This window comes from Medicago truncatula, chromosome 8 (genome assembly GCF_003473485.1).
Source record: "Medicago truncatula cultivar Jemalong A17 chromosome 8, MtrunA17r5.0-ANR, whole genome shotgun sequence".
NCBI classification, from domain to species: Eukaryota; Viridiplantae; Streptophyta; class Magnoliopsida; order Fabales; family Fabaceae; genus Medicago; species Medicago truncatula.
Window position 1 is genome coordinate 44,597,801 of NC_053049.1, and position 54,562 is coordinate 44,652,362.

The following is a 54,562-nucleotide window of genomic DNA, read 5'->3' on the forward strand; positions in this document are numbered from 1 at the left end:
AAAAATAAACTGGAATTTTTTAGTTTGTAATTTTTTAACATAAATAGTTAAAATAAGATAAAAAAATACTAATAACATATTTTATAATTAATTAACTATTTTTGAATGGAGACTATTATTTTCTTTTGATTTTATCATCAACTTATTATTTTTATTTTTTTTAAGAAATCAAAATGAAATTATATAACCACAACAATCAGCAGTTCCCAAGCACAAGGTGTGCCTATGAGACCACTAAAAAGTTACAAGATGTCAGAAATATACTAAAACAGAGAAAACACAGGTTAGCCAATGCCCAGACAATCTAACGGGCTTGACTACCATCTCTGCGTACCATAAACAAACATTGTCTTCTTAGCTTTCAGCCACTCTAAAGATAACAATTTGACCTTATCTAACAAGCGAGGAGCAATAGTAACAGTATTATTGAACAAACGGTTGTTACGTTCATTCCATATAACCCAAGAACACAAAAGCCAAATAAGCCGCATGAATGAACTTTTAGCTTTACCAACACCTATCATATGAGTAAACTGCACCAAATGATCTGCAATAATATTAGAGTCCACCCCAAGAAAACCAATCCAATCGCGCACCTGTTGCCACAAAGATGCAAACGTAGAACACGATAAAATCTGACATGTGACCACGTGGACTTCGCACAAGCACACTTTCTCTTTCCTCTCATCTTCTCTCTTCCTAGTCTATGGGGTGTACAAAAATTTATGGGGATAAAAGGTGTCTATGTAACATTTTCCATTGGATTTTAAAGTGAAAACCCATTTTAATCTTTGAAAAAACTATGAGAGTCATTTAGTTCGTAAAAAAAAGAATAACTTTAGTCTTCAAAAAGTAACCAACATGACTATAGAACAATTGGGTTAATATCTCAACCTAACAAACTATAATTGTTCTATAGTTTGAAAGCATGTGATCCTAAGTGAAGAGAAAAGGAAGAAGATGAACAACCAACTCCTTTAATTCTCAACCTTGCCCGATAGGAAGGTAAAATCCTTCGGACGCCACATGAAATTCTTAAGTTAAGGAGGAACTTTCTTAACTCATAACTTATTTCATTCTCTTTCCACTTTTCACTCCTCACATTCGATATATAAGCACATTAACACATATTTATAAGCCTCTTTACCAATCATGTGATTATCTAGAAGTGAGATTTATTTTAAGTTGTGTTTTAGTCTATTAATGGTCTTGATAACTAATCGACTAGGCTGGTGGATTAATGGTTTAGCCAGTTGGTTATTTAAAAGTTGATTGATTAGAATGATGATCTTAATCTTAGTACTCTTTTTGAGTTAAAATTTTCTTCATTTGCTAAAAATAAATGGATAATGTCATTTAATGAGAGATAGATACAAAAATGGATCTCTTCAAATAGATCATTTTATTTCTTTTTGAAATTATGAGGATTCCAACTCCTTTTGACAACTAAATTGTTGTTTTTTATGTTAAAATAATGATATTCATACACCCATTTTTTCTATACATGCTAAAAAAATAGTCTAAGTTCAGTGTCAGAATTAACTACAATTTTCAACGTGATTTAAATTATATTTTTGGATGGAACAATATCGGTCAGGTTTTACTTATCTCTCAGCTAAATATTTAAATATCACGATCCATTTCCCTTGAGAACTAGATGATTAACAAAAAAAAAAAAAAAAAAATAGCTGTACCAAGTTAATATTATTAATATGTGATGAACCAGGCTTCACAGGTTTAACGAAAATTGGTTGTTACTTGTTAGTAAAATATTTTTGTAAAATAAAATTAGTCTCTACTCTCTACTCTCTTCTTGTATGCATTATAATCAAAATAAATGGGGTCCTCGTGAACTTAGTTCAGTTTGTAAGGACGATGTATAATATATGCAAGATTCGGAGTTCAAATTCCAATAAAAAAAATCAAAATAAATGGGCACGTGTGGATTCTAAAAAGGGTAGCCACTTGTCTCAAATTAAGGCTTTAAAAGTTGTTAATTCACCTCCACTAATTGTTCTAGTACATCCATAGAACATAAATCCGAATTTGGCTCCAAGATTCTGCATTCACCTTTTGCTGAAACGCAGACATGTATCTAATCATTCAATTATTTGAACTCTCGAATTTGTTTAATGACAAAAGAAGGACCATTACGGGTTAATATCTACCTGTGCTCTGTTTTTTCTTTTGTACTGATCAAGCACAAAGCATTTTTTTTAGGCTAATATGCATTTTCCCTTAACTTTCAAAAATTTGTAATTTTCATCCTCTAAATACAAAAATTACAATTTTAACCACATAAGATTTAGTCCCTTTGTATCTTTGGTTCTTTTGATCAATTTTGACCAAGTAAACACATGTGTGGCATGTCACATGTGTAAATAACGAATTAAAAAAATAAAAATGCATCATAATCATTTTATAAATTAAAAAAACTAAAAAAGATATTAAAAATTAAAAAAATCAGAAAAAATTGGTGGATGTAATATCAAGCAATGGTTGCCTGAGTTTGGCTCTTCTTGTTGGAAGTTAGTCAAATGGTGACACAAGGATTGTGGGGATGCGACTCTATGCAGCTACGACTTCCTCACTTCACAAAAGATTTGGGTAGGAAATGCGAGGAGAACTCATGGACGAGTATAGAAGCCATCTTTGATTTATTGGAGATGGAAGATGTTGCGAGGCGTGAATTGTTAAACATGCCAAATTGTTTGGTTCTGAAGATTGATGACAAACACTGACGGAGCCAGAAAATTTATGGAGTCCGGGCAAAATATTTATCGTAAATTCACATGCGATATAATATATAAACAGTCATAAATCGAAATAAAAGAGGTTCCTCATTTTGTCAACAAAAGTACAATTTAAAATAGGGTTATTAATTGAAATTGACCATGTAATATACGTGAAGTCTAAAAAATTGACCCTGTAATTAAATAACATGTATTCTGAACATGTGATTCAAGATTTTTATTATTTATAACCCTGAATACGTAAGCGTATAATCACAAGGCAAATTTAGTTCCCTAATTTTGTAGGCATGACTAAAACATGATAAGAATATTCACAATGAAATTTTGTAGTTTTTAAATGAGATACAAATTAATTATAAATTGTTTAAGAAATTCATAATTATGAGGGAATAAAAATTCATAATAATTTATCCCTGGTCGAAGAAATTTAATTTTTTGTGTAAAGCTATATTTTAACGTGCTAAACATGTATGAAAAAAATAGTGAAAAAATTCAAGTTACAATGCTATAATATATGTTTTGTATTTTACAGCGTCATTTTTCAGACATAATGTATATTACAAGGTCAATTTGAACAATTATCCCGTTAAAATAAGAGAGATGAACCCGTCAATAGTGTGCTAAATAAAATTAGAAGGTAAATGTCTTTTCGGAGCCTATTTACGTGTGCGAGTTTTTAGATTTTGCCCAATTTTTTTTTTTATAAGTGTGTTAATGGACTTTTGATTTGGGTCTAATGTGCAAAAATTATCGATCGAGCTCGAGCGGTAAAACCGCCCCTGATGACAAACACCCTTTTACTTGAAAACCCAAGACAAAGCGAAGAAAAACAAGACAAGGATAATAACCAAATCATTACCTTCTTCTCATTCTTTTTTCCTTTTTTTTTTGGGTGAAAAGATTGAAGTTTTTGTGGGTTCCACTTTCACCATTGACGTTCCTTCATCTCCGCCACCTTCCAACCAGTCCGACGGACGTCACCTCTTTTTGAGACCACCAAAGTTTTTCACCGGCGGTTCATCGAAGCCGGAAAATTCGTCGTCGATCGGAACTCCTGATGACCGTGACATCGACAAGGAAGTGCAGAGCAAGTTGAACTTGAAAGGAAGAAATGGGTTGGGATTTGGGTTTTTTCTTTTAATAAAAAAATCTCATTTTTTTTAATTTTTTAATTTATAAAATGATTATGAGGCATTTTTTATTTTTTTAATTCATTATTTACACACGTGCATTGACTCGGTCAAAATTGACCAAAATGACCAAAGATACAAAGAGGTTAAATCTTAAGGGGCTAAAATTGTAGTTTTTGTATTTATGGACCAAAATTGTAAGTTTTTTAAAGTTAAAGGGGGAAAAGTGCACTTTAACCTTTTTTTATTGTGTTCTTTAACTCTTGTAACTTTTAGTGGTATCCTAGGCATACCTTGTGTTTGGATATTGCTGTGTGGTGTGTTATATAATTTCATTTTGATTTCTTAAAAAAAAAAAAAAAAAAACCTTTTTTATTTTATACAAATACGCAAGGCTCAAACACAAGTTTTTTTTTTATTTTTTTTATTTTCCTTCAATAAATTATCATTGCCTTTTAGAAAAAGTTTGAAAGTGATGATAGATATTCAACGTTGCAGTTTGTGCAATGCAATGCAAGCAAGCATCATTGTATAGGTGAAACGGAAGGTTCTTATAGGTGAACTAGTTGAATTATGGGCTTCTCAATTACCATTAGAAATGATATTTTCCGATACATTAACCGGTTAATTCACAAAAGATTAAGTATTAAATCAACATCAAACACAAACCATTGATGTATTGAACAACTATTTGTTCTGTACAATATTTAAACAATCACAAGTAGATAAAATAAGGCAAAATTTACTAGGAATCTACAATGCTCTTTATATATAAATGTAAATATTAATAGAAGGAAAAAAAAAAGTACGAGGGAGCGTGAGAGAAATTTTTTTTTTTATTAGAAGGATATATACTTTGATATTTTAAATATCTTGTATTTTGTAGAAAAGAATTACACTTTTGTTTAAGTCTCAAACAATTTTTAAATCAAACACATTAAGAAATTGTGATGCATGCTCATATATTGATAACAACTCCATCTATCTCCCTTGTCATTATTTTTTTTTTGGAGAATTCCCTTGTCATATTTTAGTACTAGGTATAGTCATAAATAATATTTTAAAATCCAACAACACGTGTGGCTGATAAATTAAAATAATAATGAAAAAGGAAAAAAGAGAAAAGGTATGTATATATGTGTATGTTGGCTGGGACCGTGTGAAACTTTAGCCGTCTGTATACAAAACAAACACCTTATAACTTGTTGGGCAAGTAGTATATATAGGACCCTTTCACTGTTTCACACATGCATTAATCAACACCTTCATTTCCATTCTCTCTTGCCTCGTCCCTACGACTAGGTATATCTTGCTTGTCGTGGGTATAACATTTCTACATATCAATTATATAATAAATAATTATTTATAGAGATGGATTTTTTGAAGAAGTGTAAGAGGGTATGGGGAAGCAACAAGAGATTATATCCAGAAGAAAGTGGTAGTGGTAGATATGGCAAGTTATCAGAGAAGTGCCCCAAAAAGAAAAAGGATATTAATAATAAGAATCCACCACATGGTTATATTTGTGTCTACGTTGGACCAGAGAGACAAAGATTCATAATCAAGATCAAAATATTCAACCATCCTTTGTTCAAAACTCTTTTGGAAGATGTTGAGAACGAATATGGATATAGAAACGATGGTCCTCTATGGTTTCCTTGTGACGTTGATTTATTTTGTGAGATACTTGTAGATATAGAGAGGTGAGGATGATATACATTGATTTTGTGGGTTGCAAATTTTCCTTTTCACATTCTTCATTGTCTTATCGTTGATCTAGCCCGAGTTGTGTTGCAAATTACGAGCTTTTAGAATAAGATAGAGTGGTGTATGACATTTAAAATGAAACAAATTTTCTTCTCCAAGGGAAGTTGCTTGTTAATTAACACTTCAGCTTGTTAATTACCACTAATATACTTCATCCAATCATTTTTAGTTGTCGTTTTGGGCCTTGTACAATGACCAAAATAATCAATATTCTTAGAATGATTTATCTTTATATGATAATATATTCAATAATTTATTATCTCATTTTATTAATTTTTTTCTGTAATAAATACCTAATTAAGAATAATTTTGGCAAAGTATTAGTAACTAATGTTGCATTATAGTTTGAAAGCGACAAATAAAAAGAAAAAATATTATTTGCAAATGTGACAATTAAAAGAAAATAAAAAAAAAATCTTAAAAGTATCATTGAAAATATGTCCCGCCGTCCGATATAGGGCGCAACCTAGTCCAATTTAACATTTTTACAAAAGAAAAAAAAATTCATAGTTAAGCTTTGTTTTACCCAAAGTAAAATTAAGAATACTAGTGTGTAGTGCACGGGAAAAAAACGTTCTTTGAATTAAATTAACATTAGAATACATTATAATTACATAAAGAATTAATTATACATCACAATTTACTATAAATTATGAAAACACTTAGCACAATTTACAATTAATATTTTTTCAAAACTTACGCGCACATGTCTAAATTTTACAATCTGTAATTTTCCAGCTACAGCAATAAAAATCCCAACCAAATAGTATCTCCAAGTGACCCAAAACGTCCATAAGATTATTACGGCAATGTATTTGAGGCAAATAAATAGTACATAATCTCAACCTCTTGAACAAAAAAATGAATAAAGCTCAACCTCTTAAGTGACATATTAAAGTTAGAACCCGTTGCAGCGGTCATTATTGTTTTGCTACATGATTACAAAAATTTAATTTAATCAAATAATAAAATTAACAAATAGAACTATTAGTAAATTAGGCTGAGTTTTTCCCCTTTTGGCAAAATATTAGAGTAGTGTATGTTGGAAGGAATTACCTATAGCATGATAAATGGCAGACTTGCCAAAAAACTAACCTTGCTTTATTATAATCTATAGATACACTCTTTGACTTATACTATAAACAAACAGTTCTTTTTTTCAAAATAAAATTTAAATCTACGTCTCATGAGAGAGCTTCAAAACTAAGTAGCCATTTTAGTTGGTCATTTTAACAAATTTACTCTAACAAAACTATTTCTTTAAACTTCTATTTGTTAGTTGTTTAATAAATAAATACTCTAGTTTTATATTCACATATATAGCTTACACTTTATAAGGTGTACACAAGTGATATAAATACTGATACACAGTGAAATAAAATCAGTTCAGTTACTTCCATCAAAATTATGTTACAATTATATTCTCTCTCTCTCTCTCTTTGAAAAGTGTGTGTGATCAGTGAAAATCCACCATTGTTAATCAAGCTCCAACAAATGGTATACAAAGCAAGGTTGTTGAAGCTTGTAGATTGAAAAGTGAGTGAAACATTCAATTGCGAGAAGAACAGTGAGTGAGCAACAATGGCGAATTTGAACGGACACTTTCCGGCGACATTTCCGGTTCTTGATGGCAGAAACTACGACCCATGGAGCATGAAGATGAAAGCGATTCTTGGCTCTCAAGATGTGTGGGATCTGGTGGTGAACGGACTCGACCCGTTACCGGCGAACCCAACCGCTGTGCAACAAGCGACGTATAAAGATGCGAAGAAGAGAGATTGCAAAGGCTTGTGTATTCTACACCAGTGCATGAATCAAGCAATTTTCGAAAAGATTGCAAGATCGGAGTCAAGCAAAGCGGCGTGGGATGTTCTTGCGAATTCCTATGTCGGCGATCAGAAATTGAAGAAGGTACGATTGCAAACCCTACAGAGACAGTACGAATTGATAGGAATGGAAGAAAACGAAAAGATTGCTGATGTCTTCACCAGAATTCAAACAATGACGAATCAGATGGGTTCTTGTGGTGAAACCCTAACTGATGAGTCAATAGTTAAGAAGATTCTGCGATCTGTAAATTCAAAATTTAACCATGTTACGGTGGCGATTGAACAATTGAAGGACCTATCAGAAATTAAGTTGGAAGAACTTCAGGGTACCCTTGAAGCACATGAGCAACAAATGGATGAAAGAAAGGCTGCGAAATCAGGTGTTGAGCAAGCATTGCTTGCACAAACTGGTAGCACCAAAGGTGATAATCTACGAGGGCGTGGAAGAGGCAAGAACAGTTACAAAGGTGGAAAAGGCAGAGGTAACAACTCTAACTCAAACTATGGTAGAGGAAATTCCAGTAATAACAATAGCAATGAAGGCTATAGTGTGAGAGGAAGAGGAGGGAGAAAATCTGATAAGAGTCACATTTAGTGCTATAATTGCAACAAATATGAACATTTTGGTGATGAATGTTAAAGTAACACAAATAACAATGATGCAAAGTTGGCACAAGAAGAAGATGAGAAGGAAGAGACGCTGCTGATGGTTGTAGAAGAGAAAATAAGTGAAGAGACATTGAATATGGCAACTGTGACAAATGAAGGTAATCATGGTGATGAATGGTTTCTTGACACTGGGTGTTCAACACATATGTTAGGCAGAAAAGATTGGTTCATTGAGATGGACCACTCTATCAAAAGCAGGGTGGGATTTGCTGATGATAGAACAATGAAAGTGGAAGGTGTAGGAAAAGTAAAAATTAAAAAGAAAGATGGTTTTGTGTGCTTCATATCTGGTGTGCTATATGTGCCAGGAATGAAAAGTAATTTGTTGAGTATTGGACAACTCTTGGAGAAGGGTTACAGAATGGTGCTAGAGGAGTTGGGAATGAAAGTGTATGGCTGTGAAAACAGGTTATTAATCAAAGCAGTGCTCTTTAAGAATAGAACCTTCAAGGTTGAGTTTGATGTTGTAACTCAACAGTGTTTGGCTACAACAGTGAACAAGGATGAGTGGTTGTGGCATTTCAGATATGCACATCTGAATTTTGGCGATTTGAGTAAGCTGCAACACAAGGGGATGGTGAGAGGTCTTCCTCACATCCATGTGCCAAAAGATGTGTGTGCAGAGTGCATGGAAAGCAAGACGCCCAGAAGTTCATTCAATAAAAATATGTCTATCAGGTATAAGAGGAAGCTGCAAGTGATCTTCTCTAATGTGTGTGGACCAATTCAGAATGAGACACATGGAGGTAGCAAATACTTGTTACTTTTATAGATGAATTCACTAGAAAAATTTGGATTTACTTTATTAGGAGGAAGAGTGATGTGTTGAGTATATTCAAGAAATTCAAAGCTCTAGTAGAAAAACAGTGTGGAGAGAGTATTGAAGTATTGAGAACTACTGATGGAGGTGGGGAATATGTGTCCACTGAATTCAATGAATTTTGTGAAAGTGAAGGCATTATTCATGAAGTCACACCTTCACACACACCTCAACATAATGGTGTTGCTGAGAGAAAGAATAGGACCCTGTTAAATATGGTGAGAAGTATGCTGAAAAGTAAAAATTTGCCTAAGTATCTGTGGGGAGAAGCAGTGAACACTGCTGCAAACATTTTGAATAGAAGTCCAACTAAGAAAGTTGAGAATATGACTCCTGAGGAAGCTTGGACTGGTGTCAAGCCTTGTTTGTCTCATTTGAGAGTGTTTGGGTCCATATGTTATAGATATGTGCCTGATCAAGTGAGAACCAAACTGGATGACAAAGGTGAGAGGATGATTTTGTTGGGATATCATTCAACTGGTGGATACAAATTGCTAAATCCAGTGAACAACAAGATAGTGATAAGTAGAGATGTGGTGGTTGATGAGCACAATGAATGGAAGTGGAATGATGTTACTAAAACAGAGAAACAGAGTATATTAGATATGTCAGCTAATGAATCTGTTGATGACAGTGCTCAAGAAATTGTTGATGAAATTGAGCTTGAGCAGCCGGAGGAAACTGAAGATGACACAGCTGAGACATCAAGAAGACCAGTGAGGCAAAAACAAATTTGTGCAAGACTGAGTGACTATGAAATAATGACATATAGTGAAGTAAATGATGAGGATGATGTAGTGCATTTTGCATTACTTGCTGAGACTGAACCAGTGAATTTTGAAGAAGCATTAAAGAATTCTAAGTGGTTAGGTGCAATGAAATAAGAGATCAGATCAATATAGAAGCACAATACTTGGGAGTTGTGCATACTACCCAAAGGGAAGAAGACAATTGGAGTGAAATGGGTGTATAAGGTGAATCCAAAAGGAGAAGTAGTGAAATATAAAGTAAGACTAGTGGTTAGATGCTTCTTGCAAAGGCAAGGCATTGATTATGAAGAGGTCTTTGCACCTGTGGCAAGACTTGAAACTGTGAGGTTGGTGGTTGCACATGCTAGTATGCAAGGTTGGAACTTACATCAATTAGATGTTAAGTCAGCCTTTCTCAATGGAGAATTGGAAGAAGTAGTGTACGAAATTAAGAAGGGTAGTGAAGATAAGGTGTTGAGATTAAGAAAAGCATTGTATGGTTTAAAACAAGATCCACGAGCTTGGAATAAGAGGATAAATAAAGCTTTAATCAATATGAAATTTATCAAATGTATCTCAGAACATGGTGTATATGTGAAGTCAGGGGGTGCAAACATAGTGATTATGTGTTTGTATGTAGATGATTTGCTGGTGACATGAAATAGTGAAGCTAAAGTAGTTGAATTCAAGGAAAATATGATGAGTGAGTTTGATATGACAAATCTTGGGGAGTTATCTTACTTCCTTGGGATTGAATTCAGGAGAACAAGTGCATGAATGGTTCTTAATCAACATAAATACACTGCTGATGTGCTCACCAGGTTTAATATGTTGTACTATAACAGTGCAGAAACACCTGCTGAAGCAAGATTGAGTCTTGTGAGAGATGGTGATGAAGAAGAGGTGAACTCAACTGAGTTTAGACAGATGGTAGGTGCACTGAGATATCTCTGCAACACTAGACCAGATATTGCTTTCTGTGTTGGTGTTATTAGCAGAGTTATGGACAGGCCTAGTGTATCACATCTCATGGCAGCTAAGAGGATCATGAGATATTTGAAGGGAACAATGAGCTATGGAATTCTGTTTCCAAGTAAGAGCAGTGAGAATATGAAGGAATTGTATGGTTACACTGATGCAGATTGGTGTGGAGATAAGAATGATAGAAAAAGCACTGCTGGTTTTGTGTTCTTTGCAAGAACAACACATGTGTCATGGTGTTCAAAAAAGGAAGCTGTAGCTGCACTATCATCATGCGAAGCAGAATACATTGCTGCTGCAATGGGTGCCTGTTAAGTAGTATGGCTTGATACTTTAATGCTTGAACTCAAGATGAAGGATGAAGATGCAGTAGAGATGTTTGTTGACAACAAATCAGCAATAAATCTTGCCAAGTTTCCAGTAGCACATGGAAGATGCAAGCATATTGAAACACACTATCACTTCCTCAGAGATCAAGTTACCAAGGGAAAGCTCAAATTGAGCTACTGCAGATCAGAGGATCAATGTGCCGATATTTTTACCAAGTCCCTCAAGAAGGACAACTTCAAAAGAATGAGGAACAATTTGAACATGATTGATTGTAACAAAATAGATTAAGGGGGTGTGTTAGTTGTTTAATAAATAAATAATCTAGTTTTGTATTCACATATATAGCTTACACTTTATAAGGTGTATATACATTACATTTTGCAAGTGATATAAATATTAAATACTGATACACGGTGAAATAAAATCAATTCAGTTACTTCCATCAAAATTCTGTTACAACTATATTCTCTCTCTCTTTTTGAAAAGTGTGTGTGATCAGTGAAAATCCACCATTGTTAATCAAGCTCCAACAGTATTTAACCTAATAGTGATAGATTGAATTCCTCAACGGATTAAAGATTTTAATCAAGTCCTTTCAAGAAGATCAAACTACAACCAATTTGACCTCTGATGGCTTTTGTGAAAACTAATAATATAGTCAGTTTGACAGAAGTATACTAGTAAACTTTGTAATTAGTTTGATCATAGTGGAAATATGCAAAAGCAATTATATAAAAAAATGGAGTCTTTTATTTTCTGTTTAAGGTAACAAAAAACGTAGCACGAAGGACTACTCCACTAATAAGTACTCTCAAATCTCAATTATCTGATAATGAAGGAAAATAAACAATAATTAACTAAATGGGCACGTTTTCAAACGGTCGAACCTAATAATTAAATAAGTTTCCAGATGCCAAATATTCTCCATCTAACTTGATTCAGATAACCTAAAATGGATGAAAATATTCTAGAAAAAGGTATCCACAATCCACTTGTCTCAGGGTAAGGGTTTAAAAAGTGATAATCACCTCAATTAATTAATTAATACATCCATAGACCATAAAACAGTTACTTAAAGTAATTTTACCATTTGGTTGATGATATAATTTATGTTGGTTTAGTTAGGGTTTTATTTTAAGCTTTCCATTTCATATAATTTATGTTGATCTGTTTTATTATTATACTCAAGCTATTGTTTTTAACTATTTCCTTCTTCAATAAATTATCTTTACCTTAATTTCAAAACATGTTTGAAAGTGATGTTAGATATTCAACGTTCCAGTTAATTTGTATAATAATAATGCAAGCAAGCATCATCTTCATCGTATCTCTTCTTACGTCGTAGTAGTACACGTCCATCTCAATTACCCGTCAGAAATGACTGCAAGAGGACACAACTTCTCCTCACTTTCTTCCTAGTTGTCTAATATTCTTTGACATTTTTTTCAGTAGTAAGAAATTTCAGAGAGGAATATATAATATGTCATTTCTATTCCCATTACCAACTACGAGTTGACTAAGCAAATCATGCTAAAAAAACAACACAAATATATATATATATATATATATATATTTTTTTTTTTTTTACCGAAAAAGCTTATATCCTTTCACTAATTAGTAGCTTTAATTTCCATTCTAGTTCCCTTATTTTTACTAACTCACGAAATTGATCAATTCATTTTAAATTATTCAGTTTTGCTCGTTTTTAATTTTTCTTCATATTTTTGAACTTCAAAATAGTGATTTATCATATTTAAATAAGTTAAATAATATTTTTCTATGTTATTTGACATGTTTTGATTTATCCCATTGTAATTTCTTTTTAGATTCTCCCTTATCTTTCAAAGATTCAATCAAATTTTGCAACTTAGGAGATGTCATATGCTGATTGGATAAAATCTTTAATTTCTCTTATATTTTTATATTCAAGTGTATTAACCAAGGCCACCTCACAATTTCGAATTAAAATAAGAGGAAAAAAAATCAATCAGAATGTAAATTGGTTTTCATTTGTCCCCTTTCATATTTGACCAACAAAATCGAACAAATGAAGAAGATATTTATGGGTTGCAATTTTCTTGGTTATGATTGCATGTGTGTAGAGCAATTTTTGGCCGGCGATTTGGTGAGTTTGAAATCGAGGAAGAAGAAGAGTATGTTCTAAGTTACAAATCGAGGAAGAAGACGAGTTTATTAGAAAAAATGACAAAATTTGATATTTTAAAACTCTTTTAGAAGATGTTGACAATGAATATGGATATAAAAGTGATGGTCCTCTATGGCTTCCTTGTGACGTTGAATTATTTTTTTGTGAGGCACTTATGGAAATAGAGGCTTCACAAGTTGTGGATGATATAAGCTTTGTGGGTTGCAGTTTTCCACTGAGTCACAAACACAGTCCAGTTTCAAATTCTTCATTATCTTGTTGCTCTTCTAACCCGAGTTTTAATGTCAATTACCAGGTTTTGGTATAAAGTTGTAAAATTAACAGTTGTAGATATGTATGTGTGCTAAGATAGACTCTTGTAACTTTTCAAATGAAACAAATTTTCCTAAATGAAATGTTTCTTTTGATTCCCCCCTCCTTACGTAGTATAGGTCTATACCATCGAAGTATATATAGTTCTTTTTTCTTTTGACAATTCATTGTAGAATAAATATTTTTTTACAAAGAAAAATAACTCATATCATTAAAAATCGAGTGATCAATACATGTTTGGAACGTGACAAGAACCAATCAAAAACATGAAGAAGAGAATCCATAATTTAATAAATTAGGATGCACATTATTTTATTTTAATTTGGTTTATAATAATTATTAGTTTCTTTTAATTTGGGTTTGTAATAGTTTTAATTTAGATTTAGTTTATATCATGTGTAAGTGAATGTAATTTCCTTCCTACTCTTAGATTTAGGATATAAGTAGACATTTGTGACTTCATTTGAGACAAGTTTGAAAAATAAATAGAATTCTCTTTTTTTATGATTACGAGAATGGTGAGTGAGTTAGGTCTCCTCTTCTTAAGTTCTTGGATTAGAACTAATTACCACCGTAGTGATTCCTCATTGGCTTATCAATCTTTATGGTTGTGGTGCCTTTCTTCTTCATCTTCTGAATCTAATCCTAAAATATGTGTTTTGGATTTTAAAGATTTTTCAATGATTTTTTAATTTGATAACAATGGTCAATAATATTATCTACCAAGAATAACAATTTGAGGCTTTGACAAACTCAAGAATTTTAAATACCGACATCATCATATTTGGCAAAGACATTTGCAACACTTTCAATTCAGATAAAAAGATCATTTGCATCAAAATCGGACAAATCCTTAAGAGAAAACGCAACCTTAAAATTTGTGCAAGATTTTTTTTAATCATTATTATCGAATGATTTCAACATTCTTGCATCAAATAAACATCTTTAAATACTTTTAAGTATTTCTAACTGCTCAAACTTATTTTTTAATGAAGTTATTACCATTCTTTCAACAAAAAAAAAATGAAGTTATTACCATACCAACAACCTCGAAAAAATAATTGATTCGAATCTTTGTTAAAGCTCCGAAAAGATTTCTCAGATGATTGTATTACCTCATCATTATCATTCTCATCTCATTTTTCTAAAGCTACGAATCTTTGTTAGAAGTATCGGTCGGCTCTATATTCATGTCAAATGCAAGGCTTTTGACAATATTCATGCTAGATTCAAAATCTTCATTTGTATATTTTCAAAGTATAACGTGCCTTCAATTTTTTTATTTGATTTTGGACCCTAATTTTGGACTTATTTTTTTTAGGTTTAGGACGGTTGATCACCTTATGCCTCATATACGACCCTGATATATTCTGACCGCTGAGACAAGTAATATAGCTCCATAGTCATATCTTACCGTTTGTCATCTCTAGTCATTTGAATTTTTCGCCACCAGTGGCATGGCATTTAAAATATTTCCTTGGCTTCAATAATTTTGGCTTGACTTATTTCAGTTCGGGTATAGTAATACTTGTAGCACTTAGTGTTGGTGTTGGCTTTAGGAAAGATAGGGAAAAAAATCTATCAAAAAAAGAGAAAATATAACTTTAAAAAGTGAAACCGTATTTTTATACCGTTGTCTAGCTATTTTTTTTTGTTTGAAAAACTTTTTTCTATCGAGAAACAAAGACATAACATTGTCCTCGTGAGCTTAATTTAGTTGGTATAGATAATATATAATGTATGCAAGGTCCGGGGTTCAAACTCCGACAAAAAAAAACAATGACATAACATTTAAAAGAAAGAAAAAAGAACAAATAAAAAAGCAACAAAACACACCAACAAGACACAGACAAAAATTTCCTATAAAAAAAATGCAGACAAAAAAACCCACTCAAACTAATACAACCGTCATCAAGTATAATCTGGGATCCACTAACCCACTCAAATAATCTGAATTTTTCATATTAAGTATGAAGTACTCCACTACTAAGTACTCTTGATTCTCATATATAATATTTGCACGTGTTCAAACGGTCAAATCTAATAATCAAATTCCACTAGCTTAATTTTGATTTGAGAGTCACATAAGATTTGACTTAATATTCAGATAACCTAGAAAGGAAGTATGAAGAGATTCTAGAAAAGGTTAACCACTTGTTAAGGATAAGGCTTTAAAAAGTGTTAATTATCTCCTAATGCATCTAATCAAATACTACACTTTACCATTAATATTAGATAAATCCGAAATTGGCACCACAAGTGTGCATTCACCTTTGGTTGAAACGCAGACATGTATAATCTATTCATGCAATTATTTGACCGATTAAAAAGCTTGTGTGGATTTTTTGAAAGACCATAGGAGGACGGTTTTTTTTATGATCAAGGTTTGAACCCCGATCTTACATATAATATGCATTATCCTTACTATAGGAGGACGTTTGCCAAGTTTATCAACTTTCTTTAATTTAATTTACTATTTGGCATGATGAAGGAATTTAATTTGTTCAGTTGGGATTTTAGGCTTTCTTGCATTTAGATTGGTAAAAAAAAAAAAAAATCCTAAATAGGGCACCAATCTAAATGAATGAAAGCCTAAAACCCTATTATTGTTATTATTATTATTATTTTGCAAAGCCAAAAGAATGTACTACCTCCGGTCCTATTTATAAGAAATATTTAACTTTTTTAATTCATTGCATAAATGATGTATTTGGTCCATATTCTAGATAAGATATATCAATTACTCAATAAATTGAAAAAGTCAAATTTTTCTAATAAATAGAACCGGATGAAGTATTAAAATTGAACACCCAAACACAAGGAATGCATGGATGGAAAAGAACAACAAGAGTTTAAGGGTAAGCTTGACAACAACACAACCAACTAAACCCCAAATATAAAATACACCTAAACATGGAAGTTAATATACTTGTGTTGCCGTAGTCGAGCATAACTTAATTGTGCTGTTCTTTATAGGAAAATGTTAATATTTGTCCTTACACATGTTAAGAAACTCAATAGAATATTCGTCAATAAACTTTATTGTTTTTTCTTAAAATAAAATTTTCATTTTTGATTTCTATAACATATCACTCCCTCCGTTCCAAATTGTATGTCACTTTAGAAAAAATATTTGTCTCAAATTGTCTGCTACTTTACAATACCAATGAAACATTAATGTTACTTTTCCTATTATAATCTTAACTATTTATTACTCTATCTTCTTTCAAGTCTTTTATTTATCTTTTTCATATGACAATTTTGTAAAATAACTCATAATATATTTTTTCCACACAATATTAATTACATTTTTTAATATGTGTGAAATGTCCAAAACATCATACAATTTGGGACGGAGGGAGTAGTACAACATTTGTTTATTTCCCTTCTTCAATAAATTATGTTTGCCTTAATTTCAAAAAAGTTTGAAAAGTGATGATAATTATTCAACGTTGCAATTTGTGTAATGCAATCAAGCAATCATCATCGTATCTCGTTTACGTCGTCGTCGTAGACTAGATATGTGCACGTACTTAATTACTACAAGTGGAATTAGAAAGTGAACTAATTGAACGAATTACCCGTCAGAAATGACTGCGCCAGGGCAAACTTCTCCATCAAACTAACTTTCTTTTTCACCTATTATTATTCTTTGACTTCTTTTCTCTTAATAAAAAAATACGGAGAAGAATATAATACTGTCTTTTCGGTTCACACAACCAACAACTCCATGAGTTGACTGAGCAAGCATACTCTCCATTTTTTATTTTATTTATGAAAATAGAATAATTTCATTTTACTATTTAGATAAGTAAATAAACGGTAAAGATCTTCCACATTTTTATAAAATAAATAGAAAATGTCATTTACCGAAAGAAAAAATAGTGGATAGTGAGTTTTATTATTAAGTGGCTTCCACCACTATTAATTAATGAAAAAATAGAAAGAGTGCTAAATGAAGAGGATCCTAATTCTAAAGAAACATCGTTGAGACTTTCAAGAGAGTTTAATCGTTGAAGTGGATCATGGGTAATTAAGAGCAATCATTTAAGCATAGTTTTAAAAACCGGACCGGACCGGCCGGTCGAACCGGTCCGACCGTGAACCGGTGGTGTGGCCGGTTCGAGCTACATGATGGATCGGACATGCATTCAACCCGGTGAGAACCGGTGTGACTCGGCCAAAACCGGTCAAAATCGGTGACTCGGCCGGTTTGGTGAACCGGACCGGGTCAATGCATCAGTCTTGATTTAAAAATAAAAAAACTGAAAAATAGAAGAAAGGGAGACAATGAAGAGCAGTGCAGCAGTAGATCTGAAGCAGTCGTGTGAATTTGTTTGATAACATCAAATTTAATGGAAGCAACTCAATCCAAAATATTAAAGAGGTGATGAGATGGGTAGAAATTTAATAACAGAAACTTAAAAAATGAGTAATAAGTATGTGAGATGGATGGGAAGAAGAGAGAACGGCGGCACTGCAAGACCTAATCCTTCATGTTGTTGTTTTCGGGTCAGCATACAACCATGAGCCAAAAGCCCATTTGCTTTTGTTAATTCAGCACACAAGTATCTTCTTTTTCTTTCTATATACACGTGCCACTAACATATAATAATAATAATAATATTCTTTCAAAAACTAATAATAATAATATCATCTATCCACTAAAAAAAATACACATTGTATGTTTTTTTAGGAAATCTATAGATTATATTAATATTAATATTAATTGATATGCAAAACAAAATTTATTTCATGCAAACAAATATAATTGTACTCTTTAAAAAAAACACTCATTAATTATTTTAGTTTCTAAAGTGACCGAGTCACCGATTCAATCCGAGTTAATCCGGTTAAATAACTATATAAATTTAATCTAAGGACCGAGTTATCTAACCGAGTCATCCGAGTGGTTCCGATTCAGTCATGCGGTTCGACCAATGACTCAGTGGTTCGACCATTGACCCATTGACCCAGTACCCCCGCCGAGTCAATGACCGAGCCGAGTTTTAAAACTATGCATTTAAGAGTTAACATTGCATTTTCCTTTAAGATATTATTTACACGGCTTTTCACACTTCTCACTTATATCAATTTTTTTAATACTCACTCCGTCCTAATTTATAAGCAAGAAACATTAATTCATACTTATTAAGAAAACTACTCCCTCCGTTTCAAAATACATGTCCATTTTAGAGAAATTTTTTGTTTCAAAATACATGTCCATTTCATAGTTTAAGGATACATTTTGTCTATTTTACCCTTGTCTACCAATTAATTGGATTCTAGATTTTCTCCACAATAATTATTTTCCACTAATAAATGTTGATCCAATTTTAAGTAGATTTACTCATGCACTCTCCCAAGAAATTATTTTCCCATGACTACTGCACTCTAATCCATCGTAACTAACTACTCCTAATTAATTGGACTCTCTAATTTGTTTATAAAAATTGAGTTTTTATAATTAAAACTACCGGAAAAAAAAATGGAAAACAAATTTTAATTTAACTTTGGTGGTAAACATTTTAAGATTAGAGTATAAATTTTGGAGGGAAGTTTTTCAATTGAGTTTAAAAAAAAATTGATAACCGAAGCATGATAAGAGAAGTTGAAAAAAAATTGTATTGGCATGCTATTTTCAATACATAAGCAAAAACAATGTGATTTACTAGATGAACCATATGTATTGGTATTGCCAGTATGTATTGGTATTGAAGGATGATTGAATTTAATTAATTTTGGTATTGGTATTGGGAGTAATTATGAGATGGGGTAAATAAATGTAAAATGGAGGAAATCAAAGACAAGGGTATAATAGGAACTTTTGTGTCAAATTAGCTTGTCCTTGGTTACTGCAATTTCTTCAAAATGGACATGTATTTTGAAACGGAGGGAGTAACACTTAATGATTTGAGGTATAATTTTTTGTATTCTCCTTAGAATAAGTTTCAAGGAAAGATGTAAAAATAATTTTTATTAGTTAAAAATTAAGGAGAAAATAAAAAGAAGAATAAATTGAAGGGTTAATACTACTTTTGGTCCCTGTAATATTAACGAATTCCGATTTTAGTCCCTGCAAAAAAAAAGTTTAGATTCTGTCCTTGTAATTTTAGATTATTCCACTTTTAGTCCCTCAATAAAACACATCAGCAAAATCTGCTGACATGTCATGATGACTGTGTAATTCTTTTATATTTTTTATTAAATTTATTTTCATGTGACTTTTCTATAATTTATAATTATTTTATTTTTGAGGGATATAATTTATACTTATTAAAAAAAAAAATTAAAACATTGTTAAAGTAGAAAAATAAAAAAAAATTGAAACAAATAACAGACCCTCTTCATCTGCTTTTTTTTCGTTCCAAACCTCTTCATCTTCAACAAAAAAAACTAACTAACGCTCTTCATCTCCTTCTTCATCTATTTCTTTGTTTCACATTTTCTTGTTTCAACCCATCCCATTTCAAACACTCTCTTTCTTATTCTTCTTCAATGCAAAACCCTACATCAAATTGAAACTCCTAAATCAATTAACACCACAAGTCAAATGAAACCCCAACTTAAATTTTAGATTTTCAGATCTGAAGTTTTGAGAAACAAATTGACAAATGCATCTGAATTAATTGTATAAACGAATCTGATGCAAACTTATAAGGTTAGGGGTTTTCAAATCAAAACACCAGAAAATTTAAAAGAAAATTATGGTTTAGAATTAAAGTGAGATGGTGGTGGTGATTGAGGAGGAAGGGTGTGGTGGTGATTGATTGATGAGGGAGAGATGACGATGGAGGGGAGAGATGTGAAAAAGGGACAAAGAGATGACAGTGGAGGGTGTAGAAGGAGAGGGAGAACGAGGGTGGTGGTGATGTGATGGACGGTGGCCGAGATGGTGGTCGGAGGTTGGGGGGGGGGGGGGGGATAGATCTCAGAGAGAGATGAGGGAATGAAAATATTTGTGTTTTTAAATTTATGTTTTACAATTTTAAATAATAAAAAATATTATAAATATCAGGTGGATTAAAAAAATATTAAAATTACACGTCAGCAGATTCTGCTGATGTGTTCAATTGAAGGACTAAAAGTGGAAGAATCTAAAATGACAGGGATAGAATCCAAACTTTTTTTTTACAGGGACTAAAACTGGAATTCGCTAATATTACAAGGACCAAAAGTGGTATTAACCCTAAATTGAATGCAACTTGCATTGAATTTTACATTGGAAAAGATGATTTGTTTGAAAAACATAATAATAGCAAAAAAGTCAAGTTGATTTTTTTTTTTTGCTTATATTTTGAGACGAAGAAAATGAGATTTTTTTGCTTATATTTTAGAACAGAGGAAGTATATTGTAGAACTTCTGATTAACTCACACACGACACATAATAATTTTTTTCTATAAATGCGAGACTATTCACATCTTTGCGGTCAATACTAGGAACCACACAAGAAACTACTAAAAAAATTGTCCCAAAATAAACAACTCTTTCAATTTTTAATATAATATTATTATTTTTCAATTGTGTCTAATTAATACTCCCTCCTTCCCAAATTGTATGTCACTTTAGGGAAAAAATAGACCCAAATTATATGTCGTTTTACAATATCAATGCAACATTAATGTTACTTTTCCTATTATAACCTTAACGATTTATTACTCTCTTCTTTCAATTCTTTCATTTATCTTTCTCATAATATTTATTAAGGACAATTTTGTAAAACAACTCATAATATCTCTTTTTCCTACAATATTAATTGCATTTCTTAATATGTGTGAAATGTTCAAAACGTCATACAATTTGGGACAGAGAGAATATTACTTTCACCATTTCTAAATCATATTTTTCTCAAGATCTTAAATTCGAGTCTTCATAATAACATCTCAATATCTTAAATTCGAGTCTCTTCATAACAACAATTTTGGTGGGTTAATTTGATTTTTTTAAAAAAATTCAAAATCTTTCATTTTATAGTTATGAAAATAATGAATACACCAGAAATCGACCAGCATAATTGAGTAATTGAATTAAAGTATTACCTCACTTTCATCCATACTTATCTTTTAAATTTGTGTGAAATTTTTAAACCGATATCACTTAATATGAAACGTTGGAGGGAGTATTCAAAATTCAACAGCCCCGCGTGGACAATTTTTTTGTGTGAATCATAAAAATAAAATAGAGCAATAAATTAGACCAAAGTATAAGACCAGCAAGTAGACGAGGGATATATGTCTAATAGGGTGGGTCCGTGTGAGACTTTTGTGGTCTATATAAGGATCTTAACTTGTTGGACAGTCTTAGAACCCTTTGGGTGTACGTATTAATCAACACCTTCATTTCTAATCTCTAGCTCTCCCGCTACGACTAGATAGATATTTATATATCTTGCTTAATTGTCGTGGGTTTAAAGAGATGGATTTTGTGAAGAAGTGTAAACGGGTATTGGGAAGCAATAATAGATTGCATGATCCAGAAGAAAGTAGTGGCAGTGGCAGCTATGGCAAATTATCAGAGAAGAGTCGCAAAAAGCAAAAGGATAATAACAATAATAAGAAAACACCACATGGTTGTCTTTGTGTCTACGTTGGACCAGAGAGACAAAGATTCGTAATCAAGATCAAAATATTCAACCATCCTTTGTTTAAAACTCTTTTAGAAGATGTTGAGAATGAATATGGATATAGAAATGATGGTCCTCTATGGCTTCCTTGTGATGTTGACTTGTTCTGTGAGGCACTTGTAGAGATAGAAAGTGCTGAAGATCATGATTTGGGTTTTGTGGGTTGCAATTTTCCAATTGTTCACAAACACAACTCATCAGTTTCACATTCTCCATTTTCTTGTCGTTCTAACCTGAGCTGTGATGCCAATTATGGAGTTTTTGTATAATAATAAACTTGTAAAGTTAAATGTTGTAGATGTGTATGTCTCATAAGAAAGACTCTTGCATGTGAAACAAATTTTAGTTTCCTTCACCATATATATATATGTTTGTTTTTATTTTCTTCTCCGATGGAAAGGAGCTTGTTAGTAATTAACTACACGGCCTAGGAACTCGTTTTTAATACATGACATGATGTTACTGAATTTATGAACGTGTTGTTTTGACACTCCCTTGTACTCCTCGACAAGAGTCTTGTTACTAAAATAAAAAGTATATTTATAGCAATAAAAAACTAATGGAGAATGTTAATCGATGCCTTAAGGGCAATTTTTTTTTGTTGAGAGAACCTTAAGGGCAATGGTTAAATATCTAAAACAAATAAGTTTTTATGAAAAAGTTATGTAATCATTACTTTATCAATAGTAACATTTTATATTTACAAGGCAAAATTTTTATTGTAGATTCCTTAACCATTGCCCTAAAAGCACTGGTTAGCAAGACCAAAAACTAATTTAACCCTATAAGAAATGTGACATTCATATTCCCAACATTTTAAAATTTTGGACTGAACCCTTCAAAAAAAATAATTGGACTGAAATATGGTATTTGATCTTGACGGTCTTAGATCATTTAACATGTTATCTGCGCTCTTCAATCCAAAATAACTAACAAACATTTCACATGCAAATTGCTACTCTCTTCCTTTTAAAAAAAATAAAAATAAATGATATTTATTCATTCAAATTGATACAATATAAATCCAAATTTGCTAAAAACAAAAATGATGAATCTGTGAACAAACTCACAACATCCATGTTAATAGTATAAAACGGCAAAATACCTATGCCTATAAATATGACTAATTTGTCTATATTCATGTCTCCGGATCTGCAACATTGACGACGCTAAAGTCATTGTCATTGATCGGATCTATACTTGCTCAAAGCTAATAATAATCTTTCAACCTGAATCAAATTACTCTCTTCCTGTTTTTGACAATAAATTCAATTTCATTTAGTCGAGTTGGACATCAAATCAAAAGCCACAACCATATCAATATAAGAAGGGTTTCTTCAATCCAAATCCAAATAATGATGCAGGGTTGTTTTCCGCAAATCAAAAAATGATTTTGATTTAAAATAAAGTTTGGTTGTTGTTGTAAATAATAATACTAAATGATAGAATTTTATTCAAAACATTAACTTAATTTTAGCTAAGATGAATGTCGACTAACACTACAACAATACTACCATTTTGTAACAGGTGAATTTTTTTTTTTTTTTTTAGGGAGTAACAGGTGAAAAATTGTTACACAATACATTGATACAATAACATTTGAGAAAAAGTGTTAGGTCTAGTAAGCAACAATAGGCAACAGAAAATTTTATTAAGAAAATAATAATCCAAATGTGTCACACTTTTCAATTTATTTCATTTTATATCATTCATTATTATTACATGTCACACATTTTCACCAATTACACACCGATCCAAAAACATAAAACAAATCCTCTCACATTCACATTCACTGATTAAGGAAAAAACAATATAGAATATTGATAAAGATGTTCACTTGAAGTTGTATTTTTATATTATTAATTAGAATATTGATCTTTTCGTTGTTAGTAACGGTGATGACTTTTTTTTTATATTTTTACGGATCTTATTTTCAATTTAAAACGATAATTTCTCTTTTAAAAAATTATGTTTTTATTCTATTAGGGATCTATTTTTAAATGAGAGTCGAGCCTCTAATCACATAGGAACGGTCCTATTCACAATAGGAATGGGAACTCCTAATGTTTGGTGGTAGTGGATTGAGCATGGAGACTATTGGCCAGTAAAATCCATGAGAATTAGATTTTGATGGGCTCAAAACATAATGAGAACACATTTAATCATTTTATGGATGACATTTTTAATTGTGTTTTTAGAGTAGACATCTTTGTTGTTTATTTTTTGAAAATATGATGAGGCTGTGTATGAGGAGGTTTTTGTTGGATATGATCGGATGGAGGAGGATAGAATGTTTTATCAGCCGCAGGACGAGGCAGAGGATGAGGAGGTGGCAGGTGATGAGGAGGTGCCAGAGGATGTTGTGGCGGATTATATAGAGGCAGAGAATGTTATTCCTGAGGGTGAGCCTGAGCCTCAGACTCAGCGACGACGTCGTCGTGTTCCATCGATACCGCCATATCATGTTGGAGAGTGTAACACCCGTTTTGATTAATTGATTATTTTGTTGAGTTTAGAATATATTTATATGGTTTGTGTGATTTAAGTGATTTAATGAGGTGTTGTGTCTTATTTTATTGTTTAATAAAATAAGATTTGAAAATAAAATAAATATTGAGTTGAAGGGTTGTTTTGAGATTTTAGAGAGTTTTGGGGGAGAAAGAGGAAATAAGATAAAATAGATGGGAAGAGATAAATAGGAGAAACCTAAGTCAGAATAGTTTTCACGTACAATCACTTTTGGGAGAAAAGGGAGAACAAGAGGAGAGAAGACCAAGGAAAGCTGCGATTTCAATTTTGCTAAGGTAAGGGTGAGACTAGCATTCAATCTTATTAAGTCTGTAATTTTGATGATTAAATTTAACAAGTGTAGGATTAATTTTAGAGAATTTGAGAATTAGGGTTAAGAGTGAGAATTGATGATTAGATGGTGAAAACTTGTAGAATTGATGTAGAAAGTGTTTACAGACCTTAGATAATCCATACGATGATTACATGAACCAGTTTTAAGGTTTAAACCATGTGATTAGGTGAATTTTCGTGAAAAACTGCATTCTGCTCGAGCCTGAATTCATTGCTCGCCTCCCGAGTGATGATCCTCGCCCTTGCGAGCACTTTTCCTTCGCCTCGCGAGTTGCATGTTGCAGCTCGCCATAGCGAGTTTGACCAGTGAGGAAACCTGATTTGTGATTTAACTTATTAAGTCGAGCTTTAGATGATTTTGAGTGCCTGAATATGTATAAGAATGATTAGGCAAGTTTTTAGATTGAGATTGAACCTCGGAAAGTTTAAAAATGAGATTTTTGGGTGAAAAATGTCAAGTTCCCGAGAGCACCCAATTTTAGTTCGCCAGGGCAAACAGCTTACTCGCCAAGGCGAGTAGCCTTTTTCCTGAACTCGCCATAGCGAGTAGAGTGGCCCGCCTCGCGAGCTGCACAGATTCAGAATACCTTGTTTAGGATTTTGCGATCTTTGTCGCACGAGATGTTGTGAGTTGATCCTTGAGGTAGGAATGGAGGTTGTATATAATATTAATGATGATCTGTGAAGCTGTTATAATATGATTTAATGTTGATAGTGATGTAATATATTTGTATATGCAATCATGAATTATTTATGATGTTTGAGATGTTGTTGATTTGCATTTGATATTGTTATATCATGAACTGTTTTATGTACTGCATATGATGTTGTTCCAAATTATTGGATTTATATAAGATGTCGATGTTTCTAGGCTAAAATATGGTTTTAGTACCTGCAAATATGTCTCGTTTTGGTTTTAGTCCCTGTAATTTTTTTTTTGGTCCCTGCAAAATTTTTTGTTTTTGAAAATAGTCCCTGACCCCACTTTTGTGATGATTTGCATACGTGGCACATTATAACTGAACCAAAACGAGGCATATTTGCAGGGACTAAAACCACATTTTAGCCATGTTTCTAAGATGTTAAGTTGTTGAGTCCATGCATACTCATTCATGTTGGGGGCTTGATGCCCTAGAGCCTTTGCTCAACTAAGTTGAGGGCTTGATGCCCTCGAAGTATATTAATACTTAAATACGTTGAGGGCTTGATGCCCTGGATTGGTATCACATGCATGATTAAGAGGTCTAAGTTGCATAGTCAAGTTGAAGTTGCATTGTCAAGTCAAGTTGTTAAGTCGTCAAGTTGTTAAGTTGTGTTCTATACACGAGCTGTTAATGAAGTGTTATATGATTATATTATCATCTATGATGGAATTATGATGTTGTTATGTTGTTAAATATAATTGATGAATTATATGCTTAATATTATTGTTTTGTGAAATCTCACCCCTTCTGCTTGGAAATGTTGCTCTTCGTATGAGTAACTTGCAGGTAATCGAGAATAGTTGCTGTCGTGAGTGGTTTCCTTCTCACGTGTGTCTTTAGGTGCTCTGATACGTAACGGGATGAGACTTTGTTGCATGCTTTTCTATTCCTTACGTATTGCTTATGAATTTATATGATTAAGTTGTTAATTGGATTTTCATGAGATGTTTTGATGAGGCATTCGTGCCAAGACTATTTTAGATGTTGAAATAAATTCCGCTGCAAAGTATGAAGTTTATGTTATTGAATTTTGAAGGATAAATTATTATTTATTTGCGTTTATGATTTTTTTAAGAAGTGTGACATTCCATTTGTGATGATTACTCTGATTATTTATATGAAGTTTTTATGTTGGGAAAACGGGGTGTTACAGAGAGCCTCCCTATCCTGGAGGACCTGAGATATCCTGGTTATTTACTTTAATTCCGTTTTTTTAAGTTCCTGAAAAAACGGTTGTTAATTTCCGCTGCTGCCAGCGGTTGTTAACTGCTGGCGTCTCATTGAACAGTTGTTAACTGTCGATGGGGATATTTAAGTATTTTACTTGTGTCAATAGGAAGTTTTCATTGTCAGAAAATCAATTTTCTAATTATTTTATGGATGACATTTCTAATTGTGTTTTTAGAGTAGACATCTTTGTTCTTTATTTTTTGAAAATATGGTTGAGTTTGTTAGGATAAGAGTTAATACAGATTTAAAAAAAGAAAGAGAGCAAATAGGGTAGCTCATACTTTAGTCAAGGTTGCCACATATTTATTTTGATTTCATCCTTTCGTTGATGTTTTTTATTGTATCGATTGATTAATAAATTACTCTCTCCGTTTCAAAATACATGTCCAATTTTTCCAATGTGCACTATTCACTTGACTTACTTTGACCATACTTTTTAACTAATATATAAATACAAATATTAGCATGTAAGATGTTGTTTGATTTGTCTCGACAAATATTTTCAAAATATTAAATTTTTATAATTTTTTACTTTAGAAAATTAAAGATATTAATAGTCAAAATTATGCATTGGCATATGTGAAGTGGTTGACTTGGACATGTATTTTGAAACGGAGGGAGTATATGATTGTACCCATGGAAGAAAAAAGCAGTTGACAATAGGCTAATCCAAGCAAATGCAAGAGTGAGAAATATGATAAGAAAGGTGTATCCATAATTAAATTAAATGTTAAGAAACCTTAACATCCAAGGTAATAAACATAGTTCACTATATGTCACGTGTAACTGTGGTCATGTACAACCAAACGAAAACAAAGTAAAAAGTAAACACAGTAAAGTATTGATGAAACAAATCACAAGTTTTTTTAATTAATATATCTTAATATCAAGATTAGGTGTACTGAAAATGTTGTGTTCCCTCCTCATCCAAGATTTGATCCATACATATTTGCACTTGCTCTTCAAATATTTGCATAGTAGAAGCAGGCAAACCCACAAACACATTAATACTTTTTGTATCTTCACGATGTGGTAAAAACAGAATGACTTCCTTTTGTGGCAAAGTAACAGGACAAAAATACTTAGGTTTTCCCCAACCAAAATCAGCTTCATGAAAAGACAACCTGGTCCATGTTGTGATCAAAAGTGTTGATGTTAAAGTTGGCTTACTTCTTTTAACTTCAAAATAGTCAATAACAGATCTCATATAACTATCTGTCACCATCTCAATTGCTTTGTTAATCAATTCCACACTGAATGATAATGGATTCTTCAACAACTCTCTTGCTTTACACATAGCATTTGACAACACAATTGCATTTCCAAAGTAACCTTTTGGTATTGGTGGAACAAATCTTGATCTTCCATCAACAGCAAAAAGTAGCTTCACTAGTTGATTGGGATGCACTTTTAAGGCTTGAGTTCTAGCTCTCCATACAAAAGCTGAGAGTGCTTCAAAAGTAGAACACTTTTTCACAACACCATCTTCTGTGGCCTTTTTCTTGAGAAGTTCAAGCTTGTTCTGATTAAACCAGAATGACTTGTATATAATCTCTTCTTCCTCATGAATTAATTTGTTTGTATCTGATAAATCTTCAAGTTCATCGAATTCGTGATGCGTGAACTCTATTTGTGGGGGGTTACGTGATTTGAGTATTGTTCTATCAAGAAATGGTGGGATTTTTAAGTCTAGTCCTCTTGCTGTGTCACCCCAGGAGTTCACAAATTGCATAGCACTTATACCGTCATTCATACAATGGTTCACGTTTACCCCCAAAACAAACCCTCCACATTTAAACTTTGTCACCTGAAAAAGAGGGTTCAGTTCCACATTAAATATATGACATTGCTGAATCAAGCACTTATCACCGCATAACATATCAATAACTTATTTTAAAAAAAATCAATAACTAATAGCATCACTGGTAATGACGTGTTGCATTGAATATCATGCCCCTAGATTACTTAAACAAATAAAAAAAAAAACTAATAGTGTTTGGATGACATTTTTTTAAGTAATGTAATATTAAAGGATAATTCAAAATTTTCTATGTAAATTTTATTGTTTGGATGAATTTTTTGAGAATTTTTAAAACAAAGATATTTTATCAAGTATTCTTTTGAATTATACAAATTATCCTTTCTATTTGAAAAAATTATTATTCAAATTTTGCAAATTGATTTCTATATTTTTAAAAGTTTATAAATTGATCCCTATAAGTTTTCAAAAATTATAAATTGTCCTATAAATATTCAAAAGGTCTGATTCCTATAAACTTTTAAAAAATTGCAAATCGATCCTTATTTTTTTAGAATTACAATTTTATTCCAAAATTTTAAAATTATGCATATTAGTCCCTATTTTTTTCTTCATTTTTTTTAATACTGGTCTTTCAGCTTTTTAAAAATTACATAAAAATAGCTCAACAAAGTTTAAGAATACTAAATCTTTTTACTATATCCAACAACAAAAATTTAGAAATAAATGAAATTCAATCAAAAACATTTAAATTGTCTAGATTTCTAATATTTAAAAAAATTGTCAATTATATATGTGCGTGTGTTATTCAAAGTATAATTAAATGATACTTACACCTACACCATGTTTATTCAAGTGAGATAAACATTTAAGAAACCTTTTACAAATGGAGTGTCTGTTATTTAAGCAATACGAAAATAATAAATACATCTTAATATTTATAGTTGAGTCTAACTTAACCCTGCACAATCGATTTTTAAGGCGAGCGTTGTCCCATTTATAAACGCTTGTTCACGCTATATCACTTTCAAAGTGGAACTCTTGACACACTATTGGGTTTGGTGTGTGGATATAAATGGTGGGTGATCTAATAGTGAAACCTGATTGCTGGTGTCCTAGTGGATTTTGGAGAATGCTTTGATATTGTCTTAAAATTTGCGGTTGAGCCTCCATCCCACTAATTAAACTTACTTGTAAGGTGAAGATTGTCCACGCTTATAAACACTCAACACTTTTCATGCCATATTACTTTAATTTGTGGTTGGATATCTCCCAAAGGTGATCTAGTGGATCTTAGACAGCTCTGATACATATATATTTTAATTTGTGGTTGGTTCTAACATTGTTGAAATCATTTCAAGCCCCACTTAGGAAAGAAATAACTCGTAATATAAGAGTTTATAAAGAGAGACTCGTCTCACCTTACAAACTGATTTTATTAGGATGACTTAAATTCAACATAAAAAATTCTAATATGGGATTAGAGTTCATCAGCCGGGGCATCCGATATTTATACACACGCATCAAACCCAATAGTGTCGAACGTGAGGTGTGTATCAAGACAACCCAAGTCGCACATATAAAAGATAAGACACTTAAAAAGAGTTTATAAAGAATGATACTCATCACCTAATAAGTCAGTGAGTTCTTTAACAAGAGTTCTTTAATTTAACAAACATCAAATTTCATGACAATGTAAATATAAACAAAAACCTGAATTAGAAGTGGAGGCATCTCTAGTAAGTTCTTTGCAGTAGGGATGTCATAAACTAGTTTTCTAAGAATATCAAGGTCAGGCTCCTTCACATCACTCAAATCCTCCACCATACAGTTCGCTTCAGCTTCAACAAATACAACACCCTCTTCATTGCAGTCTATTGTCAACTTTCCTTCTGAGCTTATTTTCAACCTTCCAGCCATGGGATAGTAGTGAACAAGAATCTTTGACAATGAATCCTTAAGAACTTGTGCAACATCCTCATTGCCTTTTGAAAGTGATTTATAACAGTAAATTGTACGAACTGGATATGCTATATTTTGGTCAAGGTTAGAAAGAAAGTAGAGTCCCTTCTTAGTTTGTTGTGCAGGAAGAACAAGTGTTGGTTCTCCTAGCTTTATATTCAATTTATTTGCCATTAAATACCAAAATCTGTTAAAAAATGAAATAGAGTTAAATTACTACTAAGTACATGTTATGTTACAAAAGAGTCTTTGAAACATGGCAACACAAAACAAAGAAACAACGTACCTTTTGGTTACCAATATGAAAGTAAGAATATACAAAAACAAGTTTACTAGGACACTATATTGTAGAGGAAAATTAAACAAACGAGAATTATTAAAGAACTGGGATATGTGTTGTTCATTTCCTTCAATGAGTTTATATAGGAAGAGCTTAGCTGAAAAAGTTGACGAGGAGATAACAAATAACAGTTGCGAAGTTATATTACAACTCAATTTCGTCTGTCCAATAAATGTCAATTTGTTTTATGTTATATATTTACTTTATTATGTCTTGCCGTCTTTTTATTTTGCTAAATTATGAACGATATTTTATAAGAAATTTTGATCAAAATTATAAGTATAAATATTTGCGGCTTTCAAATTGTAATAAATCCTAAAAAACCATGTTTATCTTTTCAATAATAACAATAATTTATCAATTATAATATGAATCTTTATTTTTTCAATACCATCAACAATATAATATTAATAAAGGAATATTTGTTTAAAAGTATAATTGGAATTATAAAAAATTCAGCCCAAACTCTCTGTCCCGTTCATATATAATATTAATAATATTGTTTCAATTGTAGTGAGATATTTTCTATTTTAATGGATTTAATTTTTTAATTAAAATTTAAAATAATGTTATTAAATGATAAAATAATTTAAATAAAGGGTAAACTAAATAACGAAAAAGTCAATCCGAACTCATGTATTTTAACCCAATTTTACACACACACATATATATATATATATATATATATATATATATATATATATATATATAATATAAATTCTATATTTTATTTGTAATCAATTGTGACTCTGTGAGGCTCCACAATATAAATCAAGGAGAGTTAATTTATATGACATGACTTGGTATATGTGTCAGTTTTTATTCGGCAAAAGGAGTTTCACATATTTACGTCTTCAATGTATCTATCCCCATGCGGTATATTATTTTTTTATAAACTTTGTATGCGCCGCGTGAAACTGTATAGATAAATCTTTTGAGCATTGTAGGAATTAAATGAGTGTCAAACTTTTCCTACAAATTTTAATGCTATTGCATGTTCAATGCTAAATTCAAACTCAGAATTTTGGTTAAGTTAGAAGGGACATGTATCATCTCGTATAAGCACTATTGGGTATGGCCATGTGATATTGATACTTGTTCATAAATTCTTACAATGGTTTAATGCAAGTTGAATTATTTTGTCAACAACGTAAGGTGATGTATGTTATAGGAGTGCCATGTGTACAGCGAGTGCAACTAATGCTTTGTTGTTGGTTTAGATAGCACACAGTATGGACATTGATATGAATCTGATAAATTTTTTATTCTTGTAACATCTGGTAAGGTGTCTGGAAGGTCATGATGCATTGTTTTCTGCGCTATATGCATTTAGAGCCGTGAAACCTATAGGAAAAAGATACATAGACCACTCTTTTCTATACGCCCCTTTGCACCACTGCTGATGTGGCAGGGGTAGTTTGATAATTTCACGCGATAGGGATAGTTTGGTAGTTTTTACAATCTCTTTCTCTTCTTTGTTCACAGATCTGTTCTCTCTCCGTCTCAATCCCACTCTTCCATATCTCTCCCTCATCCGGACTGCTCTCTCACCCCCAACCAACACATGATCTCCACTCACCGCCATGTCTCCTTTCGTGATCTCCTCCCACTGCTCCGTCCCCTTTCAGCCACCGTCAAGTCACAATAACTGTCGGCGCACAGTCACTGTCGCATCAGAGTCTCAATCGCGACCTTGCTCCCTCACTCAAATCGTTGGAAATCTCTGTCACAATCTAGTCGAAAATTGAATCTCTCTGTTAAAGGTGATGTTTATATCAAATTTTTCATTACATATGCTTTTATTTATGGTTTAGGGTTCTGTTTTGAATTTTTGTTTCCAAAATTTATATTTGTTTTGAAATTAGTTGTAAAACCATGTATTCAGACCTGGTCAAAACTAACATTAGCTTTGAAATTAGTTTACCCATTTTGAAATTGCTATTCAAAATAATTGTTTAAAGTAATTAGAAATCCATGGTGAAAAAATGAATCATAAAAATGACTCATATAAGTGTATTATCTAGGTTTTTTTAACTCTTCTCATATGTAGTTTGTGCTTGTTGTTTATTACGTGATAACTAAAATCCAACTTTATATTGAAATCAATGGCTATCATGCAAGTCTCTACCGAAAGTACATGCATTGAGTTTCTATGAAAATTTCCATCAACAATTGAAATGTGTGATGTTAGTAATCTAGAATTTATCATATACGGCTTTAATAAGATGCCTTGACTTGTTGCATAAATGTTTGACTTAAAAAATTGCTGATTGAAATACTTGTATGTTTGATAAAAACTGGCCATTTGTTCATCGGATATTTTTGTTGTATTTTATTTTCCTTCAATTTCTATGTATTTCGTTATGCCATTCTATTTTTAAACCTGTTACTCTTGATTAGAATATGGAAGATTTCTGATTGATATATTTGATGATTCTTCAGTTGTGGCAGTGTTTTAACATGAGTTTATGGGCTTCAACTATGATTTGATTATAAACTGATACTCTAACTCATGGATCTATTTGACTATGAACTGGTCTGTAGATGTTAAAAAAGAATTCACAAGTTATGTGTTGATTGTAGTAGTTATATTTGTAAACAATCATTGTATCCCCGTGTTCCGATGTAATTCTGTCAGCATTTGCGGTCTTCTAAGCATACAGTCTTGCGTGCTGGTGATCTTATACTTGAAGTAAATTATGTTTTTTTCCTGTCTGTGTAGGAACTCTAGCAAAGTACATTGCTGGTCAAGTGTATTACTATCCAGCTTTCCAATCAGTCATTCATGGGGAGAAATTGAGTCATGAATTAAGGAAAGACCTCACAAGAGAGACTGCACGGGAAGCATGGATCATATGCATTGCAGAGATACTTAGTAACTAGTTATCTATGCTGGGTTGATGGAGTTTTTCGGTGATTAATGATGATCTAGCTGTCTACAAGGCCAAATAAATTTGCAAAGCATGGATCACAAATGGAATAACAGCTATGTTTTTCCTGAGCATGATGATTTACTTTCTTGTAGATAATATGCATTGCCACAATTAATTTGAAATATTGTCAGGTGTTTCTATAGAATTGGGTTATGCAAGGTAGAGGTTGAAGTAGCTTTGCAAACAATGGTGTTAGTTTAAGTACTTGTCTTATGGTGTTTTAGCATTACATGTGTACTAGAGGTTACTTCTATATGGTGCATTAGCATACTAGAAAGTGTAACCATGTATTATTAGCTCAAATTAGGAGCTTGTTTAATGACATACTTAGGTAACAGTCTCAATCAGTAAATAGTCCTATTACCTTTCTTGTGTTTTTTAGGTTTATTTTAATGTTATGAGGTGGGTAAATAATCACAATCAATAATTTTAGATATTAGTAGTGATCACTTTTGTGATTCTCTGTTTGTATAACACAAAACTAAGTTTGTACATCTTAAAATTTTAGATAACCAAAACAATGATCAATGTTACCACAATTATTAAGAGGCGTCACCGTTATTTTATCTAGGTTTTCAAAGTGTTCATCTTTATGCGCAAACCTCATGAGAACAAAGACGCATTTTAGACTCCAAGAAACATGGAGGGCCCATAAGTTTTACGATTTCCTATTTGTATGGCACACAATTAAGTTTTTCTTGAAAACTAATAGTAGTTACAAATTTGATAAATATCGGTTAAATGCTTCCTCGATTTGGTTAATATTTGTAAAGTCTGTCAAACTTACAAGATACTTCACCTCCCACTTTATTAACATCAGTCTACTCACAAGTGTGTCCAAATATATTATCTTCCTTCATATCACGTGGAGGAATAATGAGAAAGACAAATTGGATATGGAAAGAAATGGTGGTTACGCATTTGATATTTAGTGGTTAACTACATCAAAAATATGGTTAGTTTTTCTAAAGACTGTCATGGATATGAAATAATTCACATAAGTCATGGTTAGCAGTCGTTAATCACTTATAGTAATGGTCCAACATACCTAATCTAATTTGATCACTGCACTAAAAGTCTTTCCAACCATAAATAACTTCTTTTACAATCTGCGAGTTTATCACGCTTAAAGATGGACAAGTTCTAATTTCTGAAAAAAATAGTGGTCACGCACCTTAAAAAATGTGGTCACACAGACCATATATTTGGCTAGTTTATCTTTCCCAAGTATAAATAATCTTGTTTTAGGCGAATCGAACACATAATCTAATTTGATCACTGCACTAAAAGCCTTTCCAACCATAAATAACATCTTTTACAATTTGCGAGTTTATCACGCCTAAAGACGGACAAGTTCTAATTTCTGAAAAAATAGTGGTCACACACCTTAAAAAATGTGGTCACACAGACCATATATTTGGCTAGTTTATCTTTCCCAAGTATAAATAATCTTGTTTTAAGCGAATCAAACACATAATATAATTTGATCACTACACTATAAGCCTTACTGGCCATAAATAACTTCTTTTACAATCTGCGAGTTTATCACGCCTAAAGACGGACAAGTTCTAATTTCTAAAAAAATTGTGGTCACGCGTCTTAAAAAATGTGGTTACACAAAACCTCCCAAAAAACAATATATATTACATAACATGCAGAATGACTCATTAAACTGCAGGATAGTTCAACAATGTTAGTAACTAACAACATATGGTGTTTCCATTAATATTACAGATGCAACATGGTCCTACTAATTAAAAAATAGCATAAAAAAAATTCTACATTACAATCATATCAAAACACTACACTAATTTAAATCATCTTATTTATGCGTCCATCCTTCACCCACGATGAAAGCAGAACCCCACTTTTTACATGGTTTCTTGGCTTGTCCTTAATTATAGTCAACAAATTTGATTCATGATGTGCTTCATCATCTGATACATTTGTGACCTCCCTTTCAATAACCCTTTCAATCTCATCCATGGAGACGTCCTCCTTGACACCTTCATTTAAATGGTGTTTTCTGACATTGAGACGTTTGAAGTTCGGTAAGCTTCTCGTTGACTTTAGTAATATACTTTGACTTACATTGATGCCTGAGACATAACTATAATAAACAAGAATTCCAAAGGCGACATATAAGGAAAGGCATTAACAAAAACAAAAAACACTTATGAAATCAAACAAACTAAATGACATTCATCGCATACACATAACCATTTTGTCGGCTAGACAATGCTAGAATTACCACGGGAAATCAACTGGGTAGTGTAATGGTTGAGAAAAGAAATTCAAAAATCTAGAAAAATGATGGTCACACAACTGAAAGATTGTGGTCACACAGACCAAATTTATGGTTAACTGTAACTTCCTATTTAAAAAGAATGACATTTTAGGCCAAACGAACATCGAAGCACACTAGTTCACCACATTTAACGTTCGTCTGACCATAAACAACTTCTTTTATAAGCTGCAAGTTTTATCAAAAGTGGAACCACGTTTTATCCAAAAATGAGATTTGAGATACATTTTATCTCTTTCTTACTATTTATCCACCTAAATTATGTGAAAGGAATACATTTGGGAAAACTAGATAATCTTGACTAATGAGCATGGGTGAGAGGTGAACTATTGTTCATCTTTAACAGGCTTCACAAAAACTAACCAAAATTGAGAAAGACTTCCCAATAATTACAAAGGTGTAACCATATTTTTTTTTCTGTGTTAAAATTACTCATCTATAAGTTTACTAATCTGCAAACAAATTAAAGCAATTCCAGTGCATGAAACTTAAAAGTTGATCACAATTGGTATTTTAGTGATAGATTTGCTTAAAATTATATAGTCTTAAAATGATAATTCTACTAACCAATTAACTGAAGCATATAACCATAATTTTACAAAGGCGTAACCACATTTACTCAGGCGTAATCGCATTGTTCATTGTTTTGGTTATCTAATTTTTACATGATAGGTTGGCTTAAAATGATATAGTTTTCATAGGATAATTTGTGATATAGAAATAATTAAAACATATAACCTTAGCATTTCCAACATTTCCTTAGATCAATTGTGTTCTTTCACAAATTTGAAATTGACAAAACCACAAGAATAAATGCAATCACTTACAATCAGCATCAAATATTGAACAAGCTCAATTTGAATTGACATTGAACATTGAACACATGCAATCACTTGGAATTGAAAAACACAGGCACAAACGCAAATATAAACCCTAATAACCTTATGTATGGAATATGAATCAGGAGTTAGCGCTGAAGAAGGTGACAGAACTTACAAGAATCGAAAATGGAGAATTGGAGAAGAACGGTGAGTTTGAAGGCTGTCGAGAGCGAACGAGACGTGATACAAAGAGAGATAGAGAGTCGCGAGCATCAATAACCCCTTTCTCACCCTACTGAATTGATTGAAGAAGGTAAAGTGATTGAATGCAAAATTCTTCTCGCCGGCGAAAAACTAGAACAGGGGGAGAGAGAAACTGGACTGAATAATGAACGAGAGGAAAGAAGCACAATTTTTTTTTTGTATGATATGAATTAGGCAAAAAAAATTGTTAAATATGCGCCAACTATGAGTGGTATGGGGTGTTTGTCCACATAAGTTGGTGGACGTATCAGAACTCAACTTATATTACCCCTTCATGAATTAGTTTATGGTTTAATTAGTTTAGTTTTTATTTATTTTTAGTCTTTACATATGTGAGGATTTCTATAGTTTTGAATATAACAAAATTAAAAAAACGTTATTGAGTGTTTATTTTGTTAGTGATTTGTTAGAGCAAATTGATCAATAGAAGACACATTCAAAGAACAAAAGTAACAAAGGTAAAATATAAATGGTGACCAAATTAATTAGTGAAAAACATTTGAAACTGTTTTTGTACTTGTGATTGATTCATGAACTATGACGATAACACGATGGTTTACAATATTTTTTTAAATAACAAGTTTTGCTAACAGGTATCATTAAAGATTCTTAAAAAAAAGTATCATTAAGGATTTTAATTTTTTGACGAAGTATCATTGAGGATGTTATTTAGTGAACAAATTTGCCTCACCATGTACAACATAATCATTTAATTGGCTATATACCCATGTTTTCCAGCAAAAAATATACTCCAATTTTTTCTCTCTCTCTCTCTGTAGTTTCCAAACAAGAAGTTTAATAAAAAAAGGTTTCCAAGCAAAGTTCATATATCGTTAAAGGGTCATGTTAACTTGTGCCTAAAGGCACATGTTAAATAACTTCAAAAGTGTAACTTTGCATTAAAAAATATGATATTTTAACTTTTAAGAAGTTGAATGCACGACTTTTGATATATATATTTTCATAATGAGTTCCTTAACATGTACCTTTGAGGACACAAGTTAGCATTTTGCCGTTGTTAAAATGCCAATTATCACCTTTTTCAATGTAAAAAAACATAGTTCTCAAGAAAACGTAGCACTATTATTCAATGACATATCACATTTTTATATTATATTATTTTATTTTAAAATATTATTTTAAATAGTTTTACTTATAGAGTATCTAAGAATTTACCTAAACTAAACTGCATTTTCGTCATATCCTATCAAATGAAATTAAATAAATTTGAATACTTTAAACTTTAAGTCTGGACTAATTTTTGGGTTCTCTACATTTGAATGATTTTACACTATAAAAAAGGAGAGAGAATGCGAAAAAAATTATGAGAGAAAATAAGAGATGAGAGAGATAGAAAAACATTGGTTAAAGAATTCATTAATTAATTTTTTTTGGTTTAAGCAAAAAATATTAAGTCAAATGTATTTTAACTTTGCTTAATTAAAGAAAAACACACCATTACACTTATTGAGATTCATGCACTAAAAATATAAAAGTTAGACCTTACTAAAATTATTGATGGAGTGAATATGTTTGTTCCTCCTCAAATTTATACCAATTGATCAATTTTGTTCTTCCATTTTTCAAATTAGAAAAATCGTCATTCAATTTGTTTCACATTTATCAAATGAGTTATTATGTCATGTTTAGATGTTGGACACGCGGACAAGCAATGTTAAAGGCTGATATGTTCGTCCATGTCACATGCCATGTAGAAAGGAACCAATTTGCTTGAATTTCTTTCTTTTCAAGAAACTAAATAATCATCAAACCAAAATAAACTAAACCAAGAAACCCAAAAATCTTCACCTCTTTGTCATTTTCTTCCTCTCTAAAATCTAACATTTGAAAATTGTGATCCCATAACATTCTTATGAACCTATTCTCTAATTTTGTATAAGAATAAATTGTGACAACTTTCTGATTGACTATGATAGTTGTATGGTGCTCTTGTGTTCCAGTCAAAGACTCGGTGTTTATGTTAGAATTGTTTAGATATGATATTCTAGTTGTATGATAAACAATGTTTAACTACACGTGTCTTGTTGGGAGGGTAAAATAGGTAGTTTAGATAAAATGAAGGAGTAAGAGTGTATAGATGTAAGATGAAGTGTTTCATGTTTATATTGGAGGGAAAATAAGTAGTTTGGATAAAATGAAGGAGTGAGAGGATAGATGTAAGAACACGAGGTAAAAATTTTGGTCATCTTTTTTCATCCTATGAGTTTCTCGTATGCCCTATTTGGATTGTAAAATCCGAAATATTTCAACGTGATTTTGGAGGTTTTTATGGAGTGTTTATATCATTCAGAGTCCATAATCGGAACCGTATAAGGCGCGTGAGAAACTTATATGGTGGGAAAAGAAGCTGTCAAAATTTCTGGGGATTAAATTGGGCCCAAGAGAGTGTTTTAATTTCTATTCGCCCCTCCCTTTTACTCAAACGAGAGAAACTGTAACCTAAATTATTCCCGCTCATTCCCGTTTAGAAGAAACCACATTTTCAAAAAACAATCCGCAATTCTTCTTCTTCTTCCGGCGAAAAAAAAATGCACATACGCCGTCTCAGACTCGACGACGACGATGAAGCCGCCGTCATCGCCGCCGTCGAAGCCGTCGAAGCTCAACCTCTACCACAACCTCAAATAGTTCCCTCGGAACCAGTCGTACTCTCCGACGATGACGTCTCCGATGACCACTCCCTTCCCACTCCTCCACCACCTCCTCCGCCGGTTCCTCCACCTCAGGCTTCGGATTGTCCCGTCAACGATTTTCTTCGCCGTTTTGGATTCTGCATAAAGAGAGACTCGCTTGCTACTTGTATTCGCGAACTAGGGGAATCGATGAACGGCTTCCAAGGGTTTGATGTTGCTACAAAGGCAAAACTCTGTTTCGAGCAGTTTCTATTTTCTGATCTCAATTTCTGTGGTAGTGGTGTGCTCCCTTCGAATGTTGCTTCCATGCATCTCGATACTCTCCCTGGTCCCTACGTATTGCAGGTTTCGATTCCGTTCAATTTGGCCGTTAATTAGTTACATTCTTTATCTTATTGTTAGAATTATTGTGAATTTGGAGGTTTACTTTATACTATAGGTAGATGTTTGAAAAAAATGCTTAAATCAAATGATTACATGATTCAATTGTTTTACATGATTCAATGCAACTGATTCTGTGGTAAGAGCTTGACTTTGTAGCCAAATCATCGTTATTAATACTTAAAAAAAATTGCAATTAGATGCATTTTAGGAACCAAAAAATAATTTGAATTTGAACATTCCTTTAGTCCTTTATGGGAGTTTATAGTATCTTGGGTTGCTAGGATCCAAATTATGCTCCTATGTGATGGACAGTGGGTTAAGTATTTTTTGCTTAGATGGTTGCTGATGTATATTTTCTACGTGCGTGTCATTAATTGCGATCGATTTCATATGTGGTACCTGTAGACTTTATACCTTAACGCGTTGGCAGGTTGATGAAATTGTCAATCTCTGTTGTCCTCTGCGAAGCAGATATCAACAAGCTCCTCCAACGCGTAAAAGGTGCCTGAAGTTGTCAATGACTGATGGTATTCAAAGAGTCTTTGGGATGGAGTACAGGTCTATTAATGCTCTTGAAGTTTGTGCATCTTCTGGTTTAAAGGTTTCTTCTATGCCACAAGTCATCCTTTTTTCTTTTCATTCGAATGCACATATATACATGTCCATGATGGTTTTATTTGCTATTCTCTCTGAGCAAGGGTTAACTTGAGGGATCTATTGGTACTTGTAGGTCGCAATCTCTAATGTACAAGTGCGCCGTGGAATGTTGATGCTGGTTCCTGAAACCATTGAAGTATTGGGGGGATTAGTTGAGCAGCTGGATGCTGCTCGAAAGCGGCTGGTTGATGAACTAAATAAGCCAGCTAGGGGAAAAAGGTACAAATTAGTTATTCCAATAGGATTATTCAGGCTGATATGGCAGGGAGATTTATATTTTAACAGGGAAGCTAAATTCGTACAAATTTCTTGTTGTTTTTATCTTTCTTGCTGGCTTCTACTACTATAATCCGTGACTTTACTGTATATAGGTAAACCTTGATCAGTTTGTTATCCTCATGCAGAACCATAAATGGAGTGCTTCCTCCTTTAGCAACCAGAGCGACTCTTGCTGCATGGGCTGCAAGTAGAGTTGATGATCTCAGTCACAGTAGCCCAACGTTGTACGGTACTAATACTGTCCAGGCAAACAACCAAGGTAAGTCCTTATGTTCTAGATTAGAGTGCCTAAATGTGTGTGCGAGAAAAAGTGTATTTACATATGATGTAACCAATCTCAGTCTTAGTATTCTTGACTCTGATCTCATCTGTTCTTTATGTACGTGTTTTACAGCAGGTACCGGCCACAGGATTTCTGGCACCAGTAACAACTTAACAACTGAAGATACTTCACGCATGAGTGCACAAAATGCTACTTCCAATTCAATACCCCACATGGTTTCAAACGTGGAGCAAACAAATATTGACATGCGGCACCAGCAGGGTGCCGGCATAACAACTGAATACACTTCGCGCATGGGTGCAGAAAATGCTAATTCCAATTCAATACCCCGCATGATTTCAAACACGGAGCGAACAAATATTGACATGCGGCGCCAGCAGGGTGCCAGCATAACAACTGAATATACTTCACGCATGGGTGCACAGAATTCTACTTCCAATTCAATACCCCACATGGTTTCAAACGTGGAGCGAATGAATATCGATATGCAGCGCCGGCGGGGTGCCAGTATAACACCCGAAGATGCTTCGCCTATGGATGCACAAAATGCTACTTCAAATTTAATACCTCTCATGGTTTCAACTGTGGAGTCAATGAATATTGATATGCAGCGGTGTACCAATCCCGTGTCCCATAATAGTTCAATGGCTAACCAGACTTCTTCAATAGCTGAGGAGATGCATATAGATACTGCTAATATTACCATGGAAAACTCTGTTGACAACCAATCTTCTCACATGAACTCAAATGTTGCAGTGGCACATGAAGACACCATTCATGTAACAAGAGAAAGTTCTGTGACTGCAGTGTGTTCTTCTGTTTCTGAAAATCTAGAGACAGAAAGGGGCAGAGTTCCTGTAATCACAGGTAATACTTCTCTGAACGGATCTGCCTCCAATGTTTTTAACAATGAAGATATCCTGATGGAGGACGCCAGTGACAATCCACTTATACTTTCTGTAGACCAAGAAGTTCCTTTCACATACTTAGCTAGTTTGTCAGCCAAGTGGGCAGCAATGAAGGAGACAGATCCTCTGGTTCGGGGTAAAATTAAGGTAAGGAGATTCAACTGTCCAATGTTCTTTCTTTGGATAGTGATCTTTAGCTCTCGTGCATATGGTAGTATCAGTATTCAAATTAATTTTACTGACTCTAGCCAATATGAGTTGTTAGAATAGGCTACCTACCACCATATTCTAAAGTGATGTTGTTAAAAGTTTAAACAAGTTTTACTCCGATGTTGTATAAAGTTCTTTGCGCTGAATCCACGTGTGGTGTTCTCTCTTCTACATATTAAGCTTCATATTGCAAGATTTGAGTATCAGGCATTAATTGGTATTCTACGGTGACATTGGTTCGTGGATGAAATTTTCTTTTGAGCATGTATAGTTGATGCGTCTTAGTTTCTGTAATCTCGATTTTTCAATATTATAAATGCATTATTTTTTTGTAGTGCTTTCTGACTGGCGTAAAAGGATTCCAGTATAAGAAAAGGACAACCTACGAGCTTCAAGCCTATGTAGATGACGGTAGCCTTATTTCTGAAATCCTCATTGATCATGATGTGAGTTTGTTCTAAAAAATAATCTTTTAAAGCGTGAGCTTTATCTTTTTGCCGTACTAAGATGATCAATGATATAATATATTAGGTTGTACAGAAAGGAATTGGTTATTCTCCCATGGAGGTCACTGCGGCTCTTTCTTCTTCTGACACAAATATAGTCAACAACATGAAGGAGACTATGCGCAAATTCCAAACTTTCTTAGCAAACTTTGAGGTAATGCAAATCTTTCTCTGTATATGGCAGATTCCTGTAAGTTGTAAGCAGTTATTAGCTAGCAGCCAGTTATTAGTTGTTTCTTCGTTCTGTTAATTCACATCTTTCTTTTTATCTCTAGGGAGTAATACTTGTGGAATTAAATAGAAGATATTCCCTTCCAATTGCCCTTGACATGAGTCAAGGCTGTCCTAAATCTGATGCGTGGTCCCTTCTGACAAGGCTGAAGTCTTATCACCCTGCACAAGCTCTAAACCATTTCCCTTCAGACACAATCGTTTTATCCCCATAATTATTTGAATGGCTGACGATTCCTAATTTGGATGGGAGAGAGCTGGGCTCAAAATTGTTGCAACCTAACGTAATGTGAATGACAAGATGCCATTCCAGCCCTTGTATATTGAAGATGATAATAAAACTTTTCTCCGTGCTTCACCAAAATCCTTGATCCCTAAAACCTAGCAGAACTAAGATGGACTTAGAAATGTGGCTGTATGAGATAGCATCGTGCTGCCATCTGGTCTTAGGTGAAGGCTCAAAGTTGACCTATTGATGCGAGGAAGGCATTTTACGTTCAGGTCCAGAGAAAAGTTGATCAATTTGTGGTTTCCAAATTCATCAAGACAAAGTATGACCCTACCTTTGATCTCAGGTTGCCGTTAGGGCTGGTGCACGCAGTGAATGGCATGTAACAAATGTTTTAGTAATTTAATTTGAAATGTAAATTTTTTGTCAAGTAATTTTTGCTTTGCATCTCTTTTTAGCTGATTAGTTTTATAGGATCTGATTTATTAAAAATCAGTCAAGAGACCAAACCAATGAGACCAGAATAAGCTTAATTGGTTCAATTGATGGCAAATAAAAAATAAAATACTTAAAAAATAAAATAAAAATGTAAAAATTTAGTCCCTATTCAACTGGATCAACTGTGAATTAACCAGTTTCCAATTTTCCTTTATTTCAGAACCATCTCAATATAGTAGGTGTTAAAGAATACCGAAAAAAGACGTGTTGAAGCATATAATAGGTTTGGTATATATTGTTTATTTTAAGAGAAAGAGAGAAGAAATGTTAACAAAGACTGTTTTCTCTCCTCTTCCTTTGTATGCTTGGATACAAATTGCGAAGAGAATTAAAATTATTTTTGAAATGACAAAAATATCCTTAAATTTAAAACATAATATGTAATTTATCAACTAATTTGTAAAAAAAAAAAACTAATTTAATTAAGATTAGCTAATTAATTAATTATCGAGCCCCTTGATATAAACCCGGACAAGGACATAGGTTCAAAGACAAGGTGTTGATGTTGCGGTCTAAGTTGGTTAGAAATATATATCAAGAAATGTTTGCATTTTCACGCAGACAAGGCTGATCAAACAATTGGGTGTGGTATGGATAAGTCTAAATGTGGTTGTTTAATTTTCATCCTACATGGATTGTCGTGTGCATGTACACTTGCCAAAAAAATCAAGTTCAACACTCTCCTCAGTTTAGATAAAATTCACTCATCAAAAGAGGTTGTAGTTCGAGTATGAAGTATCAATAAATATAAAAAAAAATAAAATTGATTATATTGGTATCTAATGAATAAAATTTATTCGTAAACCAACTTATCCGTCAACGTTCTTTTAGAACTGAGGTTGAACTAAGACCAGATCTTATGAATGAATTGTTGCTCTTATTCATTCAATAATCGTCTCGGTTGAGGAATTGAGTTTAACTTGTTTTTTTCCTCACTCAAAATGATTTGTTTTGTTGCAACCTAAATAACAATGTAATCCAATTTGTTAAGGTTGGTACGCAGCTCTCTATGATAACTCCACTCCCAATCAACTGTGTGCAGATTGTTTTGGTCTTTTGAGAAAAGGTACACAATTGAAGAATGGTGTTGGAAGATGATTTAAAAAATAGTCCATTGTGGAAGGACTATGATAAAACTTTGTTCGTTATGTGATCTACAGGTTAAAAAGCAACTTGGACATGGTGGGGATGTTTATCACTTTCTCATGCTAAATATCACCCCGTATTAGACCAATGATGTAATAGTCAATTAATAACAAGTCACCTTAATATTGGCCCTAGTCTAAGGGTGCACTCATACATTTTACGTTATCTGAAGAAAATAAAAAATAAAGAACATAAGTGAAGGATGATAGATTTAAACACCAACAGGTTGTATATTTTTTATGGTGGTCTCATACCTTGTATATATTATGTATTGTCTCTACCAACTGAGTTAAGCTCACAAAGACACTAACAACAGTTTACATATGAAATTAAATTAAGATACCACGACACGAGAGTAATTTTGTCTTATTATTCTGTCTTAAGCGCTTGGTTATTCTTAGACATACGAAGATCGCCGTTCTTACAGGAAGGCTTTTGCCAAAGGCCAAAGATGTGTCGTTCTGCCCAGTCCACTAACTCAGGAAAAAGCAGCTTAGAAGGAAACACCGCTTTGAGCCATGAAGGGTTTGTCACATACATATCTCCCCTGCACGCACTTTTTACTATGTCTTTGGCACATTCATTTGCTGATCCCAATGGAATCCATTGCAGACTAGCCTACAATAGTTAGTTAATGTTGTGAATAAATGAATTAGAATAAGAACACACACAGTAGTGTAAACTGCATTGGTTGAAGTTTAAATTAAAGGAGGTGTAATATTATGCATGGAACCAATTGACCAACCTCTTCTTCATATGCCTTCAATGCCATATTTGTTTTGATAAAACCAGGTGTGACGATTGTAATGCCAATGGACCAACCAAGTTCAATTCTTAGAGTCTCAAAGAAGCTTATTGTCGCAGCCTTACTAGCCTGATACCATAATGTAAGACTATTATTTTGGCTCATAAACAAATTGAAAAGTAAATTAAAATAAAATTGAAATGAACTAATGTCTATGTTTACATTATAGATACTTAATCTTGGAAGTGGGAACCATCCACAGCCCGAAGCAACCACTATGATCCTGCCTTTGCTGTTTTTGAGATGTGGGATTGCATATAGAGTGCCATGAACTGCTCCCCAGAAATTTGTATCCTGTGAATAAACACTAAAAGTGAAACTACCACTTTTGATGTAGTTCAATTTATTCACCATGAGGTTAATATCTAAGCAGATGTCTACAATCATATTGTTCATCCTTTTATCATAGTATATAACTATCAAAGCATATATCATTCCTTAAAAATATTTTCGAACCGATCTCATAGGTTTTGTCAAATATCCCAAAGATGAGCATGCTAACTTGACTCAACCTAGTAGCTACCTAAACTTTAATTTGGCTCCGCATTGGGATTTTAGATATTATATATACCTATATCAAAATGGGATACTAAGTTATGTATAAATTTTTTGTTCTAATTTTACATTTTATGTTATTTATTTAATAAATAAGTAGTTTTTTTTTTATAGCCATACCTTTTTTAAGTAAAAAAGAGGTAAATACGGTGTTAATGCAAATTTTTGGTGTTTTATTCTCTCCAATTTTACCATACAGTTTTGGGAGACAAACACCTAACTCATGAAATAAGAAGAGATAGAAAGGAAAAAAAAAGCAAAATAAAAATATACATATTAAAGAGTATTTAAGAGAACCATCTCTAGAATGTGTATTGTAAACATTATTGCACTCTGTTTTTTTTTTAATGGACAGTGAGACCACGTCCATTAATTGAAGCAGAACATATAGCTTACCATAATTGGATTGTATTTAGTTAAATCATGAATATCCTCTATCAAAATTGGAATGCCAGAAACTCCAGCATTATTTACCAGATGATCCACTGCATGAAATAAAACACGCAATTTTTATCAATTTTTTAGATATATACTCACCAGAAAGAAGACAATAATGAAAGTACTTCAACATTACAGTAACAGTCACATACATCGTCCAAAGTGTTTCATTGTTTCATCAATGAACCGCTTACTGTCTTCGACCTTGGAAACATCTGCACCAATGATAGTAACATCAGGGGAACCAAGAGACCTTGCCATATCAGCCACTGTTACAAGATTCTCTTTTCGAATGTCAATTAGAGACAACCTTGCTCCTCTCTTAGCATACTCATAAGCTAGTTCCTTTTTTAGAGAAAGCTTTTATTAGCAACATTAAAACTGGTAGCAACTCATGTACCCTAAAATATTTATCATTTAATCATTTAACGATGCGTTAATTTATTTAAAAAAAAAATTAATTTTTTTTTTAAATATTTTTTTTTTGAAAAAAAGTTTTAGGTGAGTCATTATGATGCTAGCTCTCTAGCGTCAGCGTAAATCTCAAATCACATAGAGAAGTGATGGAGATTACAAATCATCTATCTGATTTTTAAGCAATGAGATTAAACTCACTCTTGTAAAATATGAATCAACTTCTTACCAACTGAACAAAGTCGGTCCAATAATGTTTAAAAATAAGTGAGGTTTGAAACAAGTTTTAATATAGGATGCCTTTTTATTTATAAAATTCATTGTAATTTTTTTGTTTGTTGGTAGGCCTAAAACGAAGGTTTTAGTGTCCTTACCTTTGGGTCGGCCCTGCAAGGGAACCAACTATTGCGACTGGTTTTTAAATGAATTGAAATTATTTTAAGCTAATTTTGCATTATTGAAACTATTATCCACATTTTTCTCAGGTATGAGATAATTCACCAAAACAAAATATTAACGGAGTAAGTTGGGTACCTCGCCAATTCCTGAGGCTGCCCCAGTGATTAGTACTACTTTTCTTTCCATGCTTTCTGTGTGCACCAAGTTTTTTGCATAAACAAGCAATTTAACGAAAAGATAAGGTAGCATGGTGATAGGGATCGAAATCAGTGACAATGGGGGCAATACTACATTCAGTATGTTGCAAATTGCACTCATTGTTTTAGGATATTTGATTGGCAGCTAAAACTAAATTTGCAGCTTCTCAGAGTAGAAGTTGTGTCTTCAATTTTTTTTTATAACTATGACTATACAACACACATGCATGTGTTGATGATTGTATTGTAGCTATGACTTGAATTTATATTGTATTGTGAGACATGTCTGGCAGTGACTGTTAACTCTAGGACATGTCTATCAATAACTATTTTTATGTATAATTGCCAATTTTGTTGAGGGTTGTTGGATGGGGCATGAAATAGTTATTGCATCTAGCAATCACAAAAAGGAAAAAAAATCAGCGTCCTTATCTTACTGGCTGGTGATGAAAATATTGGTGGTGGATTGGAATTTCTTAAGGTTGAGCCGTGGCTATGATTGTCCTTGGCTACTTGCTTTTGTAAGGATTTTTACACATTCGGCATTTATAGTAAAAAAATCACAACACTTTTACATGCTTTGAACTTCTCTTGTCTCAAAATTAAATTTTACCTTTTTCATGATTTTTTGCCACAAGAGAGTTTGAAGCATGTAAAGGGTTCCTTCATATCTTAAAATTTCAAGTACTTGTTTTGTTTGGATATTAGAATCCAAAATGGTCGAAAAGTCGGGAAAAAAACACAGATAGCCGAAGTTCAACCTTGGCAAATTTTTTGCACTTTGAAAATGGTCTAAAAGCCCCATTCGGATTTTCGAATTTAAAAATTGGAGGCATTTTCGAAATTTGAGATAGTGTGCGAGAAGCATGGTGGGTGAAAAAAGAAATTCTCTAAAAATATTGGCAACTATTTTGGTTTATGAGTGTGCAAAACTCTCTCTCTCTCTCTCTCCCTCTCCCTCCCGCCCTCCCCCCCCCCCCCCCCCCCCCCGCCTTCCTTATAGTCATTTAAATTGATCAACAAAAAATTTATTTGATGACTAAATTGACTAAATACAATTTCGATACATTTAAAACCAATGTAGTAGATAGTTCATTTACAAGAACCAAATGTTGGTTTGCCCATAATTATTCCACTGGATGTAACCGGAGTAATTTCTCACCGGATAAAATCCATTTTCTTTTATCCAATTGTGATGATTCATTTCCTAGAAGTGGAATGTGTCATCAAACTTTTGGCAATAATAACTATGTATCCATGTAAGTGTTGATTATTTATTGGATATTTTTTTAGGGAATTATTTATTGGATCATGTTAACTATTGTTTCTTGGCCTTTTTTTAAGAATAAATAAATAAATTTGTATTGAAAAAAATCTTTTTTACACTTTTAAAAATATTGACTATACAAGTTTCACGATGATTTTACTAGGTTTGGTTCTTTAAAAAATATGTTAGTATTTTCCTTATTTATGTATTTAATATAACGTGAACATGGATGACTTGAATTTATGGTGATGTGAGACACTACTGACCAATCTTATTGAAAGTAGTTGGATGGTTGGCAATTTAGCATAGATAAGTTATGACAGAAAGATGTGCACCTCTTGTTTGTGATCTGGAAATAGTAAGTACCTCTGTAAGTGATTTTGGATCTTTTCGATCGATCTATCGTGATTTTAATGAGTTTTTGGAGTCCAAGTCATTGTGTTAAATTTTTCTTTTCTTTCTATTCTACATCTTTTTTTTTTTTTTTTCCTTCTGGTGAGTTACTATTATAATTTTTTGAGAGAGTTTTACAATATTCTACACATTTCTACATAATATCATTAAAAAAATATAAAGATTACACATAAGTTGATTTAAAGTATGAATCAAAAGTGGTGATTGAAAATTTCATAAGGATTAAAAGTCAAAGGAAAATTTTAAAAAAACTAAAACAAAAAGTTAATATATTTATAAGGACAAAAAACTTATTTAAACTTTTATATTACTAAGTTAATGCGGTGAGTGTTAGAGAGTATTAAGAATATTGTGTTACTAGCATTTCTTTTTATTATATGAGAAATTATATTTGTACAACCATTTTATGATAATTTTCTTTCTCATACTCATATTATGTTTTTATTTTATCTTTCTATTGCTTTGATTTTCGTGTCAATATCTACTTTTCTTTGTAAATTTATGGTTGTCTTATAAGATGTCATAAAAATGATTGTTCAAATAATACACATCTTTTTATATATTTTCTTGTAATCCTTGTTTTGATAAGTTATATTATGGTACGTATTCTATCGAAAACCCCATCGTCCCTTTTCTTATTATCTTTGATTCTCTATATTGTTAACACATTTACCCTTTTAACCTAATTAAATTTAATTTCATTTGCATCTCGAACATCTCACCCTCTCATTTAGCTCTCACTTGTGCTTGCTTTGATCGTTTGGCATTGTTTTTTCTCCCGGTTGATGTTCATGGTGGTTGTGTCGTTGATAATACTCCCTTCGTCCTTATATGTAAGCCCTCTTTGCATTTTTCACATTTTTTAAGAAAAGTTGTCAGAGTAAATGTGTCTGTTTTGTGTGTTAATATTACCAAATTGTCCTTTGTTTGTATGTGTATTAAATTTGACTTTTTAAATTTCAAGACAAGTTAGTAGTATTAATTAGGGGTATGTTTAGGAAAAAAATAATAAATGGATCTAATAATTTGAAAAGGAGTTTACATTTAGGGACAAAAATAAAGTCAAATGGATGTTTAGATATAGGGACGGAGGGAGTATATGCGACTTCGCATCACGACAACACAATCTTCTGAAGAGTATTGTCTTCAAGTTCACTTGTTACATTGGGGTTTGTTGTGTTCAAGTGTGAGTTATATGTTCCACATTGGATAAAAAAAAGTAAAGGTTGAACACCTTATAAGTAAATGGACCCATAAACCCAATGCCTTAAGGTTTTGGGTAAGAGTGTGGCGTCTCTCTTGCTTGTGTGGTTGTTCTAGCCTTGATGTGGACGGTCCCCCGAGCTCCCCCCGGTGACCAAACAATGGTATCAGAGCCCCGTTCGACGAAGGGTACGACCGAGGCAGGCATGCAGTTGGTTTTCGCAGAGAGCAACAACGGCGGTACAAGCAGTGTCGGTCCAGGTCCCCCGAGCTCCCCGGTGACCCAACAGTGGTATCAAAGCCCCGATCGACGAAGGGTATGACCGAGGCAGGCAGTCGGTTCATTTGCGCAGAGAGTAGCAACGGCGGTACAAACATGTCGGTCCGTTTGCGGAGAAACCAGCAACGACGATACAAGCAAGTAAGAGCTTCCACTTGAGGGGGGAGCATGATGAATTGATGGACTCACACTTGAGGGGGAGTATTGTGTTCAAGTGTGAGTTATATGTCCCACATCAGATAGAAAAGTAAAGGTTGAACACCTTATAAATAAGAGGACCCATAAACCCAATGACTTAAGGTTTTGGGTAAGAGTGTGACGTCACTCTTGCTTGTGTGGTTGTTCTAGCCTCAATGTGGACGGTCCTCTGAGCTCCCGTAGTGACCCAACATGATTGAAATTATTCTAGCAAGTTTTAACTGCAATTTCAAGCACATCGTTGAAGTCACTAGAAGTTTAATGGCGAGTAAGGAATATAACCAAAGCGATGGAAGTAGCTTTCTAAATTGGAGGATCACCATACTTTTCGCCTTGGCAAACAACCCATATAATTTTCATAGGAGTTCCACGTGCCATCAACATGAAATAGACGAGTTGCTACACCAACTACTAGATCTATACCACCTTATTTGCTGGATCATTCGATGGTGACATGGTGGGGACCGAAAGACTCATTGCCTACAAGCTCATCAAAATCGTCGCAGTCTGAAAATTTTGGGGGTGAACATGCCTGCATCGGTGGATCTAGGTTTCTAGTCTCAAAGGTTCAAAAAATTTATTTTTTGAACCTCTCAAGCCAATGGTGAAAAAATTGAGGGAACTCAAAATATAAAATATATAAAAGTATATAGCATTTTTTTTAAGTTCAAAGGGTACAGTTAAATCCCCTCAAAAAATGTTGATGTGACTGGTATTATTGACATGTCATCTGCATGTGTTCACCAACATGGAAATTAACATTTTTTTTAAAAAAAAAAAGAAGGATGAAATCACTTGACCACTCCACCAATCCTCCTATTTCTTCATCCTTCGACCTCCACATCAAACCTTCATTCTTTTTCACTCCCTCATATTTCGTTGTCTATAAATATTATCATATATTTTAATTTAATTAACTTATTTAATATCTATATTATTTAAAATTATTTGAATTTGACTTTCAATATCCAATTTAAATCTTTTTGAAGGAAAAAAATATATCAAAAAAAGTTCAACTAAAACATATATTTAGTTTTCAAATTCCTTATAACTATGATGTTGATTTAAATTTAAATTAAAAAAAGTTGAGATAATAAAGGTAATATAAACAAAGCTCGACTGTGCGGATTGTGGACAAAATAAAATCACTTTCTTATTCGTGGTTGAAGGAGAAATTTGTTCAAATCTCTCTTAATTACCATGGTTGGTGGCTTATTCCCCTCGCAATGTTGTGCTACATATAGTGTTATTTCTTTTGTTTTTCTTTTAGCTGTTTTTTTATTTTCCCATTTTGTAAATATTGTACAGATTCTTTGGTTTTTCCTCGGCACACCTTGTGCTAGGAAGGACTTTTTGTGTTGATTAATATATTCTATTTTAGTCTCTTAAAAGAAAAAGATAGTATAAAAGAAATAATAAAAACTCATCCCAAAATTTCTTATTTCCTTTGTATTTCTATATAATTTTTTCATTGTGGACTTATATATAATTGCAGGAAGAATTCTGCTCTTTATCCAACAAAAATTGCTCGCTTCTAACTGAAAAGATCAAAATACTCCTGCGTGAATTAAGCCAAAAAAAATAGAGTAAATAATCAATTTCCTCCCTGAAATTGTAAGTTTCATCAATTATCCCCCTGAAATTAACAAAACTTCAATTACCCCCCTGAAATTTCACAACGCTAGTCAATTTACCCCCTCCGTCAAATTTTTCTGTTAGTGAACATGACGTTTTGCAAATACCCCCCTGAAGTTTTGCACTTATGTGCAAAATGCCCCCCAAACTTAAAAATTTATATTATTTTTTTCATAAAAACAAACAATTAATAGTTAAATATTAAAACTAACTATTAATTTTGAAATTTGGGAAAACTACATACATATATACATCAAAATATGGAAAAATGTGTATTTTTAAAGTGACAATAATGATTATTTCTAATAGACAAATTATTATTTTTAGAGGTTTATAAACAAATTAATAATCAGATTTAAATTTATATTTTCTCCTTCACCATCTTAGCCTTTTAACTCTTCAAACTCCTTCAACAATTTGCTCAAATCATTTAAACTACACAACCCCCAATATTAATCCACAAATCATCCCATTATTGTCACTTTAAAAAATACATATTTTTTTTCCCATTTTTGAGCCTATTTTGATGTATATATGCATGTAGTTTTCCCAAATTCCAAAATTAATAGTTAGTTTTAATATTTAACTATTAATTGTTTGTTTTTAAGAAAAAAAATAATATAAATTTTTAAGTTTGGGGGGCATTTTGCACATAAGTGCAAAACTTCAGGTGGTATTTGCAAAACGTCATGTTCATTAATAGAAAAATTTGACGGAGGGGGTAAATTGACTAACGTTGTGAAATTTCAGGGGAGTAATTGAAGTTTTGTTAATTTCAGAGAATAATTGATGAAACTTACAATTTCAGGAAAGAAATTGACTATTTACTCCAAAAAAAAATATACTGAAATTCCAGGTGAGTTTTAACTCACGCTGGTGATTTCACTCAATAATTGTGTGGTGATTTCTTCTTCTTTCTTCCATTCTGATTCACTGTTTCTTTATTTACGCCAGTTTCAAAATAATTGTGTGGTGATACTCTTTTCATTAATTTAATAATAAATTTGGAGGGTTTAACAACGTGAGAAGCAGTGCAAGAAGCTTCTTGTGTTTTGTGTTGTGTCGTGGATGAAGTGCTGCAACAATTAATGTCACTTTTTAACATTTTACACAAATCAAGATTATTAATTTAATATTTCATTTCATATATGTTTCTCTCTCCGCAATAAATATTTAAAGGTAATATTGGTAAAACAACATTTAATATTGCATTGAACTTTGAAAGTGACAGTTAAATAGGAAAAAAAATTTCTCCAAAAGTGACAATTAAAAAGGAACGGGGGGAGTATAAAAGTATGGTCGGCACAATGCATTTATTTGTAGACTATTACTTTTTCCACCCTATACCTTTCCTCGTGCGTCCTATTTTTTTCCCAAAATATCCTTTGTCCGAAAAATATAATCCGAACTACTTCCGGAATATTAATTCCATATTTATTCGTGGATTTTGGCACTTCATC

The 54,562-nt window shown here is 32.6% G+C and overlaps 4 protein-coding genes and 2 long non-coding RNA genes across 8 annotated transcripts; 3 read left to right on the forward strand and 3 right to left on the reverse strand.

Moving 5' to 3' along the window:
- The first annotated feature begins 7,231 nt into the window (after positions 1-7,231).
- Positions 7,232-8,074, forward strand: LOC112417443 (uncharacterized). Its single transcript, XM_024773137.1, has one exon. It carries the CDS (start codon positions 7,232-7,234, stop codon positions 8,072-8,074), a length of 843 nt encoding a protein of 280 aa, XP_024628905.1.
- Positions 8,075-27,621: 19,547 nt separating this feature from the next.
- On the reverse strand, positions 27,622-31,097 carry LOC25501998 (omega-hydroxypalmitate O-feruloyl transferase). Its single transcript, XM_013591519.3, has 3 exons — positions 30,936-31,097; positions 30,401-30,836; positions 27,622-28,735 (listed from the first exon to the last, which is right to left on the reverse strand). Exons 2-3 carry the CDS (start codon positions 30,821-30,823, stop codon positions 27,821-27,823), a joined length of 1,338 nt encoding a protein of 445 aa, XP_013446973.1. The 5' UTR covers positions 30,824-30,836; positions 30,936-31,097; the 3' UTR covers positions 27,622-27,820.
- A 1,134-nt stretch (positions 31,098-32,231) lies between these two features.
- Positions 32,232-34,257, forward strand: LOC25502000 (uncharacterized). Its single transcript, XR_003007717.2, has 2 exons — positions 32,232-32,752; positions 33,712-34,257. It is a non-coding gene; the product is annotated as an uncharacterized lncRNA (long non-coding RNA).
- A 1,362-nt stretch (positions 34,258-35,619) lies between these two features.
- Positions 35,620-37,460, reverse strand: LOC120577685 (uncharacterized). Its single transcript, XR_005643650.1, has 2 exons — positions 37,224-37,460; positions 35,620-36,021 (listed from the first exon to the last, which is right to left on the reverse strand). It is a non-coding gene; the product is annotated as an uncharacterized lncRNA (long non-coding RNA).
- A 2,335-nt stretch (positions 37,461-39,795) lies between these two features.
- On the forward strand, positions 39,796-44,087 carry LOC25502001 (recQ-mediated genome instability protein 1). 3 transcript variants are annotated; one of them, XM_024772233.2, is made up of 9 exons: positions 39,796-40,311; positions 40,781-40,951; positions 41,081-41,226; positions 41,412-41,545; positions 41,681-42,436; positions 42,533-42,624; positions 43,023-43,133; positions 43,219-43,347; positions 43,469-44,087. In XM_024772233.2, exons 1-9 carry the CDS (start codon positions 39,862-39,864, stop codon positions 43,637-43,639), a joined length of 2,160 nt encoding a protein of 719 aa, XP_024628001.1. In that variant the 5' UTR covers positions 39,796-39,861; the 3' UTR covers positions 43,640-44,087. The 3 variants fall into 3 exon arrangements, with proteins under 3 accessions (XP_024628001.1, XP_024628000.1, XP_013446976.1); XM_024772232.2 differs by having other exon boundaries at positions 41,681-42,624; XM_013591522.3 differs by having other exon boundaries at positions 41,684-42,624.
- A 1,413-nt stretch (positions 44,088-45,500) lies between these two features.
- On the reverse strand, positions 45,501-48,352 carry LOC25502002 (11-beta-hydroxysteroid dehydrogenase-like 3). Its single transcript, XM_013591523.3, has 6 exons — positions 48,044-48,352; positions 47,248-47,440; positions 47,054-47,142; positions 46,265-46,396; positions 46,043-46,171; positions 45,501-45,915 (listed from the first exon to the last, which is right to left on the reverse strand). Exons 1-6 carry the CDS (start codon positions 48,224-48,226, stop codon positions 45,667-45,669), a joined length of 975 nt encoding a protein of 324 aa, XP_013446977.1. The 5' UTR covers positions 48,227-48,352; the 3' UTR covers positions 45,501-45,666.
- Between the last annotated feature and the right edge of the window lie 6,210 nt (positions 48,353-54,562).

Coding starts and splice junctions, on each gene's coding strand:
- LOC112417443 (XM_024773137.1), top strand. CDS start 7,232: ATGGCGAATTTGAACGGACACTTTCCGGCGACATTTCCGGTTCTTGAT.
- LOC25501998 (XM_013591519.3), bottom strand. CDS start 30,823: ATGGCAAATAAATTGAATATAAAGCTAGGAGAACCAACACTTGTTCTT. Junction 28,736..30,400: donor TGCCTCCACTTCTAATTCAG/GTTTTTGTTTAT, acceptor CCTCTTTTTCAG/GTGACAAAGTTTAAATGTGG.
- LOC25502001 (XM_024772232.2), top strand. CDS start 39,862: ATGCACATACGCCGTCTCAGACTCGACGACGACGATGAAGCCGCCGTC. Junction 40,952..41,080: donor GTGCATCTTCTGGTTTAAAG/GTTTCTTCTATG, acceptor TGGTACTTGTAG/GTCGCAATCTCTAATGTACA. Junction 41,546..41,680: donor TGTCCAGGCAAACAACCAAG/GTAAGTCCTTAT, acceptor CGTGTTTTACAG/CAGGTACCGGCCACAGGATT.
- LOC25502002 (XM_013591523.3), bottom strand. CDS start 48,226: ATGAGTGCAATTTGCAACATACTGAATGTAGTATTGCCCCCATTGTCA. Junction 47,441..48,043: donor CAGCCTCAGGAATTGGCGAG/GTACCCAACTTA, acceptor TCTCTAAAAAAG/GAACTAGCTTATGAGTATGC. Junction 46,397..47,053: donor CTAAATACAATCCAATTATG/GTAAGCTATATG, acceptor GTTTATTCACAG/GATACAAATTTCTGGGGAGC.